The 70749-nt window shown below is 45.8% G+C and overlaps 4 protein-coding genes and 1 pseudogene across 9 annotated transcripts; 3 read left to right on the forward strand and 2 right to left on the reverse strand.

Annotated features, from left to right (window-relative positions):
- The first annotated feature begins 14574 nt into the window (after positions 1–14574).
- On the forward strand, positions 14575–22667 carry LOC123104907 (DNA-directed RNA polymerase II subunit RPB2-like; annotated as a pseudogene). Its single transcript, XR_006450604.1, has 25 exons — positions 14575–14985; positions 16200–16421; positions 16504–16794; positions 16948–17145; positions 17361–17425; positions 17493–17579; positions 17687–17807; positions 17903–17947; positions 18029–18166; positions 18277–18349; positions 18439–18515; positions 18594–18701; positions 18827–18943; positions 19284–19439; positions 19547–19648; positions 19833–19958; positions 20035–20112; positions 20192–20287; positions 20395–20511; positions 20603–20672; positions 20751–20804; positions 20895–21038; positions 21133–21432; positions 21605–22027; positions 22267–22667. The product of XR_006450604.1 is annotated as a DNA-directed RNA polymerase II subunit RPB2-like (transcript).
- Positions 22668–26511: 3844 nt separating this feature from the next.
- On the forward strand, positions 26512–35074 carry LOC123104908 (translation initiation factor eIF-2B subunit delta). 4 transcript variants are annotated; one of them, XM_044526843.1, is made up of 8 exons: positions 27001–27851; positions 28152–28511; positions 29775–29915; positions 30179–30546; positions 31624–32368; positions 32449–32545; positions 32629–32683; positions 34819–35074. In XM_044526843.1, the coding sequence occupies exons 4-8, from the start codon at positions 30364–30366 to the stop codon at positions 34879–34881; spliced, it is 1143 nt and encodes a 380-aa protein (XP_044382778.1). In that variant the 5' UTR covers positions 27001–27851; positions 28152–28511; positions 29775–29915; positions 30179–30363; the 3' UTR covers positions 34882–35074. The 4 variants fall into 4 exon arrangements, with proteins under 4 accessions (XP_044382777.1, XP_044382778.1, XP_044382781.1 ...); XM_044526846.1 differs by having other exon boundaries at positions 28155–28511; XM_044526842.1 differs by lacking the exons at positions 27001–27851; positions 28152–28511 and adding an exon at positions 26512–26956.
- A 4661-nt stretch (positions 35075–39735) lies between these two features.
- Positions 39736–43078, forward strand: LOC123104909 (pyruvate dehydrogenase E1 component subunit beta-4, chloroplastic). The gene is made up of 4 exons (XM_044526847.1): positions 39736–40074; positions 40160–40239; positions 40331–40377; positions 41873–43078. The coding sequence occupies exons 1-4, from the start codon at positions 39993–39995 to the stop codon at positions 42843–42845; spliced, it is 1182 nt and encodes a 393-aa protein (XP_044382782.1). The 5' UTR covers positions 39736–39992; the 3' UTR covers positions 42846–43078.
- Positions 43079–43209: 131 nt separating this feature from the next.
- Positions 43210–46989, reverse strand: LOC123104910 (expansin-B12). 2 transcript variants are annotated; one of them, XM_044526848.1, is made up of 5 exons: positions 46717–46989; positions 44474–44643; positions 44257–44369; positions 43942–44165; positions 43210–43828 (listed from the first exon to the last, which is right to left on the reverse strand). In XM_044526848.1, exons 2-5 carry the CDS (start codon positions 44631–44633, stop codon positions 43399–43401), a joined length of 927 nt encoding a protein of 308 aa, XP_044382783.1. In that variant the 5' UTR covers positions 44634–44643; positions 46717–46989; the 3' UTR covers positions 43210–43398. The 2 variants fall into 2 exon arrangements, with proteins under 2 accessions (XP_044382783.1, XP_044382784.1); XM_044526849.1 differs by having other exon boundaries at positions 44474–44687.
- Positions 46990–65651: 18662 nt separating this feature from the next.
- LOC123107772 (receptor like protein 29) lies at positions 65652–67231 on the reverse strand. Its single transcript, XM_044529691.1, has 2 exons — positions 66530–67231; positions 65652–66446 (listed from the first exon to the last, which is right to left on the reverse strand). Exons 1-2 carry the CDS (start codon positions 67157–67159, stop codon positions 65694–65696), a joined length of 1383 nt encoding a protein of 460 aa, XP_044385626.1. The 5' UTR covers positions 67160–67231; the 3' UTR covers positions 65652–65693.
- Positions 67232–70749: the final 3518 nt, after the last annotated feature.

Here is a 70749-nt window from a genome sequence, read left to right on the forward strand (position 1 = left end):
ACGTGTTTACATTAAACGGTGGAGCTGTCAGTTGGTGCAGTTCTAAACAAAGCGTTGTAGCGGGATCTACATGTGAAGCGGAGTACATAGCTGCTTCGGAAGCAGCAAATGAAGGAGTCTGGATGAAGGAGTTCATATCTGATCTAGGTGTCATACCTAGTGCATCGGGTCCAATGAAAATCTTTTGTGACAATACTGGTGCAATTGCCTTGGCAAAGGAATCCAGATTTCACAAGAGAACCAAGCACATCAAGAGACGCTTCAATTCCATCCGGGATCTAGTCCAGGTGGGAGACATAGAGATTTGCAAGATACATACGGATCTGAATGTAGCAGACCCATTGACTAAGCCTCTTCCACGAGCAAAACATGATCAACACCAAGGCTCCATGGGTGTTAGAATCATTACTGTGTAATCTAGATTATTGACTCTAGTGCAAGTGGGAGACTGAAGGAAATATGCCCTAGAGGCAATAATAAAGTTATTATTTATTTCCTTATATCATGATAAATGTTTATTATTCATGCTAGAATTGTATTAACCGGAAACATAATACATGTGTGAATACATAGACAAACAGAGTGTCACTAGTATGCCTCTACTTGACTAGCTCATTAATCAAAGATGGTTATGTTTCCTAACCATGAACAAGGAGTTATTATTTGATTAACGGGATCACATCATTAGGTGAATGATCTGATTGACATGACCCATTCCATTAGCTTAGCACCCGATCGTTTAGTATGTTGCTATTGCTTTCTTCATGACTTATACATGTTCCTATGACTATGAGATTATGCAACTCCCGTTTGCCGGAGGAACACTTTGTGTGCTACCAAACGTCACAACGTAAATGGGTGATTATAAAGGTGCTCTACAGGTGTCTCCAAAGGTAGATGTTGGGTTGGCGTATTTCGAGATTAGGATTTGTCACTCCGATTGTCGGAGAGGTATCTCTGGGCCCTCTCGGTAATGCACATCACATAAGCCTTGCAAGCATTGCAACTAATGAGTTAGTTGCGAGATGATGTATTACAGAACGAGTAAAGAGACTTGCCGGTAACGAGATTGAACTAGGTATTGGATACCGATGATCGAATCTCGGGCAAGTAACATACCGATGACAAAGGGAACAACGTATGTTGTTATGCGGTCTGACTGATAAAGATCTTCGTAGAATATGTAGGAGCCAATATGGGCATCCAGGTCCCGCTATTGGTTATTGACCGGAGACGTGTCTCGGTCATGTCTACATTGTTCTCGAACCGTAGGGTCCGCACGCTTAAAGCTACGATGATAGTTATTATGAGATTATGCATTTTGATGTACGGAAGTTAGTTCGGAGTCCCGGATGTGATCACGGACATGACGAGGAGTCTCGAAATGGTCGAGACATAAAGATTGATATATTGGACGACTATATTCGGACACCGAAAGGGTTCCGGGGAAGTTTCGGATAAAACCGGAGCACCGGGGGGTTATCGGAACCCCCCGGGGGGTTAATGGGCCTCATGGGCCTAATGTGGAGAAGAGGAAGGGGCTGCCAGGGCAGGCCGCGCGCCCCCTCTCCCCCTAGTCCGAATTGGACAAGGAGGGAGGGGCGGCGCCCCCCCTTTCCTCTCTCCCTCCACCTCTCCTAGTTGGACAAGGAACGGGAGGGGAGTCCTACTCCCGGTAGGAGTAGGACTCCTCCTGCGCGCCTCCTCTAGGCCGGCCGGACCCCCCCCTTGGATCCTTTATATACGGAGGCAGGGGGCACCCTAGAACACACAAGTTGATCCTCGTGATCGTTCCTTAGCCGTGTGCGGTGCCCCCCTCCACCATATTCCACCTCGGTCATATCGTTGCAGTGCTTAGGCGAAGCCCTGCGTCGGTAGAACATCATCATCGTCACCACGCCGTTGTGCTGACAAAACTCATCCCCGAAGCTTTGCTGGATCGGAGCCCGGGGAGCGTCATCGAGCTGTACGTGTGCTAAGAACTCGGAGGTGCCGGAGTAATGGTGCTTGGATCGGTCGGATCGTGAAGACGTACGACTACTTCCTCTACATTGTGTCAACGCTTCCGTTGTCGATCTACAAGGGTACGTAGATCACACTCTCCCCTCTCGTTGCTATGCATCACCATGATCTTGCGTGTGCGTGGGAATTTTTTTGAAATTACTATGAAACCCAACATGGGGGGCGCCCCACTTGGCTTGGGGGGCAAGCCACCCCCCTTGGCCGCCGCCCCCCTTGGAGATTGGATCTCCTAGGGCCGGTGCCCCCCCAGGGGGCCTATATATAGTGGAGGGAGGGAGGGCAGCCGCACCCTAGCCCCTGGCGCCTCCCTCTCCCTCTCGCTGAGCTTGGCGAAGCCCTGCCGAGATCCCCGCTGCATCCACCACCACACCGTCGTGCTGTTGGATCTCCATCAACCTTTCCTTCCCCCTTGCTGGATCAAGAAGGAGGAGACATCTTCCCCAACCGTACGTGTGTTGAACGCGGAGGTGCCGTCCGTTCGACACTCGGTCATCGGTGATTTGGATCACGACGAGTACGACTCCATCAACCCCGTTCTCTTGAACGCTTCCGCTCGCGATCTACAAGGGTATGTAGATGCACTCCTGTCCCTCTCGTTGCTAGAATACTCCATAGATTGATCTTGGTGATGCGTAGAAAATTTTAATTTCTGCTACAATCCCCAACAGTTTTTAACGATAAAAGTACTTCTCTTATGCAGGTTATCTACAGATGTACCATGACTTCTCAGTTATGGTCCTCTCTACAACGTGTGGAGAATCGAGACCTGTTTATGGAGGTGTGTACACGATTGGAGGCTACGGCGAGGGATACTTTTACCCAACATGGGTGGCAGCATGATCTTATGATTGGCCCCCCTCCGCTTTAGGCGTTATACGGATACTGCATGTTTTCCTTGTATTTCGCCTTTTTATTATTTTTCATTTGAATGTGAGGATATTTTTGGCTGTGTGCATCTTAGCTATGCAGAGGCCGGGTGTAATGCTTAAATTTTTTAAGTAATAAAGCGCCCCTTTTCGAAAAAATTAACTTAATACGCTGGGCATATCGCCAGCTACAACTTCTGTTACAAACTCCGAGAATTGGCCCAGCCAGGTTTCTAGGCAGCCATTCCCCATACACGCACCATGCGCAGCTCCCGTCAACTTAGTAGGCCCACAAGTCAGCCTCACACTATGGTGGGTCCCAGCTAGCAAGGGAGTATTCATTTTTTGTAATAAGGAGGCACTTTCTTGCGTGCGAAGATATAGCTGGTGGGTCCGAGCTGTCAGCGGGGGGAATGTTTTTTTCACGAAATACAGAGGCCCTTCCAGTGGGTCCCAGTTGTCAGGTGGAGGAATCATTATTTTGCGTGTAATAAGGAGGCATTTCTGAACTCTTTTAATCACGAAATTTCGAGTCACGTTAAAAATAATTTTTAAAAAATTATATCAAAATAAAATTCAAAAAAATTCTCTACAAAAAGCAGACAAGAAGCAGAAGCTAGTTACTTGAGGTTCACGCTAGCGCAAGAGAGGACTCATAACCGCCGCCTCATGTACTGCATAGTTCCGCTATCACTCATAGTGATAGCTCTTCTCCCGTATACCATTGTTTAGATGGATGACGATGTAGTTGCAAGTATTCGAGACTTGTATTGCTATTTTCGAGATGATGACGAGAGACCATTTTGTGTTGGATGATGATTATGATGATGACATGATTTGATGAGACTATTTGTATGTATAGGCTATGATTACATTTGTATGTGTATAATATGCTAGAGATTATTGTATAAAGCCCTAAACAAAATTCAGCAGCACAAAATATGGAGCAGGAATTTTTTTTCAGAAACTAATAACAGTAGCGCGGGGTATGGCTTTAGCAACAACGAGGTCTTATCAATAGCACTCTTTGTACTAGGGCGCTACAGCTATTAGCAACAACGCGTGTTGGAGATGAACGCTACTGCTATCCCTAGATAGCAGTAGCGCGGGTCAAACCGCGCTACTGATAAGCGTTAGCTGTAGCGCCGTATCAGTAGCGTGGCCACCCGCGCTACTGCTAAGCATTTGACCCGCGCTACTGCTAAGCTTTTCCCTAGTAGTGCATGGCCTCCATGGCGGCGGAGGGGTGGGAGCCCCTCCGAGATTGGATCTCCATCTCTGTTCTCTTCTGTTTTGCGTTCCCCAGATCTGGCCCTTCACCATTTCTTAAATTCCCGAAGATCCGTAACTCCGATTGTGCTGAAATTTTTACATGATTTTTTCCCATAAATTATCTTTCTTGCACCAGAAGAATGGCCCCAACCGACATTCGAGGAGGGCACAAGATACCTGGATGCGCCTGGAGGTGCCCGGCGCGCCCTGGTGGGTTGTGGTCACTGTGGGCCCCCGTTTGCATTGATTCCATCTCCCAAAAATCATAAATATTCCAAAATAATTCTCCGTAAATTTTTATCGTGTTTCGACTTCGTTTGATATGGATTTTCTGCGAAACAAAAAACATACAACAAACAAGAACTGGCACTGGGCACTGGATCAATAGGTTAGTCCAATAAATCATATAAAAAGTTGCCAAAATATGTGAAAGTTGTATAATATTGGCATCAAAAAATCGAAAATAATAGATACGATGGAGATGTATCACTCGTCGCGCCCTCGTCCCCAACCTCCGTGGCTTCGGCGACTCCGACTTCCATCCGATCCCGCCGCCTACGTTGTCGTGCTCCTCGATCACCTCCGCCTGCCCTTGACCGGTGACGAAGATGTTCGCGGCGCGCAGTGATGGGTTCTGGATCAAGCGATACCAGTGGTGGCATGCCATCCCCTGTGTCTTCTGATTTAATTTGAGCATACCTTCTTATTTTTGATAGGAGCATGCGCTCTTCTTGTTTTTCGGTTAAAGTGAATTGATTCTTATGAATGAGAGTTCACACAACAAATCGAATCGAACTGTGCCGAGCAAAGAGTTTCGAGCAAATGGTTATTCGAGCGACTAGTTGAATGAGCCTTTCAACCTCGACGACATGGTGAACAATGTAGCACTGCAGCATGCCAGCACGGTTCTCACGTCAATGCGGCACATGACTCCAACAGATGCATGCTAGGACGTTGACAGTGGCCGCATCAAACTCGACATGGATGGCGGCAAACTACACCACCACATCCCACATAGCACCATCCCTCAACGACAGGGATGGTGGCAAACTACACATTAGCTACTTGTGTGACGTTGTCCACCACTGTCATGCGGATTTTCGTCACATGTCTCAATTTTCTTGTAGTGATGATTCATGGGAATTGACATTTAATCCATAGTGAAGTACACACACTGTATTTGACACAATTGATCTCATGGTACTAAAATTTTATGCCTAGTATATGCCAAGGTATCCCACAAGGGCATGAGTAGCATTGTAAGTTGTGATCCACCACTTCCGTTGAGCAATCCCGGTGTGTTAAGAACAGTGATATAACTTTATATTTGATGATTTATTGCTATGCTTTCCTTTGTCGTGGAATTGTCATAAACACAAAAGGTAGGAGTCAAAGCTTGTGAAGAAATGGAGCACTTCCAATTTGTTGGCCGATGATGATGATGAGATTGACAACCACACAATGGGCTCACTGAGTGCATCCCCTAAAGGTAGGAACCGTTTTCGAAGGAAGATTGAAGACCAAGAGGATGGGAATGATGATGGTGTGAGGCAATGTAGCATCCACCCATTATTAGTTTGTGCTGCTTTCACGTGTTGGGATTGAAAATTGATAATTTTGTGTTGCAGGAAACAATAGCACACATTTCCGTGAGGAGTTCGAAGGAGAACAGAATAAATAGATGATGAAGACGGTGTCGACACTCTTGATGTATGCCCATTCTTTCTAGGATCTGATTTTTTTGTACATAAAAAACACATAGTTATGGAATGGTCAAAAAATACAACATTGCTTATCGAAAATAAAGTTTTGATGTGTCTTATTTTAAGTCAACATGAAGTGTAGTTTTGTTAATTTTGATTATGATGCTTGGATTGAGGAGATGGACAAACGGTGATAATCAGTGCAGGAAGAAGACTGATGTAATGGAAATGTTGACAATATCATCTTATGTACATGTGGATATGACCAATGTTAAACCACTAGGATTAGTCCCTCCTCCCCCGTTGCAACACACAGACAATTACCTAGTTAAGTTAATAAAAATAGAGTAATGCCTTAAGCAAGATGACATAATGTAGACAGAGTAAACCCCGAATAATCGCGAGTGGACATGCGGCCATGCGCGGTCGATATCCACACCACACTCTGCCGCGTGATTCGTGCAACTTGAATACCCGTCGGCCGTATAACGATTTCCGCCTCCCTGTATAGCATCTGGTATAACTGCGATTTGCATCCGACAGATGCAGTAGATGGCCCGCAAGTCAGGCATGCATTGAATGGAGGCGTGCCCACTAGACTGACAAGAGCAACTCATTTATGTTTAGCAAGTCACCAACAGCAACCTGCACCACCGGTTTAAAGGGAACATGCAGACCATCTCTTATCCATCGCGCAGCTTCACTCATCCTGCTGCTCTAGTTCATATGCATGGCTAGCTAGAACTCATCCATGGTGATATGGAGCCCCTTTTGGAAAAAAATATCCCCGGCCCAGCTCATAGCTCCTCCCCTCTCATTCCTTCTCTTCCCCTTAGCCATTTTTCTTTTGTTCTTGTGACTGAACAACTTTGTGGCGATGTGCATAGTATAGGACATGGAAGATAGACTAGTTTGTTCTACATGAGGATCCAGCTCTTCTTGTTCAGCTAATCATCCAATTAGCATTTCCATTAAGGTCTGCCCTACTTGTGCTAAGTAATAATCACCACTTAGCTGCTGATTATGTCATCAGTTAGATATAACTCGCTATGAACAGAACACAACATTTTCTTCTAATCCTGGATTATGTTGTCCAATGTGCTCACTAACATCTGGAGTGCTAAATACAAAAAAAACAAATAACTCACATTGATTAAAATAGAATATTTGACTTAGGACCAGCTACTCTACAACATGAATCAATTAGCATGATGCGAGGAGGCAACAGTAGATTCAAGCTTCATTCATTCATATCTAATAGGGCGGTTGAAACGAGGTGGGAGTAGGAGTAGCTACCCATAACAAAACATGGAGCTTGATTCATTCATACTAGGCGGTTGAAACCTGTTGGCGAATAACTCCACCTATTAAATGGTGAAGTGCATGTTGTTGCTGAATTGATATTTTTGCCGGTGCGTGCCAGTGCATTGAAAATGCATGCAATTTCCTTGATACAGACCGTGGGTCAATATTATTAAGTAATAAACATTTCAAATGGAATAGTTAGTTTAGCATAAAAACCTGTATGAATTGGATTGCTTAAGCATTTTTCTTCAACATTGATGCACATGACAGTAATATATAATACTTAGATATAAATGATTCTTGTAGGAGATGATTAACTAGAGTGCAACATGGAGCAGCTCATGAACTTAGAGCTCCGACCATGAGATGAACTAGCAGAGTCCCTCCGAAAGAGAATGAATGGAAGTGGTAGACGACATCAAGAGGAGCTTCTTCTTCAGTGGTAACATATCTCACTGGATCCATCTTGTGAGCACCAAGAACAACACCCAACTCCTCTCCTCACTATTGCAGTGCTCCTGCTCGTTGTTCCACTTGCGTGAGAGAGAGGTGGAGACGAGAGACACATATCCTATCACATCTCACCTGACGTTGGGCAGCATTTATTGCCCATTATGTGTGCTGGCCCACTCTATGTATTTACATTCTGTATTTGCAACTTTATGATTGTGTATCCCCTCGTATTCAATTAATCACTATATTAAGTATGCATCTCAAAGCTTCAGTGGACTGCCTGGATATCATCCTCGTGTGCCACCATGTCCCAAAAATCCGCGTCGGAGTAAACCCAAACAATATAAATAAATCTCATCTTTTTATCCTTAATGACGACAATACAAATACATGTCATGTCCCTTTCTGTCACTCGGATTGAGCATCGCAAGATTGAACTCATCACAAAACACCTCTCTCATTGCAAGAAAAATCAATCTAGTTGGCCAAACTAAGCGGATAGATCAGAGAGAAATACAATGGCATGATAATCATGCATAAAAGAATTTAGAGAAGACTCAATTAATATTCATAAATAGTCTGATCATAAACCCACAATTCATCAGATCCCAACAAACACACCGCAAAGAAGATTACATCAAATAGAACTCCAAGAACATCGATGAGAACATTGTATTGAAGATCAAAGAAAGAGAAGAAGCCATCTAGCTACTAGCTATGGACCCATAGGTCTGTAGTAAACTACTCACACATCATCGGAAGGGCAACAAGGATGATGTAGAAGCCCTCTGTGATCAATTCCCCCTCCGGCAGAGTGCCGGAAAAGGCGTCCAGTTGGGATCGCGGAAGAAGACAAACTTGCGGCGGCGGAAAAGTTGTTCGGGCGGCTCTCTGATGTTTTGGAAATATTTGGAAATTTCTAGAGGTGAAATTAGGTCGGGAGGTGCCACGAGGGGCCCACAAGACTGGGGGCGCGTCCCTGAGCTTGTCGCTTCCTCGTGACTCCTCATGTCTTCTCCCAAACCTTTGCGGGTCTCTTCTGGTCTAGAAAAAATTAATCCAAAGTTTTTTCTTCGTTTGGACTCTTTTGATATTGATTTTCTGAAAATCCAAAAACAATCACAAAACAACAACTGGCGCTGGGCTCTAGGTTAACTAGATAAATGCCCCGCTCATTGCTGCGGGATGTTATTGTGTAAAACTTTAAAAATTCATGATGTGTATTCTAAAGGGTAAATAAAGAGATAAAAAGAAAATTAATTTTATCACTGGGGTGGGATGTTTTTTAGCTCACGTAAATGACTGTTACAAAATATATAAGAAGTTACTGTCATACTTAATGAAATTACAGGAAGCTTTACAAAGCAGTGAAACAACTATAGTAAGATATTCAATCTGCATAGCTTCATTACAATATTCCAACAATAATTAGATGTATGGTTATGGACAATAATTAACATTGAGGAGCATAACATCTTTGGCACGCAAACACACGTACAACATGACATGAGGTAATGAGGACAATTTGGCATACTTTGATTATACATTTATATAACTAACGAAATCAATTTAAGTAAATTTATTATATTGTACGAAGATAGATGCATACCCAGAGGCAAATTAGCTTCTCCTGCAGTGACGTGAAGTTGATTCTAGTACAAACACGTGCAAAAGGAAAAAATATGGAGAAATTTAAGTAAACTGAATGGATATCCATATTCATTATTTACAAACCAATTTACTATGCATAATTTGTTGCACAGAGGGATATCTGGATTTTGGCATATAGGTATATCTAGAACAGATGACCAGAACCATGAAAAAAATATTTTCCTGCGAAACAACTTGTACATAGCAAAAAATACGGCATGGTTGGCAACTCGGTATGCATGCTTAAATCTTTGTTCCGGCAGTTTGAGCATCACATGTATATGCTACTGTTTTTTTTAGAGAAAAATATATGCTACTGTTTAGGAGATATAGGGTAGCTAGTATACAAAATAGAGATGACCATGGTAGATGAATGTAAGAAGAATAACCATATAGATTAAGAGGAATAAGACTGTGGGTCTAAGACACTTGGTAGTGTGCCAACAAATTTAGTGCTGGTAAATAATAATGTCAGGTGACAACATAGTATATAGAGAAAAGTATACTTTTTGTCCCTCAATTTTTGGTGGAGTCTAGATTTAGTCCCTCAACTTCAAAACCGGACAACTTGCACCCCCAACTACCGAAACCGGACAAGGTTCATCCCTGCTCGCAGTTTTGACCGGTTTTGGTGCTGACTCATCCCGGTTTTGACCAGTGCTGACTCGAATTCACGTATTTTTCTCATATTCGTGAACTTTTTGAAATTCACGTACTCTTTTCAAATCCGCATAGTTTTTGCAAGGTCGCATAATTTTTTCAAAAATAAACATGTTTTTTCAAGTCCGTGAACTATTTTGAAATATGCGTACTTTTAAAAAATTCGTTTAAAGAAACAAATTGCATACATTTTTTAAATCCGCGTATTTTTCCATGTTCGTGTAGTTTAATCAAATCTAAGTATTTTTTTAAATCCATGAACTATTTTTGAAATTCACATACTTGTTTCAAATCTGCATACTTTTTAAAGTTCATGTATTTCTTTCAAATCCGTGTTCCTTTTTCAATTCATGAAGTTTGTCTGAAACTCACGTACTTGTCTCAAGTTGACATAATTATTTCAAATCCACATATTTTTTCTAATTAGCGTGCAAAAATTCAAAATCCGTGTATTTTTTTGAAATTTTGCATAAATCTTTCAAATTCATGAACTCTTTCCAAAAATATGTACGTGAATATGTAAAAGTACGTCGATTTGAAAAAATTACATGAATTTGAAAAAACTACATGAACTTTTAAAAAGTATGTGGATTTGAAAAAATAGCAGGATCCGAAAACTTTACGCTGACTTGGGAAAAGTACATGAATTTCAGTCGGCATGGTCAAACCGGGGTGGGACAGCACCAAAACCGGTCAAAACCGTGAACATGGATGAATCTTGTCCGGTTTCAGTAGTTAAGGGTGCAAGTTGTCCGGTTTTGAAGTTGAGGGACCAAATCTAAACTCCACCAAGAATTGAGGGACGAAAAATATACTTTTCTCTATTATATACACTTATTGCTTCAGCAAGAACAGACGCCTGTTTTGATTTTCAACAAACAACTTATTGCTAGACATTACAAAAGAATATGTAGAGAGGACATGTCACATGTAGCAATAATTGAAGCATAGATCAAAGCTTCTCTCAATAGTTATCGTTTGATCCTAATCTATGATGGATATTGTTTCGAAATCAAGTAGAAATTCCATCGATGATCAAAATGACCTGCAGACACAATAAATAAAATGGATCAAGAAATCGGGAATTAATAGAAACCATGAATTTGGGATCTGTATTTACCTCCCAAGAAGAGTATGAATATATCATATATCATACCTATCAAGAAGAGACATCGGTAACTATTCATATGGTGCTAGGTAGATAACTGATATCCATAAGAAAAACTTATTGAACTCCTTCTGTTCCGAAATTACGAAACATGAGAATACTACATGAAAGAAACTTGTTATCACTAATTGCAGCAAAGATTAAGAGACATACATAGTAGATGGTGTATCATAAAGATTACCTAGATTTATTTTTAACCGCTGTCTGCTTCCAATTCATCAAAGGCTTTTGTTTAAAACAACTGCACAGGCAAACATGATAACGATTAGGGATTTAAATTGTCAAGCTATTGTAGCCCGAGATGTTATCACATGTAGCTGCTATAGATTGAAAACGTTTTACAATGTAGAAATACCGTCGAGTTTTGCGGACGAATTTGATGACACCTGAATTATTTTCTAACTCATGATGTGTCATGATGTTCACCTGAGCCTATTTTGTCCATTTGGCGCTCAACCTGCTGTATGTTACTCAAGGGGGCGTTGTTTATCGTTCAGCTTCAGGCACTGGAGCTGGTGTTTGTTATAACCAAGGGGTCCAGATTTTGAACTTGCGAGTTTCTGTTCTCTGAAATCAGAGGCTCGGGAATGAGAATTATGATAAAAAAATATCCCGACCTTTGCAAGCAAGTAGTTGAATAAAATAGGAGAGGAGAAAAATACAACAGAGTTACAAAGACGATGAGCTTCATGCCTACCGATTGGAATCTCTTGCCCGAAAACTGCAGCCACATAATGAACTATTGATGCAAAATCAAAGACGATGAAAAAACAGGATGCGTACGATGGCAAATATATGTTTAAATTGACCAAAATAATATGTGAATCCTGGAATGCAAATAAGATCGAAAATATGTAGGACTGAGATGGAAGATAAATCACGTTGTCGGCACCTGAGTTGTCACAAATGTCGCAATGTATAGCCAGCGTTCTAGCCGGTGCTTGTCGATGCTAGCAGCATGGTGGTAGAACTCACCCTACGTCTCACGTCCGTCACCATTGTGGTCCTCCGGTGGGTGCTATTTTCCAGGAAGATGGTGATTCTGTTGATTGTATCTTCCAAGAAAGATGACATGGAGGTATTGCGGAGCATGGTGAACCACAGGATCCTCTTGGTGGTGATCTACATGCCTGCTGAACAGGAAGATGGTGATTCTGTTGATTGTGTCTTCCAAGAAAGATGACATGGAGGTATTGCGGAGCATGGTGAACCACAAGATCCTCTTGTTGGTGATCTACATGCCTGCTGAACAGATCTCACGAGCGGCGATGAGAGCTGCCAGATGGTCCTCCAAGGCACAGAGTCATGGCATAGGAGAATAAGTAGGTAGCCGATTGTTTACCTCGGCAGCCCGATGGTCGGCTGCCTCACCTTCTCCTTAATTATGTGGTGCATGCACCTAGTGCTGAGAGGAGAGGAAGGGACAAAGCTGCATGTTGGAGGGTGGCCCTCTGCCCACTTGCCTTGGTAGCTGACTGGCCGTCTGCTTCGCCGGTTTGTGTACATGCATCCAGTGATGTGAGAGAGGAAAGGTCAAATACAACCGTCTGAAGCTACAACAACAGTAACTACAACAACGAATGACGTGGCTTCACACCATATGCCAGAAAAATTCAGTAGTGGAACGCATGTTGCTGATGTGGCATGAATGCTGATGTGGATAGTTTGCATGTTAAGAGAAATATGTTAGTGGGGATGAACTATTTAGGTGTTAAGAGAAATAGGTCAGTGGGGGTGAACTATTAGGTATTAAAGATAGGTTAGTCCCAAAAAATAATATAAAATTACATATAAAATATCCAAGATTGATACTAGAATAGCATGAAACAATAAAAAACTATATATACGTTGAAGACGTATCATGGAACTATGTCATAATTGATGAGCCGCCACCTTGTGGTGTGAGTGAAACTACATTTAAGCCAATTTGGGGATAGTATATACATGCGTGAACGTTGGCTGTCGAGACAAGTGTCTACGAGGGAGGTTATGAAGAAAACCAAAACTTTTGGATGACATTGACACAATGTGTATTTATATTGTCAAACAAATCCATATCTAAATTTGAGTTATGTAATAGAAAAATACAAAAATGCTCTAAGAGGGAAAGAGAGAAAATGTGAAGATACTATTTTCCATTGAATTTGTGCTTTTGGTTCTCTTAATATGTGTCGTGGTTTCAATGGATTTTTTGTGGTATGCAAGATTGTATTATCATCTACGACATCTACGACATCTATTCTGAATTATAAGATGTTTTGAATATTTCAATATGAACTTCATACAAACTAAAATGGGTGAACAAATACACTAAAACGCTCTATATACATCCAATTCGGAAAAAAAGTTAGAACATCTTATAGTTTGGAACGAAGGGAGTAGTATCTTGTATATGGACTTTTTGAACCTGAGCTCACGTCCTTTCTGATGAACACTAAATCCAGAATAGTAAAAACACAAAATATTCTTTTTTTTATAACATTGATGAATGTTTTAACTGCCTGTAAACTTTTGTGGCAAAATAACATTCGTGGATGTCTGGGCAAAAGAAAAATGATGCTTTGACAAGAGTATTGTTGGAAGCATCGATTTTTTTCACTAGACCTCCACGAATGTCATTTCGTCACAAAAAAATATAGGAAGTTAAACCATTCATCTTTTTACTATTTTTTGAATTTCACTGTTCATCAGAGAGCATGTGATCTCAGGATCAAAAGAGCACTTTCACGGTATCTTAATCTTCACAAATATTCATATTTTCTTTTTCAACTTTCTGATAGTGCTACCATAGCACCATAACATCACAAAGACTTGTAGCACTGTAACTTCTCTAGGTGTCCACATCAAATAGGATATAATGCATCCAAGTTAAGTAGCAAGTGTATTCGCAAAAAAAAAGAAAGTTAAGTAGCAAGTGTAAATTAGTACGACATCATTTACAGGGAAAGCTCATATACGATTATAGTTGTAGCATGAGAGTTTTCATTTTGGGAACATGAAATTATCCTTTTCCTTTTAGCAAACAGACTGACTTCATTGACTAACATAGTAACAATTGACTGAAACTAAGAACTAAGTATATATTGTCAGCATATGCTTTTTACTCACTCTGTAAACTAGTAGTATAATGTAGAACTGCAAAAACGCCTTATATAAGTTTAGAGAAGAGGTAGTGCCATTTTATATCATTTTATTAGTTTCTTTTATATATAATATTATTTTTATTGTCGCCGGCCCTTTAACATTTTTTAGGGTATATCCGGCCCTTTTACATGGTACTGGTCTGTTACTAATACGCATCAGGCCCACTTTCCATCGTCACTAAACGAGGCCTAAGTAGGCCCGGCGCACAAACCACTGAAAACCGACCTCCCCTGCGCCCCCAATATAGACCGAACCAGATCGGCGGAGCGCCCCCAATTCCTCACTTCCTGCTTCCGCCCCTCCCCCCATCTCCCCTCCTCCACTCGCGAGCGGCGGTGAGCCGACACACCCACCCCATCCCCGAGCGCCGCTAGGGTTGCGGCTCGCTCCGGCGATGGAGGACGACGAGTATGAGGAGGGGATGGAGATGGATATGGGAGGGCACCAGCACCTCCAGCACCGGGGGTACGGAGCTGAGGAGGAGGTCGAGGGGGGATACGCCGGCGGCGGGGACGGGGAGGACGAGGAGGAGGAGGCGCGGGACGAGGAGGAGATTACCCAGGAGGACGCCTGGGCCGTCATCTCCGCCTACTTCGAGGAGAAGGGCCTCGTGCGCCAGCAGCTCGACTCCTTCGACGAGTTCATCCAGAACACCATGCAGGAGATCGTCGATGAGTCGGCCGACATCGAGATCCGCCCCGAGTCGCAGCACAACCCCGGCCGCCAGGCCGAGTTCGCCGAGGTTGCCCTCCCGACCATACCAAATATGGCTTAATTTTTGCTCTTAGCTTGGTCGGTTAGGGTTTGGCGACCTTGGTACGACTAGCTGGTGACGGGCCGGTCTCAGATTAGATGGGGCGCTGCTCAAATAGATGACCAGTTAGGGTTTTGCGGGAGTATTCAGCTGCTTGCTGGTGTTTATGGTGGGGGTCTGAGAATTTTGTCAATGATTAAGCAACAACAAAAAAAACCGTGATGGTGGTGGTTGGATTGAATTTTGATTCTGAAGAGTGGAATTGCTTGGCTGTGTTCAGATGAGAGCTCCCTTGCAAGCTCCCTTTCGGATAGCCGCTAAAGCTTGGATTTCAGAGGTGGCACTAGGAATGATTAGAATGAGTTTTGCAGACATGCTTGTTGGCTAGTTTCAGTTATTTCTCATGGGTATTTGTCTCAGGGTCTTACTATCAAGATGGTTTCTGTTATTTTGCCTGTTTTCATCAGTTTAAACTGATGAATTGTACTGGGAAATCCAGAAATATGTAACTATTGTGTTGTTAATAGATTGAAGCCATAATTTTATAGTAATCACAAACTAGACTTTTTACACGTGGAGAAGGACTCGGTTCTTCATACTCCATAGTGTTACAGTGAATAAAGATAATTATCTAAGGTTAAAACTAAATGGAGCTGGCAAATTCGTTTTAAATGGAGAACTGGTGGTCATTTGTTTAGTCTTGTGTTGCCAGATATGCGTACTGAACAATGATATTTCAAGTGTCTCACTGGCTGTTATTTTAACAAAATGGCCTGCCTATGCGAACAAGAACTACAACGTTGATGTGGGTGCTGTTAAGCTTTAAGCAGTATAAGTCATATCCACTATGGTAATAGGGAATGAGCTGCCCCACAAGTTCTGAAGATGAATGCTGTTTTCTGGCTGGCATGATCAGAGTCCAACTTTTTTGTTTTGTTTTCATGAGCTATAAGCCTTACATGAGCACAGTTCACATCTCTAGGATAGAAGTGCATGCCAACAATGGTGTAGACGTATTTCTGTTACTTAACAAAGAAAATGCACACATAGACCCTCTGTGAGTTCATGGCAAATTTGAATGTTGCTAATGCTACCATGTGCACACTTGCTAAATGCCCTTTCAGTTTAAACCATGCTTGCTTATTATTATTTTCACCATTTTCCTTGAGCTATCACTTACGATGGTATTGATTCTTCTCTAGACACTCCACAAGATCAGCTTTGGTCAAATCTATCTGAGCAAACCAATGATGACTGAAGCTGATGGAGAGACTGCTACCTTATTCCCCAAATCAGCAAGGCTCAGGAATCTGACATACTCAGCACCACTTTATGTAGATGTATCATACAGAGTTGTAAAGAAAGGACATGACTGTGAAGAAGTTACAGAAACTGCGGAGTATCCGAAAGTCTTCATTGGAAAGGTGTTGTGGCTAACAACTTGACACATGCTTGTAGTATGCGCTGTTTGTATTCTTTGATTTTCAACTGTTTTGCCTGCTGCAGGTTCCAATCATGCTGCGTTCTAGTTACTGCACACTGTTTCAACAATCTGAAAAGGATCTCACAGAACTTGGAGAGTGCCCTTATGACCAAGGAGGATATTTTGTAATCAACGGTAGTGAAAAGGTTCTCATTGCCCAGGAGAAGATGAGCACCAACCATGTCTATGTGTTTAAGAAGAGGCAACCAAATAAGTTTGCATATGTGGGTGAAGTCCGTTCAATGGCAGAGAACCAGAACAGACCTGCTAGTAGCATGTTTGTTCGGATGCTTTCCCGAGCAGGCGCGAAAGGGGTCAGTAACTTACTGAAGCCTTGCAAATAGTTCGTCACAGATGCATGTGTATCAGTCTAGGGCCACCTTCTTACATGGCATATATATGTGGGAATGCAGTGAGTTGAACTAATGTTAGGATCTTAACGCTATTAAGTGTTTCCTATGTTGCAGGGTTCATCTGGTCAATATATCCGTGCTACTCTGCCCTACATTCGTGCAGATATTCCCATCATCATTGTGTTTAGAGCACTAGGATTTGTCGCTGACAAAGATATACTGGAGCACATATGCTACGATTTCTCCGATACACAAATGATGGAATTGCTGCGCCCATCTTTGGAGGAAGCTTTTGTCATTCAAAATCAGCAGGTATTCCTTGGGCTACTGATAAGTGAAACTAAATTGTTCTTTATCACTTGCAATCTTGCATTGATATCACATCTGCTTGAATTTATGTCATCAAACTAAATTGTTCTTTCTTGTTGGGGCACATCTTAAGTTGAGCTTCGGTTGGAACTTTAGTTATATAAGTTGCTACATTGATATTATTTCATGTGTAAAGCTTTGACAAGCCTTATCTGTAGGTTGCTCTTGACTACATTGGAAAGCGAGGTGCTACAGTTGGTGTAACTCGAGAAAAAAGAATAAAGTATGTCTCTACATTTTTTGCTAGAAGAGTAAAAACAAATTTAGTACTCACCTCTTTAACTTCTTAGGTATGCGAAAGAGATACTTCAAAAGGAAATGCTGCCCCATGTTGGTGTAGGTGAATTCTGTGAAACTAAAAAGGCATACTACTTCGGGTATGTGATCCATACTGCACATTAGTCTGTTGTCAATCAAAAAGTTTGCATTCTATCATGCAGCTTGTTAAGAAGCAGATAAGCTAATTTCCTACCTCATTATGCAGGTATATTATTCACCGACTATTGATGTGTGCTCTTGGTCGAAGAGCTGAAGATGACAGAGATCATTACGGCAACAAAAGGCTTGACCTTGCAGGTCCATTGCTTGGAGGACTGTTCAGAATGGTTTGTTACAATATGCTAGCAAATTTGAGTGTGTTTGTATCTTCTTTTTTCTTCAGCTGTGAGCTTAATTATGTTGTTCTTTCTTACAAAATCAGCTTTTCAGGAAATTGACGAGGGATGTGAGGTCATATGTTCAGAAGGTTTCTCCCTTGTTTCAGTGACCATGCTCTGTCTTTTTCTCAGTCCTGATAATTGCTAACTGCTGTTTCTGTTGAACCCAGTGTGTTGATAATGGGAAGGAAGTTAATTTGCAATTTGCTATTAAAGCTAAAACCATTACTAGTGGATTGAAGTATTCCCTTGCTACTGGAAACTGGGGACAGGCTAACCAAGCTGGTACAAGAGCCGGTGTGTCTCAGGTGTGTACATTTTCATGATCACATTCACGTGTATGCTTTACTACAATTTGGTTTAGCAAACGAATGTTCCAATATGTGCTCTTAATATTTCTTCTTCTTTTGACACCAAGGTGCTTAATCGCCTTACGTATGCTTCTACATTATCACATCTTCGGAGGTTGAACTCTCCCATTGGGCGTGAAGGTTGATATTGCTCAAATTGTTTTCATACATTACTTCCCCATTGAAACCTGGTCGCCTTAGGGTTAGTGATCTTAATATCTTATTAACAGGGAAACTGGCAAAACCTCGCCAATTGCATAATTCTCATTGGGGAATGATGTGCCCTGCTGAAACTCCTGAAGGACAGGTAAGTTATTCGCATTCTAAAATTCTCTTTCGTCAAAGGAGTTGGTCAATGGTTTATATTTTATACACCTTTATTCAGGCTTGTGGCTTGGTTAAAAATCTTGCCTTGATGGTTTATATCACTGTTGGTTCTGCTGCAAATCCTATTTTGGAATTTTTGGAAGAATGGGGCACAGAAAATTTTGAGGTTTGTTTCCCCTTCTCAATGTGTGCGCATGCATTTTCATTTGCTTATCTTGCCCAAGGTTAAAATTTCGTGTCATTTACCAGTTACAACAGTCACTGATTTCGTTCTTGATTCGTTTTTAACAGGAGATATCACCGGCAGTCATTCCTCAAGCTGCTAAAATATTTGTGAATGGTTGTTGGGTTGGAATTCATAGGAATCCTGACCTATTGGTGAAGACCCTTCGTCGTTTAAGAAGACAGGTTTGTACCCTGCTTCTCCTGTTTCATGCTAAAAGCTGCTGGCATTGTAGCAGAATGGATATAGTATTGAAAAACATATATTATCTGCATAATTTGTATACTTAACAGATTGGAACACTCCATTAATATGTGATTTTGTTGCCCTTCCATATGCAACCCTAACTTTCTTTGATATCTGGTACTATCCAAAGTAAAGATTATTTTCAAGATGTATGGCAAACATGTACATCTTGAATTTCTTTAGCATAGAACATTGTTAAGAAAGTCATTAATTTCTGGTATGTGATTTTTTATGAGATTCAGGTCTCAAAATTACATGCTGAATGTTGTTAATTTTCAGATTGATGTCAACACTGAAGTTGGTGTCGTTCGTGATATCCGTCTTAAAGAACTTCGACTCTATACTGATTACGGGCGTTGCAGTCGCCCGCTGTTTATCGTTGAAAACCAGAGGCTTCTAATTAAGAAGAAACATATCCGAGCATTGCAGCAAAGGGTCTGATATTCTTTATTTTATGCTAGTTTTTATTCAAATTTGAATTGGTATGCATGTATTTTTTTTTCTCATATGCTCGTATATTATCCTACTGTATGGTCATCCAGGAGACTCCTGATGAAGGTTGGCATGACTTGGTTGCCAAAGGATTTATAGAGTACATAGATACTGAAGAGGAAGAAACTACTATGATCTCTATGACTATACGTGTAAGTTCTGTTTGCATTTGAAGTATACCTGATTGAACAGTTGTGGGCTGACCAAGTTCTCCATTCTATTGGCATTCCTTTACATACTTTGTTTCTTCGTTCTATTTGCATTTCTTTATGCTGAGGCTTTTCCTTCATCCTAGATTCATGCTCTGCTAGTAATGCCAACAAATTAAAATTTCAGGACCTTGAAACTTCGAGGCATAATCCAGGGGAGGCATATTCTGAGACTTATACACACTGTGAGATCCACCCTTCATTGATACTTGGTGTGTGTGCGTCAATTATTCCTTTTCCTGATCACAACCAGGTGACTCATCCCCTTACACAATGCTAATCCACTGCATATGTTTTTAAACATGTCTAATTCATTTCTTTGATTACAGTCACCTCGTAATACATATCAGTCTGCTATGGGAAAGCAAGCCATGGGAATCTATGTTACCAACTATCAGTTAAGAATGGTGAGTGCCATTTGTCTTGGTATCTTGGTTTGATGGTCGGTCTTGGTTTGAACCTTCATCACCCACCATTTGGATTCAGGACACATTGGCCTACGTTCTGTACTACCCACAAAAGCCTCTTGTTACTACTCGTGCTATGGAGCATTTGCACTTCAGGCAGTTACCAGCTGGCATTGTAAGTAAACAATCTTAACTCGGGGCACTCTGTTTGCTTTTTTAATCATATTCTGGATCTTTGCATTTTATGTAATTATTAATATCTTGCTTTGGTGTTCTGTGAAGAATGCAATTGTTGCTATTGCATGCTACTCTGGATATAACCAAGAAGATTCGGTTATTATGAACCAATCTTCAATAGATCGTGGGTTCTTCAGATCACTATTTTTTCCGCTCTTACAGGTACAGCTAGCATTTCAGCATATTCTAGTGTAAGCATGCCACCACTCATTTACCCAAATGCCCAATCTAATAATTCAAACTCCATATGCAGAGATGAGGAAAAGAAGATGGGAACTCTTGTCAAAGAGGAATTTGGTCGTCCAAATAGGGAGAACACTATGGTGATTTTTTGAATAATTCATCATGCATTTTCTCTAAGCAGATCTGATGAACTAACATTCTTGTATTTTTCCTTGTAGGGAATGCGCCATGGGTCTTATGATAAATTAGATGATGATGGCCTTGCACCACCGGTAAGTAGAGGCCTTTGTTACTCTAGGCTTATCTTTATCACTCAACTGTGCTGCTGATTGCCTATAATGTATAAATAATTCATGTATCAGGGAACAAGGGTCTCTGGGGAAGATGTCATTATTGGGAAGACATCTCCAATTCCACAAGATGATGCTCAAGGGCAAGCTACTAGATACTCAAAGCGTGATCATAGTACTTCTCTGCGTCACAGTGAAAGTGGGATGGTGGATCAGGTTTGTTTGTTTTTGGCTTTCTGCCACCACTTTTATGTTTCTATGTGGTGTTTTCAGTTTCAAACAAACAGCTCCTAAGTAAGTTTGTTTGCAGGTTCTGTTGACAACGAATGCTGATGGTTTAAGATTTGTCAAGGTTAGAATGCGATCAGTGCGCATACCACAAATAGGAGATAAGTTCAGCAGTAGGCATGGTCAGAAGGGAACTGTTGGAATGACTTACACACAAGAGGACATGCCATGGACAATCGAAGGCATCACACCGGATATCATTGTGAATCCACATGCTATTCCATCCCGTATGACTATTGGCCAGCTGATTGAGTGTATTATGGGTAAAGTCGCGGCTCACATGGGAAAGGAAGGAGATGCAACTCCTTTCACTGATGTTACTGTGAGTAATCTCTTGGGGACTCATTGATCTTCTACTCTAATTGTTCTCAAGAAAAACATATCAATCTCCTCATGTGATCTTTTAATAGCGTCTGTAACCTCTTGTCTAATTTGCATTTAAACTTAACTTGCAATGTATGTGTGTGCTCATTAATTTTTAACTTACATTTCAGGTGGATAATATCAGTAAAGCACTGCACAAGTGTGGCTATCAGATGCGTGGATTTGAGACCATGTACAATGGTCATACTGGGAGAAAATTGACTGCAATGATTTTCTTAGGTCCAACTTACTACCAGAGACTTAAGCATATGGTGGATGACAAAATTCACTCTAGAGGTCGTGGTCCTGTCCAGATACTGACCAGACAGCCAGCAGAGGGGCGCTCACGTGATGGTGGTCTCCGTTTTGGAGAAATGGAGAGGGATTGCATGATTGCTCATGGAGCTGCATTTTTCTTGAAGGAAAGGTTATTTGACCAGAGCGATGCTTACAGAGTGCATGTTTGTGAGAAGTGTGGACTCATTGCCATTGCCAATCTCAAGAAGAATTCCTTCGAATGCAGAGGCTGCAAGAACAAAACGGACATTGTCCAGGTAAGTAGGAACTTTATTTTGCTCTTATCCCCTCTTTAGTTCATAGTACTTGAATGCGAAAACCTTATCTAGAAATACTACCTCTACCAAAATATAAGATGTTTTTGTCGTCTAAACTAGTCTTAAAAAACGTTTTACGGAGGGAGTACTATACTTCCAAATAGCCAGCCCCTTGAGCCATCTTCCTTGGATAGCTTTGCCAGAGTTAGTAATCATACTGTCTATGTTCTCTTGCACAGGTCCATATACCGTACGCATGTAAGCTCCTCTTCCAGGAGCTCATGGCGATGGCGATTGCTCCCAGGATGCTCACCCATGAGGTCAAGGGTGCGAGGGATAAGCACCGTTGAATGAGGTCAAGGGTGCGAGGGATAAGCACCGTTGTGCTTCGAGTGTTGTATTCGGGTGCCTGACTGGAACTGTTTTCCGGGGTGCCTTGTTGCGGAACTTAAGAACTATCATCCTTCTGATTGTGTTCTGGATACGTCAGATACCAGGCCCAGACATGAAGTTACTTAGGTTCTTTATTACCATTAGATTTACTAACAGGACTAATAATGTGTGGTAACATCATCTTTTGACAGTCTTGGCTTTTAAGAGCTCAACTCGAACGATGCTTGTATGAAGACAGTTGCATGAATTTCTGGGTTGAGGCATGAGTAGCCTTTGGATTTTTTTTTTGAAACTATGATGATTTTTATAGCAAATTCAGAAACTATACACCCTAATAAAGAAAAATCAAAAGTATCACCCCGTCGGCCTCCTGTTGGCCGAAAAGGGACTTTTCGGCCTCCTGTTGGCTGAAGAGGGACTTTTCGGCCAATAGTTGGCCGAAGAGGGACTTTTCGGCCAACAGTTGGCCAAAGAGTCCCTCTTCGGCCAACATCTGCTCTACTGTTTAAAAAAATTCATATCAAATAGGATTTTTAGTATTTTAATTTGATTCCTTTTGCATTAGATTAGAAATTTTATGAAGTTTCTGTAGATATCAAGTTTGACTAGATTTGAAAGTTTGAATTTAATTTTTTCATGAATTTGCTCAAATAACTAGATTGCCTATAATTTGAGTTAGGAGTATTTTTTAAGATGATTCTTTTTGCTACTGGTTCTTTGTGAATTTGTTTATCAGTAGTAATTAATTGGCGAATTTTATAATTATTTAAAATTAGATTTTTATGAAAACAGTTCTGTTTTAGTGTTTGTTAGGTTTTATGCTATTTCTTTTAATTTTAATTGCTTTAAATTTTTTTCTTTAGTTTTTTGACATATTCTTCTTGTTTCTGTTTAGTTATCAGTAGCTATTTTATTTGTAGTATATTTTTGTATTTTATTTCTTTTATTTTACTAGAAAACTTGTTTTGAGCTTCATAGAAGTTTATATTTAAAAGTGCCTTGTAAATCCTGTACAACCATTGCCATTTTATACATGAAAAAAAATACTTTCCCGCAATCTTTTTCCCTCCATTTTTTTTGCCGCCATTTTATTTCCCGCCATTCTCTCCGACCACACTAAGGAGTGCTGCATCGACGGAGGATGACGATGATGCCTTCATGTGGAGTGTGAAACACTGTGTGAGAGAAGTCATAAGTGTGAAACACTCTCCGATGATGATGACGAAGTTGCAAACACTTATGACTTCTCTCAGACAGTGTTTCACACTCCACCAGCAGCACCGACGCAGGAGACACAGACGATGTTATCTACGATCATGTACACCATAAGGCTCGTTTTATAAGTTGAGAAGTGAAGATGGCAAGAAAGAAGATGGCGGGAAAGAAGATGGCGGGAGAGAATGGCGGGAAAGAAAATGGAGGGAGAGAATGGCGGGAAATAAAATGGCGAGAGAAAATGGAGGGAGAGAATGATGTAAAAACCTAATTTTAAATAATCCTAAAATTCACCAATTAATTATTACTGATAAACAAAGTCACAAAGAACCAGTAGCAAAAAGAATCATCTAAAAAGAATACTCCTAGCTCAAATTATAGGCAATCTAGTGATTTGAGAAAACTCATGAAAATTCAAATTCAAACTTCTAAATCTAGTCAAATTTGATATCTACAAAAACTTCATAAAATTTCTAATCTAATGCAAAAACAATCAAATTAAAATACTAAAAATCCTATTTTATATGAATTTTTTAAAAAGTAGAGCAGGTGTTAGCCGAAGAGGGACTCTTTGGCCAACTGTTAGCCAAAAAGTACTTTTCGGTGTATAGGCCGAAAAGTAGATTGTATGGAGAGCAAAATTGTTTGTAAGAGACTGTATGGAGAGTATGGCGTTTTGGATCTTGACCTCAATTTTTGAAAAAAATCAAAATTAGAAAAATTTGTTTTATAAAAAACTGATTTTTTTTTACAAGTAAACAAGGATGTGAAGTACATATGTGTAAAATTTCAGGATGAAGTATGTCGAAATGCGACTTGTACAAAAAAGACATTTGACTTGTAAAAAAAGACAAATTCATGATCTATGAGGATGAATAGAATAATGTGTTAAAAAGTTCTGACATTTTTTTACACAGCACTCATTTCAACATATTTTGAAAATTTACCCATTTGTGCATTATACCTTCATCTATCTTTGTATTTTTAAAAATATGAAAATATGAACTTTCATGAATTTTGAATTTTACATTTGAAACCGCATAAATATGAGAAGATAGCTTGCACAGTGGAAAAGCAAATTGGCCGATTACTAACATAGACTCCACACCATTGTGAACAAAACATGGGCCGTGATTACGTGATTACGAGCAGACTCTACACTTTTGTGCACACCACCAACGCTAAATTTCTCAAAAAAAAAAACCACCAACGCTAAAACGATCACCCCACATACACGTACTCCTGACAATGAAATAGGTACGACTCTACGCTTGCATAGAATGTATGCGAATTAATCGCTACAACAGTCTGGTATTTATGATGGAATAGATGTACGCTAGTTCATTAGAAAAAGTCTCAAGATTCATACCAAATTTTGATGGGGCCCGTGATATAACGGCGAACTATGTTAATGCTCACTCCTCAAGGGCAACAAATAGAAGCTATTTTTTTAAAAAAAATAATACACCTTTTTAAATAAATTTGAGAAATATTACACCATTTTGATTTTTTTTCAAATATAATACAACTTCGGCATCGATGAAGCCGATTCGCTTCTGTCGGCCACGACAAAGACAATACAGCCCAGTCAGCATGGGCGAAGCCAAGTAGGGCCCAAACGGCCATAGCTAAGCCGATTAGTGGCTGGGCCACCCGATGCACGGCCAGTCGGCCTGGCCCGCATGCAGTCTACCAGGGCGACGCTGACAGGCCAACCTATCGACTTCGGCGAAGCCGATAAGTGGCTAATTGGCTTTGCCGATGCCAATTAGTGCTAAATAGTCACACTAAATCCCACTGGAGCTGCCGCCCGTGGCCGACTGGCAGTCGGCTTGGCCGAAGTTGACTGGGTTCTAATCAGCTTCACCGAAGCTGATAGGATTCCAATTGGCCACAGCAAAACCGACTCAACCCAATCGGCTTCGCCGACGCCGGAGCTGTATTATTTTTGAAAAAAATATCAAAACCGTGTAATATTCCTCAAATTTATTAAAAAAGCTTATTGTGTTCAACACTCTACTTATAAAAAAAATTTAGAATTGACCCTCTACACTTGTGAGTTATCACCATCCTCCTCTAACCACTGGATCCGGACCATGTGATGCTGCCAGATGGAGCAATGACAGCAGCCAGGGGTGGCCAAGATCCCTCACCTCCTCCTTGCGTGGCAGCGCCTCTGCCTCAGCACCACAGGTGCGTCGTTGATGACCACTAGAGTTGCAATGGTGGTTGTGCTCTTCCACGGTGACGGCTATGGGCTGCACCCAGCGCACGTTGTGCTCTAGATTCAGGTTGATTGCGGTCTCCGAAGGAGCGCGTCGTGCTCCCAACAGTTATGTGCCCCCCTCCGCCCCTCTCTTCCTAAAGATAACTTGTGGTGCAAATCTTGTGTTGCTTTCCTTGATGAAACTTGGACAGATTTTATTCAGAACTTTCCATACATATATGGACATGCAAGAACTTTTACGGGAAAGCAAAAGTGCACACCATGATAAGTAGAATTTCTCTCTTTTGTCATTCAAATTAATTTTTTGAGACATTCATTCGAATTAAATGGATATGATTTTTTAGGGAAAATTAAAAAAATTAGCAAAAGGGAAAAAATTGAGGCAAGAAAAGGGAAAATTAATGTTTTTTGAGACAAAGGGAATTTTTTTTGAGTTGCCAAAGGGAAAATTAAATGGATATGATGACACAGATCAATTTGTTGAAGAGCCCATGGGCCTCTTTTGACGAGATTCACAAATCGGGCGTTCAATGAAACATAGATGGGCTTGTCTAAAAAAAACTGAAACATACTACATGGGCCTGAGCTCGGTAGGCTCCTCGCACCCTGGGTTCACCACCACCGCTGCTTAGCCCGGAAGATTCCTCCTACCCTCCCTCGTCTCGTGCGTCGTGTCCAAACCCCAAACCCTCACGCGAAGTCACCCACCCCGGCGACGGCGATGGATCTCCGCCGCCCGCCGCGCTCGACGTCTGGCGGCGTCGAGCCCAAGATCCGCCAGGTCGGCTTCGTCACCCCTGGCGTTTCGGCCCCGTCCGAGCCGCCCGCCGTCGCCGCCGCGGCGGTATCGCTGCCTGGCGCGGCTGCCGGGTCGCCTCCGGCGTCGGACCTCTCCCCGGGCTCGCTCTCCCCCGTCATGATCCCTCCTCCGCGGCACGTGGACCACCTCTCCCCCGACTCCCCCTCCCCCCCGGCGTCCGACGTCCTCCTCCTCGCGTCCTCGGCGCCTCAGCCTTCCTCCATCCGCTTCGCCGCTGCATCCGAGTTCGGAGAGGAGGATTCGAGGTCCCTGGCCCCTTCCGCGGGGGAGCTAGGTACGCGGCCCCTGTCCGATTGGAGTAATATCACCTCACATCCTCATCAGTTAGCTAATTCGGTTGCCATCGCTATGAAGTAGGGGAATGGTTCTGACTTATAGCCTTTTGGGGGATTGTGGCCTTGTGAGTGAGAAATTCTCTGGACGATAATTTCATTTGGCTAAGCGTATATAAGGGGCCCTAGGTGGGCAAACTACCTCATTTCAGCTAAGCTGCACTTGCCCCAGCCCCGTACTTGGTTTCGTTACAAGACTTTGCTGTCACCCTTTGACAGAACCAAACACTAGTTAAGTTGGCAGTTGTCATGTGCATCACGAGTAGGGATGCATGCGGGCGTGTCCACAGAGCTCTCATCCGTCCGTGTTGATTGTTTCTGTATTGGCACGGTTATTATAGCAGCAGCGATTAGCTCTGTTTTTAAGGCGTCCGTAAGGCGTCGCTTAGGCGACGCCTAGGCGTCAGGGCGCCCTCCAGGCTCAGGGCGTCGGCCTTGCCTTAGACAGTCGTGTAAGGCGTCCGCCTTAGGCTGTAAGGCGTCTGAAGCGTCCGCCTTAGCGCCGCCTTGCACGCCTCAGACCAAATCGGACGCCTTAGCTTGTCAGGCAGGGAAACAGAGATTGCAGGCGGGAAAACTGACCTGGGCGGGAACACAGGCGCGGGAAACATTGGTTCAGGTGCGACCAGTTATGAGAAGGGGAAAGAGAGAGTGAATCGACGCGAGAGGTCTCTCCTGTCTCCTCTCTGGACCATTGACGGAGGCTTCCTCCTCAGATCTGCGGCAGCCGCCAGCCTCCTCCCTCCGGCCACAGTTCCTCCCCCTCCTCTCTGGCTGCAGCTCCTCCCCATCCTCCTCTGGCGCAACCCTCTTCCAGCAGATCAGCACCACATCAAGGTATGAATTCAGCCCTCTCTTCTCCCCCCTTTCCCCCTCTCCTCTTTCTTCCATCCAGCAGTGTAGCTTGCCATGCTTGCCTGCTCTGTTATGCACAGCTCCTCTACTAACTGTTAGGTGCTGCCTCTCTTATGCGCAGCAGTGTAGCTAGATGTGCTTGCCCGCTCCTCATCTGCATCTGTTTCTTCCCAGATCTGCTTCTCCACCCACAAGGCAGCAGCCCCACCACTGCTTCTCTCCTTCCCCATGCTTGATCTGGCTGCTCTAGTGATTTGGCTCTTCTCTCTTTTTCTTTGACAGTAGCCAGGTGTACCTGCTCTGATGGATCTAGCCAATGATCCTAGGAGAAGAGCTACATCAGATGATCCAGCCTGGAAGTATGGGTTCTGGCCAGATTTAGAGAGGAAAGATTTACTCCAGTGTACATTGTGTGGCAAGATAGTCCATGGTGGAGTGAGAAGGCTAAAGCAGCACTTTTCTGGGGGTTCCAGTGATGCGGATAAGTGTCCCGAGGCATCCATGGAGATTAGGATAGAGATGCACAATTCCTTAAACACTAGAAAGTTTAAAGCTATGGAGCGATATATTGATGAGGATGAAGCTGAACTTCAAAGGCGCCGTTCTGTCATATACACAAGATGATTTGAGGCCTATGCTTTGGTAACAGTTTATATGTTAATGTTAGTTGTTAAATCTCCTAATTGGTGGCCATCTATTATATATGTATGTACAATTTATTAAGTTAATGCTAGTTGTTAAATCTCCTAATTGGCTGCCATATATTATATATGCACGTGTCTAAGGCGTCGCCTCGCCTTACGCTTTAGCGCTTAGGCGGTGAGGCGCCCCCCCAGCGCCTCGCCTCGCCTTACCGCCTTAAAAACATAGGCGATTAGTGTATTTCCATCCACTTAGACACACGTGGACTTGGCGGACACATCACGAGAGTCCCGCTGATTAGAGCGGGCCAAATTGGCTCTCCTTGGCTCCATGCAGTATTTTCTAGCCCTGCCTTGCCATGAAATGCCACGATTTTTTAGCACTTCTAAATGTATAGCCTGGAAAAAGGAGGCTAGAAGAATTCTAGCCTGTGATCCAAACGTCCCATGGTTTTAAAACCTTAACACTTTGATTTTAAAATAAACAAAGATGACTTAGAATAAAAGTACCGAACTCAATTCACGCTTCATCACTAAGACATTGAAATTAGATGATTTCATGGAGAAAAGAGGCCCACGTGAGCCCGCTTAGTAAGGTATTATCATCCCATCCCCAAATCCTAGAAACGACAGAAACACTTTACAGCAGCTGTGAGTTTATGCTTGTGCTTGAGCTGTAAAGTTCATGCCGTTGAGGTCGATGGTGAATTACGTTTGATGATTATTGGACACTTCATAGCCGCAACCACAAGCAGTGAAGCTGTGAAGCCTTCTTTTGGTGTAGACTAATAAGGTTGGGTATTAGCTTGTTGTGATCCTGCCTGGTGGGGTTAAGATGTCATGTTGCAGGTGTAAGTAAATTGTGTCCAGTTGTGAGCTGCTTGTAGAAGTAGCAAAGTTGAGTTTACTTCATTCCTGAGTCATGGCATCAGGTTGTCACTTCTTAATGGTGCACTAAGTGGTCAAAATCTTTGTCGTTTCTCAATCTTGTTTTTAGCATTTTGCGTGGCCTCTAGTGTCATTGAGTAATTTTAATAAACTGCATTTTTTCTTCATCTTCCTAGTTTTACTGAGCTTTTAGTCTGGAAGAATTAAGGCTACTTTGTTTACCTTGCACTTGCTAAAAGAAGATCGGGTGGATATAGTATGTACATACTGTGTCTTTTTTTATACACCTGTTTTGCCTTAACATTTGTGGAAGTTCTTGAAAAAAACATTTTGATTTTCTTTAATTTCCACATGATTTGTTGTTTATTTCTTTCAGAAACAAACAAGGGAGATTTGGCTGAAATAAGGAATGAAGATGCTCCAGTGTCCATTCCGCAAAAGCAGAAACCTTCTAAAGCAGAGAGGCGTGCTATTCAGGAGGCTCAGCGTGCTGCGAAAGCTGCTGCGAAGGAGGCAGGTAATACCTTATTTTCAGCCTTATATATAGTATTGTCATAATAAAACCTTCTCATCCACCCCGACTGTTTTTGGGCGTATTTTGGCTCGGGGACAGATGTGCTGCTTTGCAAAATGGAAATTTTAACTTCCAAATAGGTTTAGGCAATTAATTGTAAATAGAGCTCACTTTCTTATGGATTCACATTTATTTACAATGATCTGAAACATCTATATTGTAGCCACAACTTCCTAGCATGACGGTCACATTAATTTGGACTGTAGGTTTATCAGGAAAGTCTACAGGCGCTGCTTCTGGGGCTAATCCTGCAACATCCAAGCAAGCTAAGCCAGCTAAAATTTCTCAGAAGAAAGATGTGCCCCATGCTCCAAGTACAGTCGCTTCTGAGAAGAAGGTTACTGAACGCCAACCAGAGAGAGATAGAAAAAAAGATGTTCCTCATCCGAGAATGCAGTTTGATGACGTGCATCGGGTGGAGAAAGCAAAGAAACGTGCAATTGTCAACCAATCAGAGGCTCGAAACAGAGTTGAATTGTTTAGGCATCTGCCACAGTACGTCCATGGCACTCAACTTCCTGACCTCGAGTCAAAATTCTTTCAACTGGAACCAATTCATCCTTCTGTATACAAGGTAATTGCTATTCATCTACTCTACCCAAAATGTTATCTATGTGCGACATAAATACTTTTGTTATTCAGTCTCAAGTATGGTCATGTGACAATGATTTCTTGTTCATCACACATTAACTCTTCATGCATTTAGGCGGATTGCGGTATAGGAAACTAAGTATGCAACATTCCATTTATCAAGAATTAATAAATACTAGTGACATTTTCGTGACATAGATAAAAACAATAAGCTGCAGCTATCTTTGATTCCTCTGTCTCCATCGTGGTCTGAAACTACATGCTTCTGTCCTTGTGTTACCCTTAGTTTAATTTCAAGCACATAATGTTTTATGTATGGGAGAATGTGTGATGCTAGAGCGTTTATGAAACAATCATTTTCCTTTTCTGCCCCTTTTATTACAAATGTCAAGTATCATGCTCCTCTAGGAACAACTTGAGGGCTTTGGAGATATTTTTTGTAAACAACCATTTTGGCCAAGAACAAAACAACTCATGTTTACCTTTTGTGTATAATGCCTAATTATTATAAATTTGTTTGTGAGTTCACTGAAGCACTTTACAGTCACCAACTACAACATCAAATGGATAATATGATGTGAATGGTGTTATCTTAGAAGTGTCACATAGGCTATATATGCTGTGGTGGAGAAGAGAGAAATCAGAAGAAGAAAAAACTTGCCTTCTTTTAATTAAAAGATGATGTCCCATCAACAATATCTCTCAACACATGTGTTGTTAATAGGTTTGCTGATTTGGTAATCACTTACTGACTCAACAATATCTGCCTGGGCCAGTTCTTTTGCTGGCTTCTAGAATAAGCTGGAATAAGCTGCCCCCTACCCAGCTTATTCTAGAAGCCCAATCAAATCTAGTTTATTAGAAGCCTACTAATTAAGACTTGACTAGTAGGCTTCTAAAAATATATTTTTGGTTGGGTTCTAGAATAAGCTGGTTAGGGGGCAGCTTATTCTTCTAGCTCAAAAAAGCCAGCAAAAGAACTGGTAAGGTATGGGTTTGCTCGACTGAATGTTAATTTCAGCTAAGTTAAATGATCCGTTTCTTCTTCGCTATCTTTCAGGTCGGGCTCCAATATTTGTCTGGTGAGGTATCTGGTGGCAATGGTCGTTGCATAGCAATGCTTCTTGCGTTCAGGGAGGCAATAAAAGATTACTCCACACCGCCAAATAAAACTCTCAGCAGAGACCTTACTGCAAAAGTTGGTAGCTATGTGTCATTTTTTATCGAGTGCCGTCCACTCTCAATTAGCATGGGCAATGCTATCAGGTTCCTGAAAAACAGGATTGCCAAGCTACCAATTACATTGTCAGAGTCAGAAGCCAAGGCCAGTCTTCAGTCTGATATTGATCGTTTTATTAATGAGAAGATAGTTGTTGCAGATCAGGTTATTGTCAGTCATGCTATCACAAAAGTCAGAGACGATGATGTCTTGCTAACATATGGGTCATCATCAGTTGTTGAAATGTTTTTGGAGCATGCTCATGAACTTGGTAGGAAGTTCCGTGTTATAGTGGTGGATTCTCGTCCCAAGCTCGAGGGGCAAGGATTACTGCGTAGATTAGTGGCGAAGGGCATTAACTGCACATATACTCATATAAATGCAGTTTCATACATCATGCATGAAGTTACAAGAGTCTTCTTGGGTGCATCCTCAATATTATCAAATGGAACAGTTTATTCCCGAGTTGGCACAGCATCCGTGGCTATGGTGGCACATGCATTTGGAATTCCTGTTTTGGTTTGCTGCGAGGCATACAAATTTGATGAGAGGGTGCAAATTGATTCTATATGCGCTAATGAGCTTGGTACGCATATGTTCTTGTATGCATTGTAAGTATACATCCGGGTCATGCATAACAAGTTTCTTACACAATTTTTTGCTCAGGTGATCCAGATGTGATTTCGAAAATTCCTGGGAGGGCAGATTTGGGCGATCTTAAGAACTGGGCTGACAACGAGAATCTCCAACTGTTAAATCTCACGTATGTACCTGAATACCATCTATGGATAGTTTCTTAGATCCATTAATTTACTTTGCATGAAAATAATTTTGCACATCTGATAGGTATGATGCAACCCCTTCTGATTATGTGTCGATGATCATAACGGATTATGGAATGGTAAGATACTCTTAAGCTTCTGGTCGTAGTCCATGCCGTTGTATATCTACAAAAACTATTCATATATGGTATCTTTTCAATTTGTTGTCCTCACACAAACACAGTTATTGAATTTGGCTATTAGCAGAATGGCAAATGTTCATTCTATTACCAAATTTTACTAGCTCTAGGATACAGTTTATTTCGTTTTGATGCTTTTACTATGGATGCACTCCATTGTGCTGTTAAGTGATCATTATTATAAGCTGTCTAACAGCTGTCTGCTTAGGATTCTGTTAAGAAACAGAAACAGTATCAGTGTTGTAAACTCGATGTACTTGTGTTACAGATTTAATAGAACCAACTGGAACCTTTGCAGTTAACATTTGAGCTTTGACCCAAGTCAACTGAATTCCTTTTTATAACATCCAATTAATCTTACGAAAAGTTATTTAGGCATGCCACGGTTCAGCTCTGAACATCCACACCTGTTGTTTCATTTTATGGTTGGATTAAAAAATATACATTATTGGCATCTGTTTTTGGTAGTTTTTACTAGCAAACAAGCCCATGCGTTGCAGCGGGAGAAAAAAAATCACACACTTCTAGTGTGGTAAGCATGGCTTAAGACTTGCCTCTGTCCACTGTTTCAATACGGCGTCCCACCAGTTTATGTTTATCCTCTTTCCTGTCCTCGTCGGTGGTGTCCGCTTATCCTCCTTCCCGCGCTTGCCTATGGTGGCCATGATTGTTCACCTAATCACAACGCCCCGGACATGCTCAATCCCAAGGCGATGAGCTCGATCACCGCACGACACCTGTCATTGTGCTTCACTACTGAGTAAATGCCAGACTCTGAGATACTTTCACCGTGTTATTTCATAAACAAATTCAACGGTGTTTCTTGATTCTTTTATATAAAAAAAGTAGGACAAGGGTCCTTTTCCCCTGATCTCATTTTTCCTAGGGAACTTCCGAAATTTGGATCCTCCGTCTCAGTTGCACCACAGAACTACAAGGTTTGAGAAGAGTAATGTCCAAATCTCTCTCATCCTCCCATGTAATCGCGAAGCATTCTCAGCGTACAATGCCTTGCCACATCCTAATACGCTAGTGGGGGTCACACATGCACATGCATTCTCTTTCAGGGGGCTACAGATACCATCACCAGCCATACTCCAGGAGTCAACCAACCAGCAGTGATGCATCACAATATCCCACGAGCCAACAAGCCAGGCAGAGTCAACCTGCGTGCAGTGCATGTCTTTCATTTATTATTGGGCCTCAATCTTTCCTATTGGCAGGTGCAGTAATCGGGCACAATTCACGGCGTCAAATTCCTTCCTTCCCATAGGAGCATGGTCTGCACCTCGCCCTTGTGTGTTAATTCTTGAGGCGGTTCATTGATTCTCCAGACAACTCATGGCGTATATAAACTGATGAAATTTGTTATAAAGGAGCGAGGTGGGACTATTTAATTGTTAAACGAAACGTTTATAATAGCACAAGCATAAGCTAGGTCAGTTGGTTGTAGTTTTATTGAGGGGAGGGGAGGACATGAGTTCGATCTCCAACCAAAGCAATTATTTTTCTTTGATCCTTGGTAGCCCATGAGTAGGCCCAGTGACGTACCTAGCTAAAGGAGGCAACGGCCCAAAGTCATGCTTGCTAAACCATACAAACCGAAACCATACAAACTGTTTTTTGGCTTTTATTAGGACTATTGATTGACTGTCAATTGCTAAGACTGCGGGTTGATTTGTAGATTTTGTGGTGCTTGCTAAACCATACAAACTGTTTTTGGCTTTTATTAGGACTATGGATTGACTCTCAATTGCTAAGACTGCGTGTTGATTTGTAGATTTTTGTGGGGCTAAAACACAAAACAGCACAACGTACCAAGAATATCAATTCAATTCTCTTTATTAGTAGTAGTAGGTATAGATACTAATATTGTACTTACGTGAAACCAATTCTTGCAAATCACATTGATTTAGTTGCAGGTCTTTAATATGCTTCCAATATCTTGAACTAACTATTTTCTCTGCAGACATACATATGCATGCCTTATGCTTGTGTTTGTTTAGGTCTCCATGATATGTGTTAATGTGGTAACTATTGTCCATTTAATTGATGTGGTTGTCTCGTTGTTGCAGCTTCCACCTACAAGTGTGCCGGTCATCGTGAGAGAGTACCGCAAGGAGCAGCTGTGGGTATAGATCTACTTGCAGTATGATCGCAGTTTTGGCAACTGTTGCTGCCTAGGTGCAGCAGAGTGGACATATACAACTTGTATGTTTTTGAGATGTGGGCTGTTAAACCTGTTTGCCGACTTACCGTTTTGTCTACTCAAAATGGTCGTCTAGTTTTGTCACCTGTGATTTCATTGAAATGCATTTGACTTGAAGTTTCTTTTGAGCCCTGTGTTTACACAGAGCAGTTGCTTTACCCAACAAGGGGATGCCAACTTTCATGGTAGGAATACTTTGCCAACTCCATTCCCAGTGTCGTCGGGAGGCTGACCTTTGCAAAGCCAAGTATGTTTCCTGTGAAGGGAAATCCAAGCAAAGAGCTTGTGGTTTGGCTCTGCTGTAGCCTTCCAAATCTTTGTTTGCCTTGTTACCAAAGTAAAGAGCTCTCATTTTGTCTCAGCTAGAACCCATGATTTGGTTCAGCCTTGGCCTTCCAAAATATTTGTGATTTCAGTCTCATGTGTTCCTCGTCGGGAAGGAATCACCTAGCAAAGAGATGTTGTCTCAACTAATGCCTTCCAAATCTGTTAAGGTTGAACCCAAGAAATCAACCTGTAGATATCAGATCAGCTGGAAAAATTTCTTGTTGCAAAAAGAGTAGATACAACTTGTGACCAACTACCGAGTGTTTGAGGTTTTTTTTTTTTTGGACAGCAAGAGGGTCTGAGACTCGTTCACGATGGGAAGTGCTTGTTTACTCTCGTGAGTAATAAAATTCTCATCCCCTTCCCCCCTTTATATAGCTAATTTTAATACTTTCAAGCTTTTTACCTAATTGGAGTTACCCACACAAAATTGCATCAAGAATTGTCCACCTTCCCAACACTAATCTAATGTGTACTCTCTTTTTGTTTGCAAATAAATCTAATGTGTACTCTACATTTATCTTCTTTCATAAGAATTGAAAACAAATGTAATACACGAATTGTCCATTAGGAGTCTCTAATTCGCAGGTAAAATCCATGATTCTTACACGAACTGAACTATTTGTGTGTGAACATTTATAAATTTATGTGAATCATAGCAGGTTCAGATCCAAAGCGAAAGTGAGCATCGATAGGCCCGTGATCTAGTAGACCCTCCCAAAGAAGGAAAGAGGTCCAAAATATCACTTGTTTTTGTTCTCCACACCTCCTCCCGGCGATCATGGGTTCCATTCCCCTCCTCCGGCAGTGCTAGGGTGGGAAAAACCCGGATCTCTGTTTTGACGTGGGTGTAGTTAGGTTTCTGGTCGGTGGCAATGTGGAGGCGGAGATGATGTCGGGGAAAATAAGTGTGCCACCTTGCTATCCACTCCGCGACGGCGTCTTCTGGGGCTTCATCGCCAATCTAGCAGCGATGTGGAGGCGGAGATGTTGTTAGGGAGAATAAGTGTGCCGCTTCGCCATCCCCTCGGCGGCAGCGTCTTCTAGGGTTTCGTCTGCTCGCGGGTCCACATATCTTGTGAGTCTTTCATTCCTTCACCTGGTCGACGATGCGACAACGACGACCATGCTATGTGGGGATTTTGTCCTTTGGTGAGTCGTCAATGCATTGACGCTTCCTCTAGCCGAGATGTGGATGTGGTAAGATGAGGTGTTGGACGGGGTCATATGATGCCCTGTGGTTTGGTTGCAACAATGTTTCTGATGACATTGGCTAGCAGTCGACCTTAGCTTTGCCATTCAATCCAGGACGGTTTTTCTGGACGAGCAGGGTGACTTCCTGACTGTGAGAGGCCGGTTTGGAAATAGGTCGAGGAGCGGCAACGGCGGTGCGCCACCGGCACATCTTGGACGTGGAGGTCGTGATGCTCCCAAAGGACGGGCTTGCAGTTTCTTATTCTGTTTGGGCTGCCTTGTAATGCTGAGGTTCTTACTAAAAGACATATTTACCTTTGCAAGAAAAAAACCTGCAATTTCAAGTTAAGAATCTCCATGTAGGTAGATTATTATTAGGGCAATGCTACGCGTCCCTCGGGTGATAAACCGATAAGATCAGTCCCCTCGGCAACCGTCAGATGCCGTCCGAAACAGCCGTCCGATCTACCGTCACAGCCAATTGGGCGCCTCGGCAACAACTAGCTTGTTGTACTCATGGCTTTGCAACAAGGACCTTGTTGCAAAGGTCCACTGAGACAGTACCACTGCCCCGTCATGGCCTGAGTGCCTCGGCTATGGAGCGTCGCCGCTCGCCAGAGTCGTCGCGCCTCCTCTGAACCAGCACCCCGAGCAGCTGCCTCTACTCCAGCACGACAACGATGAACTCTCACGCCAGGCACTCGTCTAGCGATTTCTGCAACCAAAGCTATGTTTCTGAAACATGCGTCATGTTGCAATGCTTGCCCTCGTACGCTCTAACGCAGGGCGCTCATTCTGGGCTCTCTACAACCGAGGCTATGTTTATGAAACAATACCCTTGTTATAGGAGAGAAAATATTTATGGTCAAACCATTTTTCTTTTTTCTGAAACAAGATGTTTGTTGCAGAAACTTTCTGAAACTAGACCTTGTTACCGAAAGAAAAACTTCACCACCAAACACTTTTTTTCTTTCTAAAACAAGATCTCACTTGCAGAAAGCTTCTGAAACAAGACGCTTGTTGCAAAAAAAAAAACCTAGCCGCACGTGACTTATTGCCAGTGCGAGTGCCTAATCAAAATCAATCCGACGGCTACACAGGAGACGGATGTTGTGTGTGCATCAACCGGATGAAGGTTAGCGTTTTCCTTAAAGCATCTCCAGCCGTTGCGCCCCAAAGACGCGTCGAAAACCGCCGCTTGGGGGCGAGCTGGCGCTATTTTAGGCTTGGGTGCCAGTGTGTTCCCAGCCGCCCCCCCAGGTCGCCCCCAGGCGCCGATATCGGCCCAGTATCGGCGCTTTCAGCCCATTTTCGGCGCTGGATTGGCCCAATTTCCGGCGCTCATTCAAATAAGATCATCAATAAAATCATCACAAATAATAAAAACACTCATATTTCATTGCACGTCCGGCTAGGCGTTGCCCTTGAGCCTTCATAGGTGCTCCACTAGATCCTGCCGCAGCTGATGATGCACCTGTGGGTCTCGGATCTCCTGGCGCATGTTGAGGAAGGCCGTCCATGTTGCAGGGAGCTGGTGATCCACTTGGGCAAGAGGACCCTACCTGTAATATGGTTCAGTGTCAAACATTGGCTCTTTCTGCTCGCTCTCAATGATCATGTTGTGCAAAATGACACAACAAGTCATGATCTCCCACATTTGATCTTTCGACCAAGTCTTAGCGGGGTACCGGATAGCAGCAAATCGAGATTGGAGCACGCCAAATGCTCGCTCGACATCCTTCCTGCAAGCCTCCTGAACCTTCAAAAAGTGGGGGTTCTTGCCTCCTGACACAGGGCTTGAGATAGTCTTCACAAATGTTGACCATCTCGGATAGATGCCATCCGCTAGGTAGTACCCCTTGTTGTATTGGTGCCCATTGATCTCGAAGTTCACCGAAGGAGAATGGCCTCAACGAGCTTGGCAAAAACAGGAGAGCACTGCAGCACTCTGATGTCATTGTGAGTTCCTGGCATACCAAAGAAAGCGTGCCAAATCCAGAGGTCCTGTGTGGCCACTGCCTCAAATATCACACTGCAAGCTCCTTCGGTACCTTTGTACATCCCCTGCCAAGCAAACGGGCAGTTCTTCCATGCCCAATGCATGCAGTCGATGCTTCCAAGCATACCAGGAAATCCTCTTGCTTCATTCTGTGCCAGGATCTGAGCAGTGTCTTCAGCATTGGGTGATCGCAAGTACCTCGGTCCAAACACTGCCACCACAGCCCTGCAGAAACTTGTAGGTGCACTCAATGATCTAGGACTCGGCCATGCGCCCATAGTCGTCGAGTGAATCACCTGGAGCCCCGTATGCAAGCATTCTCATAGCTGTCGTGCACTTCTGGATTGAGGTGAATCCAAGTGTGCCGGTGCAATCCTTCTTGCACCTGAAGTAGTTGTCGTACTCCCTGAGTTCATTGACTATCCTGAGGAAAAGCTTTCGGCCCATCCGATAACGGCGCCGGAAAACTTTGTCGCCGTGCAGTGGAGCGTCGGCGAAGTAGTCGGAGTAGAGCATGCAATAGCCTTCGAGCCGATGACGGTTCTTTGCTTTCCGTCGCCCCGGCGCCGAGCCGCCTCGCCTCGGCTTTGCATCGCCGGCAAGCAAGCCGGCCAGGGCGGCGAGGACCATGAGGTGTTCTTCGTCCTGGGCAGCGGCGGCGGCTTCCTCCTCGAGCAACGCCGCGAGCACCTCCTCGTCGTCAGAGTCCATCGCGGCCGGGGCAGGCAAAGCACCGAACACGTAGCGGACGTCGTGCGCAGACTCGTCGGCGGGCGCCGGAGCGGCGAGGGAAACTCGGGGAAAGTGGGGGGAGAGGGCATCGGGGGGATCTTTCTTTGTTTCACGGCGAGGAATGGCGAGATAGCGGCGGCGGCGGTGGAGAGGTGGCTGGCGACGCCGGGATCGGCAAGGTGTCGGGGAAGGAGAGGGGAAAACGGGGCGAATCAGTGTGACTTTTCGTCTGACAGTGGGGACCCGGACGATTTTCCCTTCCGCCGGTGCCCCCAAGCGCCCCCAATGCGCTGGGTTCGGCCTGAGCGCGCCGGGTTAGGAAATGGGTTGATCCGGCGGATTTCGGCGTCTTGGGGGCGTAACTGGGCCGTTTTTTCGGTGCCGATATTAAAAAAAAAGCGGTCTAGAGGGCGCGGCTGGAGATGCTCTTATTATTACGCAGAAGACGCTAAATAATTCCAAGCATTGGACTCTCTTTCAAAGAGTCAGAAACGAAATCAAGCGGCTGAGATCAAATCCGTCCATCCTCCAGCCATCTCCATCGGCCCATAGGGCCTAGACCCCATCATCAACCTCTCTCGGTGTCTCCTCTCCCTGCCTCCCTAGTCCACCCCGCACCTCGTTCACTCCGCCGCCGTCTCCCTCCATTCCTCCGCCACCGCCAGCCCACCTGCATTCCACCAATACCCACCCCCGCCCTCTATAAATAAACACGCGCACGCATACACGCCACTATCACCGCCGCCGCCTCCCCAGCCCCCAGATCTCGACCCGACCTCCCATCTGCAATGGCGGCCGCATCGTCGCTCCACGTCGCCGCCCCGGCCGCCACCCCGCGGGTGGGATCTGCCGGCCCCAAATCCGCGTCAGGTAGTCACCGTCGCCCCGCGCGTGGCTCTTCGCCCGTGGCTCGCCGGATCTTCGCTGATTTTGCGTGTGTTTTTCTCTGCTGTAGCGGCGAGGAGCGTGCGCGTGGCCAGATCGGGCGCGGCGGCGCGTCATGGAGGCAGGCTGGTGGCGTGTGCCGCCGTTGCAGTTGCGTGCTCTGTTCTGCTCTGAGAATCTTTTCCTTCTTCTCTGGTGCACTGGACTGTTCGCTTAATCTTGTTTGTGATTTCGTGTGCAGACCAAGGCTGATGCGCCGGCGAGCGAGGCGGCATCCAAGTCTGAAGGGTAAGACTGTAACATCACACTTCCTCGCCTGCCTGATATATGCACAACTGTGTTCTGAGTGCTCATGATGAATCAGGATCCATGCAAAACTACCTTGGGGAAAACGGATTCGTGCAAAACCAACGATTCAATTGATTGTTCATCTCTCAGGAGCTAACAGTTCGAGTATTGAACTCAATTTAGCTTAGATTTGATTGGATTCGCTGTCTTAGGCTGTATTTGGCTACACTCCAGTTCAGAGTTCCAAGTTTGTTACGACTTGTAGTTTTTAGTGTCATGTGTCACTATAGTTGTCTGCTAAGTTGCAAACTTCCCTCGGTTGCCGAAGTGGTGGGCTGTTTAAACTTTTAATATGACCCCTGTCAAAAACACATGGGGTTTTGGAAAGCGTGTGGTGAAGCTTCTCTACCTTTGACTAGGATCGTATCAGAAATAATTTTCTTTATAAAATCAGGAGAAAAGGGTGTCATAAGGTTCTTAATAATATTTCATAAACAGAGGAAGGACGTAGTCAAAGTTGAAAGTTCGTATACAGTAAGGACCAAAGTTATACCGTTTTAGGACAGAAAGCCAGTTCTGTTTGTGCTTGAGGGCTTGAGTGGATATGGCTTGAAGCCACATGATTCCGCAGTCAGTTAAGTTTCTTTTTACTGATGGAAAAGATCGTAGGACCAACTGCCTAATACAGTAGATGATATGCACCTGTTCTTCTGGTGGACAGCATACTTTAATAACCCTAATAGCAAACCAATAAGTAGTTGGCAAGTGGCTAGGAACACAGATTGCAGTATATCTAGGGAGTAAGCAAGCTGCTTCAGTGAATTGCAAGCTGAGATTTGGGACTACTTAATATTGTTTTGGTTATTTTGACAAAGACAATGCGCGATGACTTGTTGCTTCTTTGCCTACTTAGTAAAAAAAATTGAAGCTGTATTTACTCTATTTCCATATTTCAGTAAAAACTGACATCATTGTGATTTGTTAAGCGCTTAACCTTTGCTTAGTAGATTTTTAAATCCTGGGTTTGGCACAATATTTTACTATTTGTTGATAGGCAGAGTATTAAGTCAACACAAACCCGTAGCTTGGGAATATCATGCAAACTCTCGTATGAACTTCAGTTGGTGGGATCTGTCATATGTACATCCACCCAAGTAAACTGGATTTATTTTCCAAAATTCAGTAGAATGCTTACTACCGGAAGGGAATATGATGCCTCTTTGACCTACCTGAGTTACCCCTGTGTAAGATATAGATGGGTTGGGTGGAACCAGCTGACTATTGGCCACATTTACTGGCTTTGGCCTTTCTACTCTCCCCTCTGTAGGAAGCTTTAAACTGGGTTTGGTCTTTAAAATGTAACTGTGCTACTCTCTCCATTCTTCTATTTTATATTACCCAATAAACGAAGATTTTACTGCATTTGATCTTTCATGAATATGACTTCTTGTATGCTCAAGTGCAAGTCCCTGATTATGTAATAACTTCTATGTAGTCATGAGGTCTTGCTGTTCGAGGCTCTTCGCGAGGGTTTGATGGAAGAGATGCAAGCGGATCCAACAGTGTGTGTCTTTGGTGAAGATGTTGGTCACTATGGTGGTTCTTACAAGGTGACCAAGGGTTTGGCTGACATGTTTGGAGACCTTCGGGTTCTTGATACACCGATTGCGGAGAACTCATTCACCGGCATGGGAGTTGGAGCAGGCATGAAGGGGCTGAGGCCTGTTGTTGAAGGCATGAACATGGGCTTCCTTCTCCTTGCTTACAACCAAATCTCAAACAACTGCGGCATGCTTCATTACACCTCTGGTGGCCAGTTCAAGATACCACTTGTGATCAGAGGTCCTGGTGGTGTTGGTCGCCAGCTTGGTGCAGAGCATTCACAGCGTCTTGAGTCATACTTCCAGTCGATCCCTGGTCTCCAGATGGTTGCTTGCTCCACTCCTTACAATGCCAAGGGTTTAATGAAGGCTGCCATAAGGAGCGAGAACCCTGTCGTGCTATTTGAGCACGTCCTTCTGTACAACCTGAAGGAGAAAATTCCGGATGAGGAGTACACTCTATGCCTGGAGGAGGCTGAGATGGTACGGCCTGGTGAGCATGTGACTATCCTCACATACTCGCGTATGAGGTACCACGTGATGCAGGCTGCAAAGACGCTGGTGAACAAAGGGTACGATCCTGAGGTGATTGACATAAGGTCGTTGAAGCCATTCGATCTGCACACAATAGGCAACTCCATCAAGAAGACCCACCGCGTGCTGATTGTGGAGGAGTGCATGCGCACTGGCGGGATCGGCGCCAGTCTGAGATCGGCCATCATCGACAACTTCTGGGACTACCTTGACGCCCCCATCATGTGCCTGTCGTCTCAGGACGTGCCAACACCCTACGCCGCAACTTTGGAGGATGCGACCGTCGTGCAGCCTGCCCAGATTGTTGCCGCCGTCGAGCAAATATGCCAATAGGGCATCATCTGTTTCAGCATCGTTGATTTGTATCTGCCCTGGCTTGGAAGAACCTTTAATTTGTCATTTTTGCCTTGTAGCGAGGTGTTCATTGTGGTATAGGCTTGTATCCATTTTTTATTCCAGCTACATAACTGTACTGTATTATGCTGAATGCTACTAGGGTCTGGACTCGGGTTTATTGGAAGAAATCTTTGATTATCCTGGGCAAGGTATAGCCATTTGTTTGATTATCTTTGTTTTGCCTTCTAAAGAAAGATTGTCTCGGGCCACATGGTTGAGGTCTCAAGAAAGCTTAGATCATGACATCCAGAACATGTCAGCAGCCATGGCCTCACCACCAATTGCAACATTGAAAAGAAGATCACAACACCCCTTCTCCAGGGGACGAGTCGCTTGCTTGATCAGCCAAGCAACTTAAGGTTTAATAAACCATACTTACAGAGATTGTCCAGGAGTCCAGGCTAAGCTACACTAGCTAGATGATCGCATCAGTCTAAGCTACACTAGCTAGATGATCGCGGCTTACATTCTCACAGAACCACACATGACATCACAGCTGGAACAATACCATCAGCAACAGCAGGAGGTGACACAGCCAGCCCAACCTCCCTTCAAACCCATAGCGCCGGCGACCGTCGCTCGCCCTTTCCCTCACCGCCACGCCGCCCGGCTGGTATGCCACGCCGGGGTTCCACCCGGTGGGTATGGCGTTGCCGGCGACGAGCATCTTGCCGGACCTGAAAGTCAGCCGGATGGAGAAGGGCCCCTGGAGGGTGGAGCCGGAAAGCTTCCACACCGCGCCCCAGGACTGCTGCATCGGGATCCACACTCCGGTTGCCCCGGCACCGCTCTGCATGATGTCGACGGCGTAGAGGTCGCTGTCGCCGTCCTCGTACTCGACCAGGATGGCGAGGTAGTTCGGGTTCGAGCCGCTGTCCACTTTGAAGGTCAGGCCTACTCCAGTCCAGTCACAGGTCACGCTGCACAGACACAAATGCTAACACGACGGATTAATGGCGGCCATAGAAGAGCCATTGCAAGAGGCCATGAAGAGTAACCATGACCTATATGTGTTCCATCGACTTGTGCGTACCGGGTGTACTGGATTTGGATGAGGCCAGCGCCGCGGAGCTGGTCAGCTTGGCCAGGTTTCGCCATGGCGCCGAATGCTGTCCCGCTCATGTCGAAGTGCGCTGCCTCATTCTGGCACTGTCCATCGACTAACCCGCTCAGGCATGGGCCGCCACCAGGGCCCTGGTCTGTGATGACGACGGTCACCGGAATACCAGAGCAAGCTTGATTGCCACCGCAGACCACCTGATGAAATCAAGGTTACTGAATGTCAAATGACAGACAAGTTGCAGTCATGCTCATGGCCTCAGCTGCATACGTAGAGCTACAGACGCACCCGGTAGCACGCGCCACAGCCATCGCCAGAGTCGTATATGACAGGGCCGCCAGCGGCAATCATGGATGAGAACGGCGGCTGGTCGACAGCATACTGGTACCCGCAAGCGCCACCTACAACAGCACATGTGATTCAGGCATGCAGGCATCAGACGTTAACGTCAAGTTCAAACGCTAGTTTGGGCAGGGCTAGTGCCATTCAATCATATATCTATTACCTTCACTTCCCGCGCCATTGGCGTCACCATACCAAGTAGCGATGCCATCGGACCAGCCGGAGAGCTCATGGTGGATCTCAATGGATGCACAAGGGTGGAAGAGTGAAGCAATAACAACTCTGGTGGCAATGAAGGACAGGAGCTGAAGCTTGGAAGCCATTCGCAGCACTCTGTCACAATTAGCTATCGCTGGTAAGGTTTGAGAAAGTGTTGGCTTGCAAGGAGGGAAGACAAATAGAGGAATAGTGTTAGTCTTGCAATGTGCACATTCAATAGACAATTTGTTTGATAAAGGACAGGCCATAGTACACAGGTTTTCTTTGGAGAGAGGACACACTGAAGCAAGAGTAGCAGGATTTTGCAGTGCAATCTTGTCATTTTCTTGTACTCCCTCCGCTCCGATCCATATCAATTGTCGCTGATTTAGTACAAAGTTGTACTAAATCAGCGACAATGAATATGGATCAGAGGGAGTAACAAAAATGGCATCAATCACTAATTCGCTACCACACAGGGAACTGATGATCAGTTGACAAGTGACTCAGAGAGAGGAGAATAAATTTTGGAGAGATCCTCTCCTTGCCTTGGCGCAGTGGTAAAGCTGCTGCCTTGTGACCAAGAGGTCACGGGTTCAAGTCCTGGAAACAGCCTCTTACAAAAATGTAGGGAAAGGCTGCGTACTATAGACCCAAAGTGGTCGGACCCTTCCCCGAACCCTGCGCAAGCAGGAGCTACATGCACCGGGCTGCCCTTTTTTTTTTTTAGAGATCCTCTCCTTGGGACAGATGCAGACATTCCGACAAAAAATGGATGTGTGCATCGCAATGATGCAGAGGCCGGGGCTTTCACCCTCCTTTTAGAAGAAAAAAAACTGAAAAAATTGGCATGAGGCGAAAATTCTATAATTGTCAAATCAATGTACAAATGCTCCTGAATTTTCTTAGACTAATATTCCAGGATATCTTATGAGTATGATACTGAGATATATGGAAAGGCATCATGAACTCATTTGATCCTGTCTAACAATCCCAAAGATCTTAATATGAATATCTGATACACTTAAAATGAAACGAGAGCAGATTTTAATGTGATAGGTAAAGACTACAAGCGATTGTTATTTAAGCACATCATGCTAGTTACAAGCATTATCACCATACATCTATTATAGTTGGTTAAGAGCTCAGTGTTATCACTGCATCTAGGATAGCCCTTATGTCTAAACGGTTCTGGGGTGTAACATGTAGTGCTAGCAGGGGTACATATAACAAAAATGGTCTTAGACATTGTGAGTGTCATGTTTTTTTCTTAATAATGGAAGTTTTATCACCCCGGCCTCTGCATCCTAAGATGCATATCGCTGTTTATAAGCATTTGACACCTCGAATAATAATAAGGGTGAGTTACAGATTTGAAGAAAAATGCAAAATCTGAATAATGAAAGAATGTTGGGGCTCGTAGAAAACCATTGCCTGATCACCGGTTTCTAGTATGTAAACAGAATTATTCCACAGCTTGTGCTACCATACTCTTTTGGAGAGAAAAATATGAACTACTTTACTTCAAGATTAGTAAACTTTTCTAGAAGAAGAGCACCACAGCAAATCCTGAATCCCACTAATCTGACATACAAAATGATTAAAGATGTCACTACGCACATTTCATTTTGTATTTCAAGATTACTTATCATCATTGCTACATAGGGAGTAGAACATTGTGCAGTGTAAGTAGGTACCTACAGATCACGCAGCCAACACACAAATTAGAAGTCTCAGTATTGGCTGATGACAGTTCTACTTCCTACATATACTCCCATATTTGCTCCTGGACGCATCGCGAGCCAATGAAGGGAAGCGTCTTCGAACACGGGGAGAGTTCGCAAACAAGCGAGCCTCGAGCCCCTAAGCTTGTTCCAATTCAAAGCAATCAGCAGAATCGAGCAATTTCCTACCTCTGGTATTGCTTGCAATCTGCTCATATCTGGGGCAAATGTGTACCAAGGGACAGAAACGCGCAGCCTCCTAAACAAATTCAAACTGAAGTGCACCATACATATATATACACGCACTAGAAAAGCGCCAACACGAATCAATCCTAGGTCGATTTGACCCGCTGCCTGGAAACGATAACCAACCAAATTTGCACGAACCCTGAAGGCCTGAAGAAGCGCCATGCCAACAAGCAGGCGCAGTCACCAGTCGCGTCAGAACGGCACAGTGCGTAAGAAGTATAGCGAGGAGTCTTACCCGTCGAGCCCGGCGACCACCGTGCTCCTCGAGTCCGGCCACCTTCCCCCCGCACGCACGGGGAAGACGAGCAGCAAATGCGGCGGCGCAGATTCGGAAGAGGAGCCAAGCGAAGGCGGGTCGAGGCGTCCGGCCAGTTGCTGCTGTATTTGCAAGGAGAAGGCGGGGTTTGTTGAAATGTGGGCGGCGGCGGCGGTGGAGGAAGGGAGGTGGCGGCGGGGGAAGAGAGATGGTGGGGGAGTGGAGTGTCTCACGGCATCTCCAGCCGTTGGCCCCCAGGGGGCGTCTAAAAGCGCCGCCTGGGGTGAGCCGGCGTAAAAAATGGCTCTGGGGCGAGTCGGTCCCCAGCCGTCGGCCCCAGGGCCGTCCCCAGGCGCGTATTAAAAAATAAAAAAAAAACGTTCGGCGACGTTACGATAAAAACTAATTAAATTTCGGCCAAACATGGCAAATTTCGGCGAAATTCGTCCAAACATTACATTAACCTAATCTGAAAAAAAGAAAGGGGGAAGTCGTCGCCGCCGTCGCCGCCATCGTCGTCGGCGGCCTTCTCCTCCTTGACGCGGGCGCCCCTGCTGGACCCCTGCCCGGCGTCGCCATGGCGAACAGGCGGCGGCGCGTCGTCGTCGTCGCTGCTGTCGCATAAGACGACGACCCCGCCTTCCTCGCGGCCGCGTCGGCGCTCCTCGAAGCGGCGTAGGGCGGCGCGCTGGCGCTCCTTCTCCTTCTCGCGGCGCGCCTTCTCCATCGCAATGGAGTCCTGACGCGCCCATTCGAGGACGGCGTCGCCGTCGTCGGCGAACTCGGCCTTCACCGGCGCCAGCCCCGGCTCCGTCTTCACCGGCGCCAGACCCGGCTCCGTCTTCACCGGCGCCAGCCCCGGCTCCGTCTTCGGCTTGACGAAGCGCGGAGGAGCCGACGAGGGGGCGCGCCGGCCGCCCTCGTTGATGACGATGCCGGCGCTGCGAGTGCGCCGGCCGAGCGGCGTCTCCTCCGCGGGCTCGGCCTTGACGCCGAGCAGCGCCGGAGAGCCGGAGGAGTGTGAAGAAGAACGGGATGATGAGGAGGAAGAAGAGGATGCGCCGAACCTTCTTGGAGCCCATGGCCCGGCGCGTCGGTGCTGCGCCGGGGCGGCCACCCTCGCCGGGGGTACGCCAACGGCGGGTCGTTGCCGCCCTCGAGGTACGTGAGCACGCCCTCGAGTGTGCGGCCGGGGACGCCCCACCAGAGGTAGCGTCCCTCGCTGTTCTGCCGGCTGCCGACCACCGGCGCGCCGTTGGTGGACGCCAAGCGCTGCTGTTGGCGGCGCTCGAAATACGCCGCCCAGGCCGCGTGGTTGTCGGCGGCGTACTGGGGGAGGGAGAGCTCGGCGTCGGTGAGGGACGCGCGCACGATGTCGACCTCCTCGGCGAAGTACCTCGGGTCCGCCGCGGCGTCGGGCAACGGGGGAATGGGTACTCCCCCGGCGCTGAGCCTCCACCCCGTCGGCCCGGCCCGCATGTCCGGCGGCGCCGGGATGTTCGCCTGGAACAGGAGCCACGACTCCTGTTTGCGCAGCGAACGGCGGCCGAAGCCGTTGGCCGCCGCCGTATCTCCGGGGAAGCGCTCTGCCATGGCGAAGGCGGGGCTGGGCGGGCTCGGAAGAGGTAGAGGGAGGGGCTGGGCGGCGGCGCTCGGGAGGAGGAGAGGAAGGGCTGGACGGCGGCGAGGGGCGGGGCTGGTGTGGGCGCAGGTGAGCGGAGGCCGCCGGCTTTTATAGCCGGGCCGCGCCCGTGTGTACGCGTGCGAGGGAGTGGAGGCGTCGGCGCGCCGTCCCGTGAACGCGCCGCCCGTGAGGAATCAATGGCAAGGCTGACCGGCGGCAGCCTTGCCATTGATTCCCCGCGGGAACCGAGGCCGTTGGGGGAAGACGAGGCGCCGAGTCGCTGACGCGGCTGGCCCGCGTCTTTTTCGCGCCAAAACAGCTCGCCCCGGCGCCCCCGGGCGCCCCCCAGCGCGCCGGGTTCGGCCTGGGTCCGCCGGCGCTGTTTTCGGCCCAAGCAGGCGAAAATCGGGCTCCTGGGGACGCGACTGGGCCGTTTTTTCGGCGCCGGCGCGAAAAAATCGCCTGGGGCGCGGCTGAAGATGCCCTCACACCTCACGGTCGAAAGGAGCGAGATGGAGAGAGGGGAAAGTTAGAGAAGCTACAGTACCCTAACTTCCCTTCTTTCTATCCACATGATTAAGGTTAAATGATTTAAATTAATTTCTAAATTAATAATCTACTGCGTATATTTATAGTAATTACATACAAACAAATTGATGGTGAAATAAAATTATTTTAAAATATTTATATCTACAGTAAATATCAACACTAAACAACCTTCTAGCTATCTACTAACTGTTCTTAACTTTCTTTCTTCATTTTACACTAGGCTATCACTGTAGCACGGTGACTTTCCTTTAGAGGATCCGGTTCCGGCGAGTGGGTGACATGCCTGTTTTGGTTGCACGCCCGGCCGGCCGGGGCACTGTCCATCGCGTCTCCCTGGCCCACGACAAGCTGGTAAGCTTTGTCATTTTCAAATAATGACATTTCACAACCTCGAAAACCCCACTATATATGTACTGTATAATCAAACAAATCCTGCACTATGGTCAGTCCAAATTAGAAGGTTTCTTTTTTAAAAAAAAAGAAAAATGACCTATATGGGAGGAACTGAAAGGATGCAGGGGAATTTATTGGGGAAAAAATAAATATGGTGAGGGGAGAGGGTCCGATAAGATATTGGAGAAAGGTTGTTAACAACATCACCAACCGCAGTCAAACTGGACAAAATTTATATAAAACGGACGCCTTTCATAGAAATTGGAGCACACTCATTACATTCTTTTTAAATATTTTTCATTAAAAAAGGCGATTGGACCTAAACTTAGCCCACGGCGATGTCCGTCCTCCACATCCTTGTTCCCTTTCGGCGTTTGCCGGGTCCATCTTGCCGTTTCCATGAGCGGCGGAAATGAGACACGTCAAGTGAAGGTGCGGTCGCTGGCAAGGAAGAGTGGGACATGGGAGACGAACCGATCCACTTGGGACTCGAGGCCCCGCCGCCTCCCATGCACTACTCCTCATCGGAGTCTGTGACCTGTCTGTCGCCGGTGGACGTAAGGTCAATGATGGACGTGGACGAGATAGCACGCTCCTCATGCTACCGGCGCGCTCGAAAGTTTGTTGGCGGCGCGTAGGACGCGTAGCTGCCAGCGTTCTCGTCCATGATCGCCTGCGCCACCTCCTCATCAGACTGCACCGTGCCCGCATCTGATTGCGCCGGGACAACGTTGCAAGCGACGGCCTGAGCGCGCGCGACCTTGTAGAAAGACCGCTGCTCGGCGACGAAGTTGGGGTTAGCCGCGACCATGGCCGCCACGGCTTCCTCGCTCGCGCCATCGCTGTAGAACTGCCTCTCGCCAACTGGTGCTGCTCGAGAAGGAAGAGGTTGTACCGCTACTCCTCCCACGCCTGTCGTAAAACTGGCATTGGCACTTGCATCGACTGCTCCTTCGCCATGGCGGATTGAAGTGCGTCTCCGCCTGCTCCATGGTGAAGCCAGCATGGACAGGCACAAGCGCTGTGTGACGCCCGAATATTTAAGCTACAGTGAACCTCTGCTAATGATGCCACATCACCCCGATTACTGTTACTAATCTCACGTTAGTTTGAAACCGGTTCGGATTCAAATTAAAAAAATCAAGCAAACAACAAATGTTTTCAAATATTAAAATTAAAATGTTTGGAATGAGCCAAATAATGCATATGTAATTATGGTGGAGAAACCAACCTCTTTGGAAGTGTATGATTGTCCCAAAGTAAATAAAACAGTAGCAAAACAATTAGTTAAGTGCCTTTTATGATTAATAAAATATTAAACTATTTTATCTAGTTGCCCAAGTTTTTGTGGCATTAGAATATGTAGTAACACTATTTTAGGAACTAATTATATATTTTACTAAAACTAAAGTATGTTGGAAATAATAGAAAATAGTAAAGAAAAAATAAGTAAAAAGAAAAGAACAAAACAAAAATAAAAAAAATAAAAAAAATAAAATAAAAGGACCCCCTGGCCAACTGGGCCAGACGGCTCAGCTGGCCGGCCCACCAACCGGTCCAAACCCCCTCCATATCCCCATCACGGGGAAACCCTAACCCCCCGACCGCACACTCCCCCCACTCCCCACGTCTCCCCTCTCCTCCTCCTGATCCGATCTGGATCGGGGACGAACCCGCTCCTCCCTCTCATGACGCCAGCGCCCTGACCCCGTCGCCGGACTCTCCCATCGCCTCGATGCCCGCGTCGTCCCCCTCCACTGCGCCCCGTTGTCGGTGTCAAAACCGGCTGATCTCAGGTAGGGGGTCTCGAACTGTGCGTCTAAGGTCGATCGTAGCAGGAGACAGGGGACACGATGTTTACCCAGGTTCGGGCCCTCTCTATGGAGGTAATACCCTACTTCCTGCTTGATTGATCTTGATGAATATGAGTATTACAAGAGTTGATCTACCACTAGATCGAGATGGCTAAACCCTAAAGGCCTAGCCTGTATGACTATGGTAATGATTGTCTCCCCTCCGGACTAAGTCCTTCGGTTTATATAGACACCGGGAGGATCTAGGGTTACACAAGGTCGGTTACAAAGAAAGGAATCTACTTATTTGGTCGCCAAGCTTGCCTTCCACGCCAAGGAGAGTCCCATCCGGACACGGGTGCAGTCTTCGGTCTTCGTATCTTCACAGCCCATCAGTTCGGCCCATGGCTAACAGGCCGGACGCCTGAGGACCCCTTAGTCTAGGACTCCCTCAGTAGCCCCCAAATCAGTCTTCAATGACGAAGTATTCGGCGCATAGATTGTCTTCGGCATTGCAAGGCGGGTTCCTCCACCGATGACTTCCAAGTAGTGTGTTCGACCTTTCATTTAATGTTGTACCCCTCGGCTTCTGTACATTAACAACTTTGGTTTCCACGTGTCGAGCGAATGCGAGAGGTCAGGGCATTTTTGCACTTAAAACCCCAGCCACGCGAGGGACAACGTCTATTTAACAAGATTGGATCCCAGATCCATTCAACATCTCGCGGAGAAAATCCTCAAAGGTTGCCAGGAAGGAACACTCCAACATGTCTAGCGTCCCCAGCCCCTCCTCCCGTCCCTGCGGCCCAGAAAGAGGCGAATGGGAGAAGTGCTTTGTATCCCACCGTCAGATGGTGGAGCTGCAAACGCAGGGGTTTCTCCCCCCTGTGGATCTAGTTCCTGTTCGAGCAGGGTTGGCCTCCTTCAACGGCAAAACCCAGGCGGAGGATTTCCCCAATCCATGTGTGGGAACGAGTGTGTTTCGTCCCCTATCTGCTAAGGGGCGTGGGATTTTCAATTCATCCTTTCATCCGAGGGCTTCTGGAATATTATGGCCTCCAGCTACACAACTTTACTCCGGCCTCCAGCCTGCACATTGCGGGTTACGTCGCTTTATGCGAACTATTCCTGGGATGTGAGGCCCATTTTAAACTGTGGAGAAGGTTATTCCGCCTTGTCCCGCGCACGCGCACGCGCGCCCGAGCCCCGCCTCGCTCTATCGTTGTAGCTGCTGCTCCATCACACTGCCGATCGCACCCGCGCCGTCCACACCTCGGCGCCCTAACGTCGCGCTTCGCCCCGTCCGGCTCGTCCGTTGCCGCCCCTGGCCGTTCTGTTCCCCGCGTCGTCTGTTCGCTGTTGCTCTGACCCCACGGCTGCGTGATGTCGCTGTTGCCTCCGCCGCCTGACGCAGCTGCCGCTGCCATGCTGCCCCCTGGCTCGCCGGTCGCCCTCGCTCCGCCCGCGCCCCGCTCGCTCCTCGAGTTGCGGTCGTGCCACTCGCCGTCCCGCCATTGCTCGCGCCGCCTCGCGCTCGCCTTCGTGCCCTTCCCCGCTTGCCTCATGTCACCGCCTGCAGCTGCGCGTCGGCCCGCGCCCGCCGCTGCCCTCCCGTCGGCGACCCTCCCTCCGGCGACCGCCCGCACCTCGCCGCCGTCCACTGCCCCGCGGCCCCCTCCGCTCGCACTTGGGGCCGCGTCATGGCGCCCCCGCGCGCTGGCCGTCGCTCGGGCTGCGGTTGCGCCGCAACAACTGTTCGGGCTATGCCCGATAACCATGCCTGATAGGCCCCCAGGGCCTATGACAAAGGGGCCCACCCCACTGGAACATTTATATAATAATCAATCAATTAACTAATCTAATTTAATTAATCTTTCTTAATTAAACCCTAATTAACATGTTAGTCTATGATAGGTGGGTCTCAATGGACCCACATGTCAGGTTTGACTCTAGTCAACCACACTTTTGACTGCTGATGTCACACCTACGCCATGATGATGTCATCACATACTATTCTGGATAATATTGGTTTAAATTTATGAAATAAATTTCAGAAAATGTTTAAAACTTTAGAAAATCCTAGATAATAATCCGTAATTCGGATGGAAAAACTTTGTACATGAAAGTTGCTCAGAATGACGAGACGAATCCAGATAAGTAGCACGTTCATCCGCCACAATCCATAGCATAGAGAACACGCAACTTTCCCCCTTCGGTTCAACTATCCGAAAACGCGAAACACCGGGGATACTTTCTCGGAAGTTTTCCCCCCTTCACCGGTATCACCTCCTACCGCGTTAAGCACACATGGCACCATTACTTTTCATGTCATGCATCAATATGCATCTATTTGCATTATATTCATTGTTTCTTCCCCCTCTTCTCTCTGGTAGACTACGAGACTGACGCCGCTACTGGTGCCCCGATCAACTACATTGTTGACGACCCCTCCTTGCTAGAGCAACCAGGCAAGCCCCCCTTGATCAACCTGATCTCGCCTATACCTTCTCTCTACTACTTGCATTAGAGTAGTGTAGCATGTTACTGCCTTCGGTTAATCCTATTCTGCTGCATGGCCTATCTTTGCTACTATTGTTGTTACCTTTACCTACAATCCTAAATGCTTAGTATAGGATGCTAGTATTCCATCAGTGGCCCTACATTCTTGTCCGTCTGCCATGCTATACTATCGGGTCGTGATCACTCGGGAGGTGATCACGGGTTTATGCTTATATACATAATATATGATACCTGTGATGACTAAAGCCGGGTCGGCTCGTAGAGTACCCGTGAGTGATTCATAGATTGGGGGCAGAAAGGACATTTGTCCCGACTACCCTCTAGGTGGATCTTTGTGGCGGAGCGACAGGGCAGGATGAGACCACCTAGGTGAGAGGTGGCCCTGGCCCTGGTCGGCATCCGTGGTTACTTCAGAATAACACGCTTAACGAGATCTTGGTATTTGATCCAAGTCTGGTCAATGGCCTATACACACTAACCAACTATGCGGGAATAGTTATGGGCACTCAACGTCGTGGTATCAGCCGAAGCCTTCTTGACGTCAACGACTGAGCGCACGCCGGATTGGACTGGAATGTCTGCTCTTGTATTAGGGAGGCTAGGTCTGCTTCCGGTCGCCCACGCAACGTGCAGGTGTGCAATGGGAGATGGGCCCAGACCCCTGCACTCTTAGGATTGAGACCGGCGTGCTGACCTCTCTATTGTGCCTAGGTGGGGCTGCGATGTGTTGATCTTCCGAGGCCGGGCATGACTCAGGAAAGTGTGTCCGGCCAGAGGGATCGAGCGTGTTGGGTAATGTGGTGCACACCTGCAGGGAAGTTTATCTATTCGAATAGTCGTGTCCCTCGGTAAAAGGACGACCCAGAGTTGTACCTTGACATTATGACAACTAGAACCGGATACTTAATAAAATACACCCTTTCAAGTGCCAGATACAACCAGGTGATCGCTCTCTCACATGGCGACGAGGGGAGGATCGCCGGGTAGGATTATGCTGTGCGATGATACTTGGTTAACTTACCATCTACTCTCTTCTACTGCTTCAAGATGGAGGCTCCTAGAAGCGTAGTCTTTGATGGGACTAGCTATCCTCCTCTTATTCTGGCATTCTGCAGTTTGGTCCACATATACTACCCCTTTCATTGATACCAACACATATGTAGTGTAGTTCCTTGCTTGCGAGTACTTTGGATGAGTACTCACGATTGCTTTGCTCCCCTTTTCCCCCTTTTCTATACCTGGTTGTCACAACCAGATGATGGAGCCCAGCAGCCAGACGCCTCCATCGACGATGACTCCTACTACACCGGAGGTGCCTACTACTATGTGCAGGCTGCCGCCGACGACCAGGAGTAGTTTAGGAGGATCCCAGGCAGAAGGCCTGCTCCTCTTTCGATCTGTATCCCAGTTTGTGCTAGCCATCTTATGGCAACTTGTTTAACTTATGTCTGTACTCAGATATTGTTGCTTCCGCTGACTCGTCTATGATTGAGCTCTTGTATTCGAGCCCTCGAGGTCCCTGGCTTGTAATATGATGCTTGTATGACTTATTTTATTTTTAGAGTTGTGTTGTGATATCTTCCCGTGAGTCCTTGATCTTGATCGTACACATTTGCGTGTATGATTAGTGTACGGTCAAATCGGGGGCGTCACACGCTGGCACTGATTCATCATCGGAGCGTGGGGTCATCGTCATAGACCTCCGGGGAGCTGGCCAGCACGTCAACCTCTATTCGCTTGCCACGAAGGCTCTGTCGGGTGGCCACCTGGTGCTTATGCTTCATCGAGAGGCTCTACCACAACGCGCTCCGGCTCACGGTCATGGCAGATGTGGTGCACGGGAGGAGGATGTGGAGTGGACTTGGTGTGGTGTGGTTTGAGCCAGGAATGACCACCTTTAAATAGCAGATATTAGTGAGGCCAAGCGTCCGTGTGTGTGAATGTGCAAGTGCCGGAGTTGGTTTCAAGGTGCCTGTTTAATGGCGGCAGATGAACTGACGGGCATTGAACGTGTGCGACAGATATCCATCCCGCCCCGTCCAGGAATGTCTCTCCGACATCGAACATGCGTGGACACCAGAGACACAGCGCGGGCGGCGCCCTCGTCCAGCGAGCCGCTTCAATGCTGGCGCCAATGAGAGGTCACATCCGCTCTAGGCCGTTCTCTAGATTGGCATGAACATGGGCAACTGCTTCGGACGGGAAAGCGCGCGGGCGAGCGATGGGGTTTTGCGTGGGCCAGGGGTGTTGAACGCATGCGCGATAGCTGTCTGGACACCCGCAAAGCCCCCTAATTTGCTCCCGGTTTGCAGAAAAAAGGACATCTGAACCATGTGACGGACGAATGAAGGACCATGTTGGATGGTAAAACACGTTCGGACTGTGCGATCGAAACATGTTTGAACGGTTTAAGGATCGGCATTGAAGATGCTCTAAGAGTTCAACCGAGGATAAACAACCGGAGGATAAACAAGAGAGACACTACACTCAGGGAGCAATACACATATTATTTTTTTGCATTTCGATCGAAAGTATGTATCCTCTTATAGAAGTGTAACCCTCTCGTTGTCTTTACTTAAGGAAGCACAAAGTCAGCTATTATGAAGTCCCGATGTCTTCAGTTAAAATCTCAAGCTCCGATGGCTCTACTAGATTAGATTCCTCAACCAGATCGTAACGAGCCCCAGTATGAAATATCCTAGATCTTGAGCATACGTGGGCGCCAAACTCGTACCATGTGAGTAGCTACAAATGGTTGTTTATGAGCTCATGAGCTTATTATCCTAGGTCGTAACAAATGAGTAACTGATAGTGATAGGATTCAATTTTTATTGTCCTCACCCCCCTATGGTGTGGCGGCATGGGGGTGTCAATAGGGGTGCTGGTTCAACAACATCGTCTCACCAGTGGTACGTAGATTGCCAACATGTCGAAGAGGCGAGACTGGAAGCTTTTCCCGTAGCTAAATGGCGCGTGGTTCGGCTTTCCCATGAAGGTGCCATGTCATCCCTGTTGGGGAACATAGTAATTTCAAAAAAATTCCTACGCACACGCAAGATCATGGTGATGCATAGCAACGAGAGGGGAGAGTGTGATCTACTTACCCTTGTAGATCGACAACGGAAGCGTTAACTTGGTTGATGTAGTCGTACGTCTTCACGGCCCGACCGATCAAGCACCGAAACTACGGCACCTCCGAGTTCTAGCACACGTTCAGCTCGATGACGATCCCCGGACTCCGATCCAGCAAAGTGTCGGGGAAGAGTTCCATCAGCACGATGGCGTGGTGACGATCTTGATGTACTAATGTCGCAGGGCTTCTCCTAAACACCGCTACAATATTATCGAGGACTATGGTGGAAGGGGGCACCGCACACGGCTAAGAATATGATCACGTGGATCAACTTGTGTCTCTAGGGGGTGCCCCTGCCTCCGTATATAAAGGCTCAAAGGGGGGGGGGTGAGGCCGGCCAGGAGAGGCGCATCAGAAGGAGTCCTACTCCCTCCGGGAGTAGGACTCCCCCCCTTTCCTAGTTGGAATAGGATTCTCGGAGGAGAGAGAGGAGGAAGGGGGGCCGACCCACTCTCCTTGTCCTATTCGGACCAAGGGAGGGGAGGGGCGCGCGGCCCATCTCTGGCTACCTCTTCTCTCTTCCACTAAGGCCCACTAAGGCCCATATATCTCCCGGGGGGGGGGGTCCGGTAACCTCCCGGTACTCCGGTAAAATCCCGATTTCACCCGGAACACTTTCGATATCCAAACATAGGCTTCCAATATACCAATCTTTATGTCTCGACCATTTCGAGACTCCTCGTCATGTCCGTGATCACATCTGGGACTCCGAACAACCTTCGGTACATCAAAACGCATAAACTCATAATATAACTGTCATCGAAACCTTAAGCGTGCGGACCCTACTGGTTCGAGAACAATGTAGACATGACCGAGACACGTCTCCGGTCAATAACCAATAGCGGGACCTGGATGCCCATATTGGTTCCTACATATTCTACGAAGATCTTTTATCGGTCAGACCGCATAACAACATACGTTGTTCCCTTTGTCATCGGTATGTTACTTGCCCGAGATTCGATCGTCGGTATCCAATACCTAGTTCAATCTCGTTACCGGCAAGTCTCTTTACTCGTTCTATAATACATCATCCCGCAACTAACTCATTAGTTGCAATGCTTGCAAGGCTTAAGTGATGTGCATTACCGAGAGGGCCCAGAGATACCTCTCCGACGATCGGAGTGACAAATCCTAATCTCGAAATACGTCAACCCAACATGTACCTTTGGAGACACCTGTAGAGCACCTTTATAATCACCCAGTTACGTTGTGACGTTTGGTAGCACACAAAGTGTTCCTCCGGCACACGGGAGTTACATAATCTCATAGTCATAGGAACATGTATAAGTCATGAAGAAAGCAATAGCAACATACTAAACGATCGGGTGCTAAGCTAATGGAATGGGTCATGTCAATCAGATCATTCAACTAATGATGTGATCCCGTTAATCAAATGACAACTCTTTGTCCATGGTTAGGAAACATAACCATCTTTGATTAACGAGCTAGTCAAGTAGAGGCATACTAGTGACACTCTGTTTGTCTATGTATTCACACATGTATTATGTTTCCGGTTAATACAATTCTAGCATGAATAATAAACTTTTATCATGATATAAGGAAATAAATAATAACTTTATTATTGCCTCTAGGGCATATTTCCTTCAGTCTCCCACTTGCACTAGAGTCAATAATCTAGATTACACAGTAATGATTCTAACACCCATGGAGCCTTGGTGCTGATCATGTTTTGCTCGTGGAAGAGGCTTAGTCAACGGGTCTGCTACATTCAGATCCGTATGTATCTTGCAAATCTCTATGTCTCCCACCTGGACCAGATCCCGGATGGAATTGAAGCGTCTTTTGATGTGCTTGGTTCTTTTGTGAAATCTGGATTCCTTCGCCAAGGCAATTGCACCAGTATTGTCACAAAAGATTTTCATTGGACCCGATGCACTAGGTATGACACCTAGATCGGATATGAACTCCTTCATCCAGACTCCTTCGTTTGCTGCTTCCGAAGCAGCTATGTACTCTGCTTCACATGTAGATCCCGCCACGACGCTTTGTTTAGAACTGCACCAACTGACAGCTCCACCGTTTAATGTAAACACGTATCCGGTTTGCGATTTAGAATCGTCCGGATCAGTGTCAAAGCTTGCATCAACGTAACCGTTTACGATGAGCTCTTTGTCACCTCCATATACGAGAAACATATCCTTAGTCCTTTTCAGGTACTTCAGGATGTTCTTGACCGCTGTCCAGTGATCCACTCCTGGATTACTTTGGTACCTCCCTGCTAGACTTATAGCAAGGCACACATCAGGTCTGGTACACAGCATTGCATACATGATAGAGCCTATGGCTGAAGCATAGGGAACATCTTTCATTTTCTCTCTATCTTCTGCAGTGGTCGGGCATTGAGTCTGACTCAACTTCACACCTTGTAACACAGGCAAGAACCCTTTCTTTGCTTGATCCATTTTGAACTTCTTCAAAATCTTGTCAAGGTATGTGCTTTGTGAAAGTCCAATTAAGCGTCTTGATCTATCTCTATAGATCTTTATGCCTAATATGTAAGCAGCTTCACCGAGGTCTTTCATTGAAAAACTCTTATTCAAGTATCCCTTTATGCTATCCAGAAATTCTATATCATTTCCAATCAGTAATATGTCATCCACATACAATATCAGAAATGCTACAGAGCTCCCACTCACTTTCTTGTAAATACAGGCTTCTCCGAAAGTCTGTATAAAACCAAATGCTTTGATCACACTATCAAAGCGTTTATTCCAACTCCGAGAGGCTTGCACCAGTCCATAAATGGATCGCTGGAGCTTGCACACTTTATTAGCTCCCTTTGGATCGACAAAACCTTCCGGTTGCATCATATACAACTCTTCTTCCAGAAATCCATTCAGGAATGCAGTTTTGACATCCATCTGCCAAATTTCATAATCATAAAATGCGGCAATTGCTAACATGATTCGGACAGACTTAAGCATCGCTACGGGTGAGAAGGTCTCATCGTAGTCAACCCCTTGAACTTGCCGAAACCCTTTTGCGACAAGTCGAGCTTTGTAGACAGTAATATTACCGTCAGCGTCAGTCTTCTTCTTGAAGATCCATTTATTCTCAATTGCTTGCCGATCATCGGGCAAGTCAACCAAAGTCCACACTTTGTTCTCATACATGGATCCCATCTCAGATTTCATGGCTTCAAGCCATTTTGCGGAATCTGGGCTCACCATCGCTTCTTCATAGTTCGTAGGTTCATCATGATCTAGCAGCATGACTTCCAGAACAGGATTACCGTACCACTCTGGCGCGGATCTCAATCTGGTTGATCTACGAGGTTCAGTAGTATCTTGTCCTGAAGTTTCATGATCATTATCATTAGCTTCCTCACTAATTGGTGTAGGTGTCGCAGAAACAGGTTTCTGTGATGTACTACTTTCCAATAAGGGAGCAGGTACAGTTACCTCGTCAAGTTCTACTTTCCTCCCACTCACATCTTTCGAGAGAAACTCCTTCTCCAGAAAGTTTCTGAACTTAGCAACAAAAGTCTTGCCTTCGGATCTGTGATAGAAGGTGTATCTAATAGTCTCCTTTGGATATCCTATGAAGACACATTTCTCCGATTTGGGTTCGAGCTTATCAGGTTGAAGCTTTTTCACATAAGCATCGCAGCCCCAAACTTTCAGAAACGACAACTTTGGTTTCTTGCCAAACCATAGTTCATAAGGCGTCGTCTCAACGGATTTTGATGGTGCCCTATTTAACGTGAATGCGGCCGTCTCTAAAGCATAACCCCAAAACGATAGCGGTAAATCAGTAAGAGACATCATAGATCGCACCATATCTAGTAAAGTACGATTACGACGTTCGGACACACCATTACGCTGTGGTGTTCCGGGTGGCGTGAGTTGCGAAACTATTCCGCATTGTTTCAAATGTACACCAAACTCGTAACTCAAATATTCTCCTCCACGATCAGATCGTAGAAACTTTATTTTCTTGTTACGATGATTTTCAACTTCACTCTGAAATTCTTTGAACTTTTCAAATGTTTCAGACTTATGTTTCATTAAGTAGATATACCCATATCTGCTTAAGTCATCTGTGAAGGTGAGAAAATAACGATATCCGCCACGAGCCTCAATATTCATCGGACCACATACATCTGTATGTATGATTTCCAACAAATCTGTTGCTCTCTCCATAGTACCGGAGAACGGTGTTTTAGTCATCTTGCCCATGAGGCACGGTTCGCAAGTACCAAGTGATTCATAATCAAGTGGTTCCAAAAGTCCATCAGTATGGAGTTTCTTCATGCGCTTTACACCGATATGACCTAAACGGCAGTGCCACAAATAAGTTGCACCATCATTATCAACTCTGCATCTTTTGGCTTCAACATTATGAATATGTGTGTCACTACTATCGAGATTCAATAAGAATAGACCACTCTTCAAGGGTGCATGACCATAAAAGATATTACTCATATAAATAGAACAACCATTATTCTCTGATTTAAATGAATAATCGTCTCGCATCAAACAAGATCCAGATATAATGTTCATGCTTAACGCTGGCACCAAATAACAATTATTTAGGTCTAATATTAATCCCGAAGGTAGATGTAGAGGTAGCGTGCCGACCGCGATCACATCGACTTTGGAACCGTTTCCCACGCGCATCGTCACCTCGTCCTTAGCCAATCTTCGCTTAATCCGTAGTCCCTGTTTCGAGTTGCAAATATTAGCAACAGAACCAGTATCAAATACCCAGGTGCTACTGCGAGCATTAGTAAGGTACACATCAATAACATGTATATCACATATACCTTTGTTCACCTTGCCATCCTTCTTATCCGCCAAATACTTGGGGCAGTTCCGCTTCCAGTGACCAGTCTGCTTGCAGTAGAAGCACTCAGTTTCAGGCTTAGGTCCAGACTTGGGTTTCTTCTCTTGAGCAGCAACTTGCTTGCTGTTCTTCTTGAAGTTCCCCTTCTTCTTCCCTTTGCCCTTTTTCTTGAAACTAGTGGTCTTGTTGACCATCAACACTTGATGCTCCTTCTTGATTTCTACCTCCGCAGCTTTCAGCATTGCGAAGAGCTCGGGAATAGTCTTATTCATCCCTTGCATATTATAGTTCATCACGAAGCTCTTGTAGCTTGGTGGCAGTGATTGGAGAATTCTGTCAATGACGCAATCATCTGGAAGATTAACTCCCATTTGAATCAAGTGATTATTATACCCAGACATTTTGAGTATATGCTCACTGACAGAACTGTTCTCCTCCATCTTGCAGCTATAGAACTTATTGGAGACTTCATATCTCTCAATCCGGGCATTTGCTTGAAATATTAACTTCAACTCCTGGAACATCTCATATGCCCCATGACGTTCAAAACGTCGTTGAAGTCCCGGTTCTAAGCCGTAAAGCATGGCACATTGAACTATCGAGTAGTCATCAGCTTTGCTCTGCCAGACGTTCATAACATCTGGTGTTGCTCCAGCAGCAGGCCTGGCACCCAGCGGTGCTTCCAGGACGTAATTCTTCTGTGCAGCAATGAGGATAATCCTCAAGTTACGGACCCAGTCCGTGTAATTGCTACCATCATCTTTCAACTTTGCTTTCTCAAGGAACGCATTAAAATTCAACGGAACAACAGCACGGGCCATCTATCTACAATCAAACATACATAAGCAAGATACTATTAGGTACTAAGTTCATGATAAATTTAGGTTCAATTAATCATATTACTTAAGAACTCCCACTTAGATAGACATCCCTCTAATCCTCTAAGTGATTACGTGATCCAAATCAACTAAACCATGTCCGATCATCACGTGAGATGGAGTAGTTTCATTGGTGAACATCACTATGTTGATCATATCTACTATATGATTCACGCTCGACCTTTCGGTCTCTGTGTTCCGAGGCCATATCTGTATATGCTTGGCTCGTCAAGTATAACCTGAGTATTCCGCGTGTGCAACTGTTTTGCACCCGTTGTATTTGAACGTAGAGCCTATCACACCCGATCATCACGTGGTGTCTCAGCACGAAGAACTTTCGCAACGGTGCATACTCAGGGAGAACACTTCTTGATAATTTAGTGAGAGATCATCTTATAATGCTACCGTCAATCAAAGCAAGATAAGATGCATAAAAGATAAACATCACATGCAATCAATATAAGTGATATGATATGGCCATCATCATCTTGTGCCTGTGATCTCCATCTCCGAAGCACCGTCATGATCACCATCGTCACCGGCGCGACACCTTGATCTCCATCGTAGCATCGTTGTCGTCTCGCCAATCTTATGCTTCCACGACTATCGCTACCGCTTAGTGATAAAGTAAAGCATTACAGCGCGATTGCATTGCATACAATAAAGCGACAACCATATGGCTCCTGCCAGTTGCCGATAACTCGGTTACAAAACATGATCATCTCATACAATAAAATTTAGCATCATGTCTTGACCATATCACATCACAACATGCCCTGCAAAAACAAGTTAGACGTCCTCTACTTTGTTGTTGCAAGTTTTACGTGGCTGCTACGGGCTTAAGCAAGAACCAATCTTACCTACGCATCAAAACCACAACGATAGTTTGTCAAGTTGGTGTTGTTTTAACCTTCGCAAGGACCGGGCGTAGCCACATTCGGTTCAACTAAAGTTGGAGAAACTGTCACCCGCAAGCCACCTATGTGCAAAGCACATCGGGAGGACCGGTCTCGCGTAAGCGTACGCGTAATGTCGGTCCGGGCCGCTTCGTCCAACAATACCGCCGAACCAAAGTATGACATGCTGGTAAGCAGTATGACTTATATCGCCCACAACTCACTTGTGTTCTACTCGTGCATATAACATCAACACATAAAACCTAGGCTCGGATGCCACTGTTGGGGAATGTAGTAATTTCAAAAAATTTCCTACGCACACGCAAGATCATGGTGATGCATAGCAACGAGAGGGGAGAGTGTGATCTACATACCCTTGTAGATCGACAACGGAAGCGTTAACTTGGTTGATGTAGTCGTACGTCTTCACGGCCCGACCGATCAAGTATCGAAACTATGGCACCTCCGAGTTCTAGCACACGTTCAGCTCGATGACGATCCCCGGACTCCGATCCAGCAAAGTGTCTGGGAAGAGTTCCGTCAGCACGACGGCGTGGTGACGATCTTGATGTATTAATGTCGCAGGGCTTCGCCTAAGCACCGCTACAATATTATCGAGGACTATGGTGGAAGGGGGCACCGCACACGGCTAAGAATATGATCACGTGGATCAACTTGTGTCTCTAGGGGTGCCCCTGCCTCCGTATATAAAGGCTCAAAGGGGGGGGGTGCGGCCGACCAGGAGAGGCGCTCCAGGAGGAGTCCTGCCTCCGGGAGTAGGACTCCCCCCTTTCCTAGTTGGAATAGGATTCGCGGAGGAGAGAGAGGAGGAAGGGGGCCCGGCCCCATCTCTTGTCCTATTCCGACCAAGGGAGGGGAGGGGCGCGCGGCCCATCTCTGGCTACCTCTTCTCTCTTCCACTAAGGCCCACTAAGGCCCATATAACTCCCGGGGGGTTCCGGTAACCTCCCGGTACTCCGGTAAAATCCCGATTTCACCCGGAACACTTCCGATATCCAAACATAGGCTTCCAATATACCAATCTTTATGTCTCGACCATTTCGAGACTCCTCGTCATGTCCGTGATCACATCCGGGACTCCGAACAACCTTCGGTACATCAAAACGCATAAACTCATAATATAACTGTCATCAAAATCTTAAGCGTGCGGACCCTACGGGTTCGAGAACAATGTAGACATGACCGAGACACGTCTCCGGTCAATAACCAATAGCGGTACCTGGATGCCTATATTGGTTCCTACATATTCTACGAAGATCTTTTATCGGTCAGACCGCGTAACAACATACGTTGTTCCCTTTGTCATCGGTATGTTACTTGCCCGAGATTCGATCGTCGGTATCCAATACCTAGTTCAATCTCGTTACCGGCAAGTCTCTTTACTCGTTCTGTAATACATTATCCCGTAACTAACTCATTAGTTGCAATGCTTGCAAGGCTTAAGTGATGTGCATTACCGAGAGGGCCCAGAGATACCTCTCCGACGATCGGAGTGACAAATCCTAATCTCGAAATACGTCAACCCAACATGTACCTTTGGAGACACCTGTAGAGCACCTTTATAATCACCCAGTTACGTTGCGACGTTTGGTAGCACACAAAGTGTTCCTCCGGCACACGGGGGTTACATAACCTCATAGTCACAGGAACATGTATAAGTCATGAAGAAAGCAATAGCAACATACTAAATGATCGGGTGCTAAGCTAATGGAATGGGTCATGTCAATCAGATCATTCAACTAATGATGTGATCCCGTTAATCAAATACCAACTCTTTGTCCATGGTTAGGAAACATAACCATCTTTGATTAACGAGCTAGTCAAGTAGAGGCATACTAGTGACACTCTGTTTGTCTATGTATTCACACATGTATTATGTTTCCGGTTAATACAATTCTAGCATGAATAATAAACTTTTATCATGATATAAGGAAATAAATAATAATTTATTATTGCCTCTAGGGCATATTTCCTTCAACCCCCTCGTAGGAAGATGCAAATTTTATTTTACTCTATACTCCTTCATTTCAAGTTACTTGTCACCCTCATCTTTAGATACATCCATTTTTACCCATTTCACAAGTAATTCAGGCGAGTTATTTGTCACCCCATTCCTAGATACAACCATTTCACAAGTAATTTGGAACGGAGGGTGTTAAAAGGTGCTAAAATGTAGTAAAATTTAAAAGTGCTCAAATATTGGCACGCTGCTGTAGGATGTGCCTATAACGCGATCGAACCAGGTGCAGGCATTTTGGAACGTTCATCCAATCGGGTAAAACTGCAAGAGAACACGTAATCTCGTGAAGAATGATCGCCCGCTCAAATATTTCATCAGAGACGTCACAGCTCGAGTACCAACAGCACAAGAAGGTGGCACACCAACCCAACGACTGGTCCGTAAACCCCCGCGGTGCCCTCGTCCAGCGCGGCCGTCCCGTTGGTGCTCCCCCGTCCCACGCACGGCGGCGCCCTGAGGTAGCTCGCCTGCAGCCCGCTGTACCTGCCCTGGCCGACGCACAGCTCCTCGTTGCCGCGCACGTCGAGCCGCCTGCCGAGCCGCGCCACGAACTCGACCGGCAGGGCGATCTCCCCGGCGAGCCGGTTCTGGCTCAGGTTGAGCTGCCCCAGGTGCGGTAGCGCGCCGAGGCTCGCCGGGATCGGCCCGTCCAGCCGGTTCCGGTCCAGCGACAGCGCCATCAGGCTCCCCAGCGCCGCGAACGCGCCCCGCGGGATCGGCCCCGTCAGGTTGCATCCCGACAGGCCCAGCACCTGGAGCCGACGCAACGACCCGACCACCGCCGGCACCGCCGTGCCGATGGGGTTGTCCTGCAGGAGCAGGTACTGCAGCTTCGCCAGCCCGGCAAGCGAGGCTGGCAGCGGGCCCGCCAGCCCGTTGTGGCTCAGGTCCAGGAACACCAGCTCCTTCAGAGAGCCGATCTCCGGTGGCACCACGCCGGCCAGCCGGTTGTAGCTCAGGTCCGCCTTCTGCAGCATCTTCAGGCCACCCAACGCCGCCGGCACGCCGCCGCCGATGCTGTTCCAGCTCAGGTCCAGGATGGACAGGCTTGCCATCCCTCCAATCTCCTCCGGTATCTGCTAGTACGTGTCAGTGTCACGAATCACGGCATGCACATTCATAACGAAGTTAAGGGCGCACGTGAGGTCGACGCACGTACCTCGCCGGTGATGTTGTTGTAGCTGAGGTCGAGCTGCTGCAACGCGGCGAGGCCGCCGAGCTCCCTGGGGATCTCGCCGTGGAAGCCGTTCTGGGACAGGCTAAGCACTTGCAGGCTCTTCAGGTTGGTCAAGGTTGCCGGTATCCGGCCGGTGAGGCCCGGGTTGGACTTGAGGACGAGCTGCTCGAGGGAGGAGGCGTTGGTGAAGAGCGCCGGCGGCAGCTCGACGGGGCCGGCGTCAACGAAGCAGCCGAAGAGGGAAAGGGTCCTGAGGTGGGGCAGGCCAAGGATCGCGGGGGCGGCGAGCCTGGCGCCGGGCCTGCACGGCGGGGTGGAGACGTCGGGGCCGAAGTGGAGGCGGGTGGAGCGGAGGCGGGTGCTGTCGTCGGGGGCGAGCTCGCACTGGAGGCCCGGCCAGGGCGTGTCCGTGCAGGGCCGCGGGTGGAGCTGCGGCCACGTCGGGTCGCCGAGGAGGTCGGCCATCACCCTGAAGATGGCCGCCAGCTCCGACCGCGGCAGCTGCGCCGGCGCGTCTCCCGCTGTGGCCACGCCGACGCTCACCGCCACGGCTTGGATCAGGAGGATGGAGACGCCGGCCGAGAGGAGGGAAGAAGGAGAAGAAGAAGCCATTTTCCAAGTACGCAGTGGGGTATAGTGCAAAGGAGATAGACTGATAGAATAGAATAGGTCTCCGCATCTGGATGCTCTAGCTACCTGCTTTATGGGCTTTGAGACTGTGATAAGACACACGCACTCTGACAGCCTTTCACACATAGTACATGGTGAAAAATTAAAAAGGGCTGAAGTTCATTTACTGCTACCCGAAAATATTGCGAACATAGTCTGACAGGCAACAATGTCATCAACAAAGAACCATGCTCGCGTCAAAACAAAAAAAATGCGCTCTCTACTTTCACCACACAGAAAAACATAGCCAGTGCCTAGGCATTCCCCGCCGTCCGCAAACCCACACCCGCTTGTGATGCGTTTGGTTCCCGGGATAGCCCAGCGAGGACAGGGATAGCCCAGTTTTTTTAGGGATACCAGGCGTTTGGTTCATGGGCGAGAAAGGATATGGATAGCCAGATTCCTGGAATATTCGTTGAAAATCCGGCTCCGCACGTACGGGAGATTCTCGCGGATATGGGCAACCACGGAGCTCGCGAATCGTTTTCTTCGCTGCATCTCACCCTTTGCCTGAAACAGAAGCTCCTCGAGCACCTCGCGTGCCTCTCAACTCGGCTCGATCTGTGCCCCAAGCGACGAGGCCGCCGGCGAAGGCGCCTGAGGAGGGCGAGCGTCGGCGCCGTTGGCCGGCGTTTGACCGTTTGAGTAGGCAACGCTGCTATTGCTCGAGGAGAGAGCGGCTGTAGACAAAGGCGAGGGTGAGCGACCGAAGCTTGACGAGGGCGTCGTTTGTGCTGTGTGTACCGTGTATGAATGGATGCGTGGTGTGCATGCTGCTGTGTACTGTACAGACGCATGGTCTGCGTGCTGCTGTGTACTGATTAGTTGGGTATGTTCTGTTGCAAATTCGTGTGCACTAATCCTATCCTGCTACAGAAGATTTCGTGGTAACAGGGAGTACAAACTTGACGCAGCACCTTCTATTCTTGATTTCTCTTCAAAACCAAAGACTTTACTGGCTATCCACAATATTTTATCCTTCAAACCAAACAAAATATGGGCTAACTATACCCACGCCCGACCAAACAAAAAAATGGCTATCATAGCCAGCTAGTTGGGGATACCTATAGCCACCCTAGATTGTCCCTTAAACCAAATACATCCTTGAACTACGTCGTTGTCCATCTAGGAATAGCCTACACACCCTTATTGACACTGTCCACGGCGAACCGCGTCCCAGATTTTCGAGCAAATGCCATTGAGTTTTTTTTTAACTTTTTGTTGTTTTCTAGAGAAGCTCAATATGAAGGGATACTCAGTAATTGAGGATGAGTTGTTGTGTGATACGTGATTGATCGTTTTTATGGACTTTGTAGCATGAACAGAGGCCGTTTCTATGGACTTTGTAGCATGAACAAAGGCCGTTTATATGGACTTTGTAGCCTGAACAAAGGCCTGACCTTTTGGCAAAGTTTGCATGCTTCGTTTCATGAACGAAAGAACTTCAAGCCCTACGACATGCACGTCATTCATACGCGCAATGTGAAGTCACTAACGCATCAGTGGTACACCATTTGCAGCTCCGTCATAAAATTTTGTTGTACGATTTACCAAGTGGAGTTAAGATGGCCATTGGGCTCGTCAACCATGGAGATAGTAAGTGTTGCTTCCTGTTACTCTACACATTGATTAATTCATCTATTCACTCAGTGTTATTGTACATGTTGTATAGCCATGTACTACGGCATCGAGTGCAGGCCATTCACCCACATACATTGTTCGATAAATCTTAAGGGGCAGTTTATGTGAGACAATGGCCCTATTTGGTTCAGCTTTTATCGACGGATTCCGCTGCCGCGCAGCAGAATCTGAACCAGAGGGGAACCAGCAGAATCCGATTCCAGAAATCCGCTGCCAAAATCTGAAGCAAAAACGGAACCAGCCCAGGACGTGCTTTCCAAAATTTGATTCCGCCGCGGGCCAAAATCTAAAAAAGTTGTATCAGCTGGTTTGCCAAATGACGTACATCTTTTTCACATCAGATTCTCCACATCTGTTTTTCCACGGCAGATTTTTCACAGTTGCTTTTAGAAATCCACAGCCGAATCAAACAGGGCCAATATGTGTCGGGCTCTAGTTCCATTGAATTTGGAATTGATTATTCAAAAAACTTGTTTAACATCTAGTTATCTCGTTGATTTTGAACTTATTACACTAGAGATATTTGCACGAATGAATTGTGATATTTTCTATAATTACTTTCAGGCTTGGTTTAGTTAAGCAGACGAAATATCATTTGTTTATGTAAATTATGTCCGAGCTTTGCCAAATTCCGTCGTATTTGATGAAACCCGTTTGATTTGTTAAAGTTCGATTAGAAATGGATGCGAACATGGTTGGATGATCGGGTCCCGCACTAGTGCTCGTGGATTGGTCCGATCAATACACAAACGGATACGGTGTCCAATTTAAATGTCAGCGTTGAAGATTCCCTTATCTCACGTTAGTATATTTTGAATGGAAGCGTACGCATTTGAAGAGCGAGGTCAGCTTAATTGCAAAATGATGACCCTCGGGATGACCTGCTTCTTGAAGTACACACACTTCTATTTAGAATATACTAACGCGAGACAGAGTTTGAAATGCAAGGATTCATCGCAATCAACGATGGGGGTCGACAACCACTTGTTCTTGTGAGCTTTCTTCATGTAAGTGAGCTTTTCTCTCATCATGATAATGTGATTGCTGATATTTTTACACTCATTTTACCATTGTTTAAACCAGGTAATTCCGGATTTTTTGAGAGGATCACTCCGATATCACTATTAATGACTAATAAATGAAAGAAGTTGTAAAATACTTTGTTTAATGCGTTTTCACATAAAATTGGCTCAAACATGGAAGAATGTCATCACAGCAAAGAAAGAAATATGAAGTTTGGTGAAGAAGACAAGTCAATAGGAGGCACTACAACCAATTCAGAACGCAAAACGCCGCATGGTAGGAGGCTACGAGCACACGCGCTTATACGAGTGGTCATACCGCACGATGTCGGCACCAACGCGTCCGCCTGAAAATTTTCTATAAAAGAGGCAACGTCAGAATCTCAACAAAAGAGCCAACATTCACGAAACACATAACAAAAAGCCATCTCCAACCCTAGCTGCCGTCAATTCCCACCTCATCTCCATAGTCGCCGCCACCATCATCACCGCCGCCATTCTCTCCATGTTATTCATACTTGTAATCGGTGTATAGCAATCGGTAACTATTGTAAGACATATTATCGATCAATCATTTATCTTTATGTCGTCTTCAATGAGTCCATCTTGTGATCTGATCGCCATGTGTGAGTAATTCGATAAGGCAATAGGTTGAGCATGGCCTTGCAACCCTATATATTTGTGCATGGGGTCGTTGGAATCTTTGTGTATTTCACATTATTTGTATGTGTTCGATTGCAACAACATTCGTTCTGAGGTCCCGCGGGTACCCAGGATCTCGTAGATCAATCAAGGAGGAGATAAGAAGCAAGGATGCTTGGAATGCTATTCTGAACAACACTGGAGAAAGGATTAGTATGATAGTGAAAA

This window comes from Triticum aestivum, chromosome 5A (assembly GCF_018294505.1).
Source record: "Triticum aestivum cultivar Chinese Spring chromosome 5A, IWGSC CS RefSeq v2.1, whole genome shotgun sequence".
In the NCBI taxonomy this organism is placed as follows: domain Eukaryota; kingdom Viridiplantae; phylum Streptophyta; class Magnoliopsida; order Poales; family Poaceae; genus Triticum; species Triticum aestivum.

Excerpts from the sequence above, each read along its gene's own strand:
- LOC123104910 (XM_044526848.1), bottom strand. The coding sequence starts at position 44,633 with ATGGCTTCCAAGCTTCAGCTCCTGTCCTTCATTGCCACCAGAGTTGTT. Across the intron at positions 44,370-44,473 it reads CAATGGCGCGGGAAGTGAAG|GTGGCGCTTGCGGGTACCAG; the intron begins GTAATAGATATA and ends GTGCTGTTGTAG. Across the intron at positions 43,829-43,941 it reads ATCCAAATCCAGTACACCCG|CGTGACCTGTGACTGGACTG; the intron begins GTACGCACAAGT and ends GTGTCTGTGCAG.
- LOC123107772 (XM_044529691.1), bottom strand. The coding sequence starts at position 67,159 with ATGGCTTCTTCTTCTCCTTCTTCCCTCCTCTCGGCCGGCGTCTCCATC. Across the intron at positions 66,447-66,529 it reads ACAACAACATCACCGGCGAG|ATACCGGAGGAGATTGGAGG; the intron begins GTACGTGCGTCG and ends ACGTACTAGCAG.
- LOC123104908 (XM_044526842.1), top strand. The coding sequence starts at position 26,584 with ATGGATCTCCGCCGCCCGCCGCGCTCGACGTCTGGCGGCGTCGAGCCC. Across the intron at positions 26,957-29,774 it reads CCCTTCCGCGGGGGAGCTAG|AAACAAACAAGGGAGATTTG; the intron begins GTACGCGGCCCC and ends TATTTCTTTCAG. Across the intron at positions 30,547-31,623 it reads TTCATCCTTCTGTATACAAG|GTCGGGCTCCAATATTTGTC; the intron begins GTAATTGCTATT and ends GCTATCTTTCAG.
- LOC123104909 (XM_044526847.1), top strand. The coding sequence starts at position 39,993 with ATGGCGGCCGCATCGTCGCTCCACGTCGCCGCCCCGGCCGCCACCCCG. Across the intron at positions 40,075-40,159 it reads CGGCCCCAAATCCGCGTCAG|CGGCGAGGAGCGTGCGCGTG; the intron begins GTAGTCACCGTC and ends TCTCTGCTGTAG. Across the intron at positions 40,240-40,330 it reads TGGCGTGTGCCGCCGTTGCA|ACCAAGGCTGATGCGCCGGC; the intron begins GTTGCGTGCTCT and ends TTTCGTGTGCAG.